Here is a 72089-nt window from a genome sequence, read left to right as displayed (position 1 = left end):
AGTTACAGCTGATTTGGAGATGTTTTGATCAGTGAAATTGTCGGACAAAGGTTGAATCAAGAGGGTTTTAAAAATTAGGGTTTTGACACTTAACCACTTAATTTTCAGAATTAAAGCACAAATATGAATTGATAATTTGTAATAGAAGGGCAGATCTGAAAAAAGCATTAACATTAAGATATTTCGCAAATTCAATTACTAAAAAGAAAATTTAGGGTTTTTATGCAATCACCTCTAAAATTTTGCAAAAGATCAAACATGGAAATGTAATCAATTTTTTCAGATCTAAGCATGAAAAATCAGAAAGGATGTTCACGTCGGGTTCACCAAAATGTAAAGCGGAAAATCGCGATCGAACCCTAGTTGTTCTCCCCTCTTCCAACTCCGAGGAGAGAGAAGGGAGGTTCGCTAGGATTCGATGGTTTTCACTTAGGGGAGAGACTTTACATTCAAAAGAGGGGTTGAAACTCATAAGATCCAATCCCACATAATGCGAGATTGGATGCTAAGTGTGTTTCAAGGGTTAAGATAGCAAGGCTACCCTCTTTTGTAAAGAATGTTGATAGAAAGATTAAGCTAAGCATGCATAGAAAGTGACAAAGATTCGTTTATAAACTGAGATAGGGATATAGGATGAAGCTGCGGACCTGGAATTAGTAGTAAAATGTCGATACGGCGCTGTCGTGCAAATTTGAGCAAAAGTTGTCGGGACAATGGCGCCCGGCGCCACGGTCCTCCGAAAAATCCGCGAAACGAAGGGGGATCTGTTCGTCTCTGCACAAGGATTCCAGATCTTCAATTTCAGCCGTGTACCTGCAACCTACACACAAAAAAGCGAAGACGATTGGGGGGTTAGGGATTAGGGGTTTGCCTTTAGGTCAAACCCCGGTTTTGGAATTAACCAAGAAATGAGCAAGAGCTGTAAATGTAAATGACTGTAAAACAAGTACTAATACCTTGTTCTAAGGATGTTTGTATCCTTATGTGCGAAGGTATAGATGTTGTATGTTGTATGTTGTATGTTGTAGCATGTAGTATGTGATCTCCTCTTCAATGGTTGAATCCTTGTCTTGAATGCAACACTTAGCCTTGAATGGAGACTTGAAATGATCAATTGCTTGAAGGAATGCTTGAATGCTTGAATGCTCGAGTATAATTTCCACGCTTTTTCCCATCATGTTGAATGAAAGAGGAAAATGTAGTTTATATACTTGTCATTTAGGGCTAATAGACTGATTTTCCCGACCTTAGGCCGACCAGGAAAGTTAATTTCCAAATTGCAAACAAAAAGACCCGAGACCCCTTAGGAGACCGGGCCCAAAATAGGACCCAGGGACCAGGGCGCTGGGCGCCATGGTCCTGGGGACCAGGGCGCTGGGCGCCCTAGTCCTGAAGGACCAGGGCACTGGGCGCTCTGGTCCCACCTCCCGGGACAGCAGGGTGCAAGGAGGTTCAGGCCAGGGTGCTTGAAAAATGCAGTTTTCAGTGTCGTGAGCAAGTTTCGGGGTCTCCATTCAGGTTGCGTGTTGCGTCGCCATCGTAAAGACCGAAATGCAGTCGAAATTGCAAGTGTCGCAATTTTAGGACGCTACAGGTAGTACCACAGCTCCTTTGGATGAACGCTTTGCATCGTCATAGGCTTTGATTGTGATCTTCTGACGAGGATCCACTGATTCGACCGCATATCCCAATGCTGTGACCAACTGTAGTGTACAAATGTTCAGGCCTGCTCCATTATCTATCAAGACTCGCTTGATCCTATGCTGGTTAATAAATCCTTCGATGTGGAGTGAGGCATTATGTGGTTGTTGGAAGGAAGAGTTGTCACTTTCAGAAAAAGTGAGACAAGGTGATGACTTTAGACTTCCAACCATGGCTTGAAATTGGTCCGTATTTAGATTTGCGGGGACTGACGCTTCTTGGAGTGCTTGATCCAAGATAGTTTTATGAGATGGCGATAGACGCAAAAGCTCTAAAATGGATATAAGCACAGGGGTTTTGTCTAATTGTTCCACAAGATTGTACTGCTTTAGGATGGAGGTGGTGCCTTGTGGAGTTGCCTTTATGGTAACTTTGCCACGGCGTGTAACAACATTGCAATTTGAGTTGGGATTTTTGAAGGTTATAGTTGCAACTTGTTCATTGGCATCATACAGATGATTTACAGTGTAATTATACGCAGCCTGTGTATAATCAGTGGTATCAGTACCTCGCCTAGAAGTGGAAGGATCCCTTTGATCTTGTGATGGAAGTGGATTTTTGAACATCAAATGATCATTATTGGTTGTTTTTGGGTTATGTTCTTCAATTTCAATTTCTCCTCGATCAATAAGATCCTGAATGAGATCTTTCAATCGGTGACAATTACTTGTCTTGTGCCCTCTTCCTTGATGGAATTCACAGTGTTCAGTATCTCTCCACCATGCCGGTTTGACTTGAGGCTCATAGTTTGATAGCTTAGGTAGAGTGACCAAATTTTGAGAGAGGAGTTGTCGCAACACTGTTTCAATGGGTTCCCCTAAGGGAGTGTATGTGCGTTTCTATTTTTGCTGACGAGGTCTAGGTTCATCGTGAGATGTGATGCGACCTTGATTAGAAGGAACATTTGTGTTGTTTTGAGGTGGAGGATTTTGTCCTGCAAACCGAACCACAGGTTGTGCGTTTTGGATAGTCCTGGGATCTACAACCCCATCGTTGACGATATTCTTGTTTTTATTCCAGAAGCTTGGTTTATCGCTGTTGAAGCGTGGGCGAGGACCATCTTTTGGTTCATTAAAGATTTTGATGAGTCCTTTCTTGATGAGTGCCCGTTCACATTTTAAACCCTTGGTGATCATATCATTAAAAGAGTCTGTGTCTTTGACATCCAGGTGAAATTCCATTTCTTCGTTTAAGTTGGAAATGAATATTTCCGCTAGTTCTCGTTTAGGTAATTGAAGAGAACGTCTGCTAGACATTTGACGCCATCATTGCAGGAATACTGAGAATTGTTCACCTAGTTTTTGTTTGGTGTTGCACAGATCAGCCATGGTGATGTCGCGTTCAATGTTATGAGAGTAATGAGTGAGGAATTTCTGGATGAGTTCCTCAAATGTTCTAATGCCACCTGGTAGTCGGGAAAACCATGATGTGGTTGTTCCTCCCAAGCTTTGGGGAAAAAGGCGCATTAGGTAGGTGTCTTCATATGCCACTTCAAGACAAGCGGAATGAAATTCTCGGACATGATCGCGGGGATCCCCCTTTCCTCTATATTTTTCAAATTTGGGTGTTTTAAATCCTCGAGGAAATGGTGGCATGTAAATATTCCTATCAAAAGGATAGGGACAGATGTCATTGAGTGAGAACTGGTTGGTCTTGACACCACTATGAAGCTGTTGGGCGAGATTCTCGACTTGTTGCCGCAACATCTCCATTTCATTTGGAGGAGGAGGTGGTGGGTTACCTCGAGGAATGTTATACCTGATGGGATCTCTACCTCTTTCCTCTTCATGGCGACTTTGTCTTTCTGATGCTTGTCTTAATTGGGCAAGATCAAAGTTAGAGGGGAGTTTTCCTCCTTCTTGAGCGAGTCTTAAGAAGTGAGCATCCGCATTGCTCCTGAGTATTTCGTCAAAAAGTCTGTTAAAGAGAGGGTTATGCTGAGCCCTTTCTATTGTTGCAGGAGTGGGAGTACTTGGGTTTTCGTCATCTGCATTTCCTCCAAGTGCTTCTTGAAATTCATTGAGATTTTCCTCTTCTTCCTCTTCTCTTTCTATTTCTCGTTGTCTCGACTATGATCGGGTTTGAGCCATTTTGTTTATGAGTCTTTGTTGAAATTGCATGAAAATGATGATGAGTGTTTGATGAAATGAGAGATTGATGATTTGGTGAATTGTGTTGCACGTGGATCTCTAACACTTTTAAGGTAGATGTTACCGAAATTCCTTCTTTGAATTGCTTGTTTGTTTGATAAGTTTTGATGTGATAAGGTGTAGAGAAATCTGAGATGTGTTACAGATTTAACTACCTAGTAATGAGAGGATCCACTCATGAACTAGTTTTAACCTGCGTAGATGTGTCTCTTAGGATGAGCTTATCCTAGATGTAGAAACAATCTAAAAAGTGATGTGATGTTTTTGATTTCAAGCAATATCTAAAAGAGAACTTGGGACAAGAACCTCTTAATGTTTTGAGAGTTGGAACGGATTGATGATGAAGTGATGATGTATGAATAAGATGATGGATGAAAATGTTTTCAACTTCAATAAAAACTTTGTGTTATAAATGGGACAAACTCTATCTCTTCCCTTTCGGGTGTTGGTGTTATTTCTCGAGCTGTGTTGTATGTGATACAGACGTTTGGGAAGAAGTTGGGATTAATCTTTCCTCCTTGGTTTTTGTGATAACTCAGAGCTCTATATTGCATAAAAGCTCTGCGGTTCAATGATTCAGAATCAAATTCATTTGTTTTGCCTTGAAGATAGAGACACATGTGACGCAAAAAAACTCTATGGGAGACAAAGATTTGTCTATTGATATAGAAGAATTTCCTTCGTTTGATCAAAGCCTTTGAGCTTAATTGTCTTCTTTTCAAGTTGATATTCTGATGATGCTTCTTCTTTCGCAAGATGTGAAGAATGGTCATAAAATTTGACTCTTTGTTGTTTGTACCTTGTTTTTGATGTGTTTGGTTGTTTTGAGAAATGTTTGGTTGGATGAATACTTTGTTTTTGGGATTGATCTTCTGATTTGATGTTTCTTTGACAAGAAAACAAAGCAAGCACACAAACACCAAAATGTTGCCTCAAAGGCACAAATGAGTATGGGTCTAGATCAACCCAATCTTTGGACTTGTATATGACCCTTCCTTTAGATGTATTTTAAGGTGTATTTCCAAAGCCTGAAGTCGGCTCAATTTGCACTTGGTCTTTAAAACAAACACATTTCAAACACTTTTTATCCCTAAGGTCAAATGGCCAGTTGTGATAAATTTAGCCCACATCTTGATATTTCTTAGACTTTGGTACTACATACCTTATGAATCCCGCCGTGGCAGGTAAGGATGTGATATACTAAGTCTTGCATGAGCATAACAAATAGATGATCCCTATGATGGGGGAGTCACCACTTTTATCAAGCCACAAGTGACTTTTCAAAAAGCTATGTTTCTACTCAAGGAAATATGTATGGTGAGTATCTTGGGAGCAAAACCATCCATGCTCTTGCACTAAATTATATCGCAAATATCCTCAATCAATAGAACGGGTGGGATACTACTAAAAGGTGTTTAGTCATGTTCGATGTTTTTGGACATAAGTTCATTCTGCAGTGACTCACTTAAGAGCCTTGTAACTGGTGGTGGGGCCCATTTGTCCTTTCGGCCAGTTACACTGTAGGAACAGCTATACCCAAGGCTACAGCTTTCACTCTCACCTGATTTCTATAGCGGCTCGAAGGATTTACCGCTCGAGGTCGTTCCCAAGAGTATCAATCCCTTGGCAGGCCTCTCTTAAAAAGATAAAATTTTGAGTGTTACTAACACTTTTCTCTTGCACCTAGGACCACGAAAGCCAAGAGAGAGGATAGTGTGTGTTAGAGGTAGGACCACTCGACTGACTTTTTGCACAAGTGTGCCAAGTACGAAAGACACTTGTTCTTTTTAATCTGTCATTGCAATGTGATCTAACTATTTGGAGATGTTGCTCCAACAGTCATGGTGTTTTTTTTAACTTCAAAGGCAAAATATTTTGTAAACTAGGAACTTTGAAATCCTAGTCAACTGAATTGAAAACAAGTCTTGCTTGAAGTAAAATTGTTTTTGAGCTTGAAGGAACAATGGCTTGTTCTTTTTAGATTGCCCCCAAAACAAAGTGTTGATTGTAAATTTCTTTTAAGTTGATGCAAGAAAATAAATTTTGTTTTGTTGATTTTAAGCACCAAAACGAAGTTTGTTTCCTAACTTGCAAGAAATAAAGTTGTTTTGTATAAGTTTGTGGTTCTTTTTACCTTGGAACAATGAAATTCTTTTTAAGAGCCCCAAACAAATGTGTGATTCTTTTTTTAAAAGCCCAAATTTGAAATGTGAAGTTAATTTTAAACCAAAATAAAAAGTGAATTCATTTTTTTAAAATCAACTTCAAAAACAAGTTAGTAAAAAATATAAATCTACTTTTTAATCTAATTTAAATCTGCACAAAAGAGAAAAATAGTTAGTAAAATCTGCCTATTTGATGGGCTTCTACAAGCCTAATTTTTTTTTTTTTTGGTTACAAGGTGATTTGTACAACGTTCTGTTACAATAGCGCTAGTCTGCGTTTGAACAGAGGCGCTATTTAACACAAACGCACTAAAAGAAAGGGAAAGACAAAGAAGGCAAAAGCACTGAAACAGGGTGAATAGCGCCAAAATAATGTCAAACGCACCAAAACAGTGTCAAAAGCGCAACCTGTGTGACATTTTCAACATTCAAACATGTTAAAAAAAAAAGTTGATCTTTTTGGTGTTTGGATTCACGTCGGGTTCACCAAATGATGCTCTGCAAAAAGGATTAGAAAATATGTTTGATGACAACACACACAAGAGCACAAGAAACAAACATTAGTGTTAGCAACAAAAGATTATCCTAAACAGGCATATCAAGAGAGATATTAAGCATGAAATAGAAAGCAGATAAACATAGAATAAAATAGCTAATCAAGATGCTCATAGTTGCTCCTCCCTTGTTCCTCTCCTCTCCAAGTCCCAAATGAGTGTAGCTCTCTGCTTTTAGCACTAGCCATGGATGCCATATGGAGATTCAAGATAGTTGAATATGATGAGCAAATGCTATGCAAGTGTAGATAGTGATGCTATGAGAAAGCTCTATGCTAATGCCAGTATAACAACAATACTCTAATTCTTCCTTTTTTGCTTGAGGAGAAGGGTTCTATTTATAGAAAAAATGGGGAAATGAAGGGTTAAGATTGAATGGTTTAATCAAGGGCCAAGTTTGAAAGTTGGGGATCCATGTGCACAATTGGCACCAATAAAATGGTGACAAGTGTCAACATAGGATTGGGTTGAGAGAAGAGGTTGGAGGCATTAAAGGCTTGAGAAGACCTCATGGTTATCTAGAGGCTAAGGGTCAAGTCCAAATTAAGATTACCCACTGGATTAAGAGTTAATCCAAGGATAAACCTTTGTGCAAATGTTTAAGAGATAATCATGGTCAAAGCATTAATGGCCTGATGAGACCTTTGGGTTGGGTAGAGGTTGAGTCAAAACAAATGTTTTAACCATGTGGGAGGGTTTGAGGTAACCATTAATGGTTATTGGAGACTTTGGGGATTAAGTGGTTGAAGGTTGAAAGCCTTCAATGGTTATCAAAGACTTTGAGCCATTTAGTGATTGAAGGTTGAAAGCCTTCAATGGTTATCAAAGACTTTGAGGGTTTGAGAAGTGACTTCCCTTTTGCTTAGGAATGTGACAAAGTTTAGAGAAGGGGTTAGGTTATTTAGAAGTGATTAGAAAATTCTAGAAGGGGTTTAGGCATGCAAGTGGATTTTGTAGGAAAATGCAAGTGGGAGAAATTTTGGTATTTTCAATTAAAATAAAATCATTTATTTCAATTAAATGGTGTAATTTGCATTTGGATAAATATTCAAATAAATATTAATTTATTTAAATGAGAAAAATGAAGATAAAGCATTAAAATGCTTGAAGACTTTGAGGGAAACCATTAAAGGCTTGAAGACTTTAAGGAAAACCTTTAAAGTCTTAAGAAGACTATAGAAGGAAGCCATCAAGTTTGAAGACTTTAAAGCCATCAAGTTTGAATACTTTAAGGGAAACCATTAAAGGTTTCAAGTGGGTGAGGATAAATAGGATTTTAAATAAATAATTTATTTAAAATAGTTGTGCAACTTGCTTTTGTAGAAAAATACAAGTGGGTGGAGGATAAAGGTGATTTAAATAAATTATTTATTTAAAATAATTGTGCAACTTGCTTTTGTAGGAAAATGCAAGTGGGTGGAGGATAAAGGTGATTTAAATAAATTATTTATTTAAAATAATTGTGCAACTTGCATTTGTAGGAAAATACAAGTGGGTAGAGGATAAAGGTGATTTAAATAAATGTTAATTTATTTAAATGTGAGAGGTGGGATTTTGGGGGATTTAAATAAATATTAATTTATTTAAATGTGAGAGAAGATTTAATTAAACAAATATGATTTATTTATTTAATTAATGGTCTGAATTTGGTTAAGTGAATTAAATCAAATAAATTGAATAATTTATTTAATTAATAGGAGAAGAGGGTTAAGATGAATTAATTAAATATTAATTTAATTAATTATTAATTGATGGTTAAATAATTAAATAAATACTAAGTATTCATTTAATTAAGTGGACAGATTTATGTGACTACACATATGGTTCACTTGGTTGAGCAATTCCACCTTCAACGTTAAAGTTTTCCACATTTTCACCTCCTATGTCAAAATTTTCCACATGTTGAGCATTTCCATTATCACTTTCAACATTTTCAAAATTTTCAATATTTTCAATTTCAAAATCTAAATTTTCATTTTCAATAACTTGTGGCACATTTTCAAATTCAATTTCCTCTTCAGTTGAAGTAACATTAGCAATATTTAACATACCTTGTCTTCTCCTCCTATGACATTCTCTATCTCTATCTCTATACACTTCAATTTGGTCATTTGAAAGTTTTCTTTTGAGTTTAGACTTCCGACGACTACTACTCCCCATTTCCCTCCACACATGCGCCTTCGTGATTGACAATGTAAGTTTTCACTTTAAAAATTTCCCAAAAGAACAAATTTGTCTCTAGCTGTCTGCAAACCCGTGATCCTCGACAGAAAATAGAATATGCAGACTGTGGGCCGTTGGAATCTACAGAATGGCCCACAAACCCTTTTTTCTTGGTTTTCTCTCTCTCTCTCTCTCTCTCTCTCTCTCTCTCTCTCTCTCTCTCTCCTTCTCATTCTCTCTCTCTCCTCCTCTCTCTCTCTCTCTCCTCCTCTCTCTCTCCCTCTCTCCCTCTCCACCTCTCCACCTCTCTCTCTCCACCTCTCTCTCTCTCCCTCTCCACCTCTCTCTCTCTCTCTCTCTCTCTCTCTCTCTCTCTCTCTCTCTCTCTCTCTCCCTCTCTCTCTCTCTCTCTCTCTCTCTCTCTCTCTCTCTCTCTCTCTCTCTCTCTCTCTTTCTCCCTGTCTCCCTCTCCTCTCTCTCTCAAAAATATGACTAATAAAATCCGATATCTGATTTAATCGGATATCGGATTTTTGCCATATGGCAGTTTACCAAATAAATGGTGGCAACGGGAAATTTTTTGGGGACCGCAAATTTTTGTATTAAAATCGGATATCAAATAAAATCCGATATCTAATTTTTGTAGACAAACTTTAAAATTTCCAATTTAGGCTCGGGAATGCTTTGGTATTTAGCTTTGAAGTGATAAGCCTGGAAAGTCAACTAAAAAAATGTGTTTTTCAGTATTCCTTGATTTTCCAAACTTTACATTGGTGGCTGACGACTTTTTTTGTAATCAAAATTGATAAAATGAAAAGGGTTTTTTAAAGACATTCCCAGCTTTACAACAATATAAGGCTTGTTTTATTTCGACTTTAATAAATAATTATTATTTATTTTCTAATTGAATTCTGACAATAGTCCTGATTGATATACCGATTGAAACCGAAACATGCATCACATCCTATGCTTCGTCTACTATAGGGAAAAATTAAAAAAAATTAAATTTCATAAAGTTTTGACCAAGTTAATGTGGTCAGACGTAGGAGTTTTTGAATTTCTGAAAAGCTGTAGTAAAAAATTCATAAATAATTATTTAATTTATTAAAAATTAAAAAAATATATGTGTCACATCCGGACATGAGTCTAATACTTATATTATAAATATTATAAAAAAATATTAAGATTTGATTGTGATTAGGGTGGTCAGACATACGTCTACTTCTTATTTTTTTCCTAAAATTTTAGTACCATTGCATTGAAATTTGAAATTTTCATCAAATAGGATTTTTTTTTTCCAAAAAACAACTAGTAGCTTAGAAACTACATTCAATTTTCTATATATTCTCTTCTTACATATTTTAAAAATAATGTTCACAACTTATTCAAAATTTCATGTCAAGTCGCATAACTCTGATTTTCTAAAATTTCATTGCCACTTAAGGGTCTATTTTGGCACACCATGATCCTGCACATACCCACCATGAGAAATCTTCTAGTAACCACCTTCAAGATAATTTTATAGAAGGAATTGCATAAACATATCGGTCAGAATTGATCCACTGAGTCAGCCTTTGGACATTTGGGAATCAAAACCAGAAAAGTGGCATTGAGTTCCTTAAAAGATAAACCTAGCCCCAAAAATTTCTTGCACTCCCTTAACCAGATCCATTTTGAGAATGTTCCAAAAGATTTGAAAGAAGAACAATGGGAACCCATCAAGTCCAAAGGATTTATTGCCATCAAAGGAGAACACCGCTTGCTTAACTTCCTCTTTAGAGGGAATGGAAACTAGGACCTTGTTCTAAACATTATTAATGATGGAAGGAATGGTCTCTAAGAGGGTCCTCTAAGAAAGATCATCCATCCTACTATCCACGGAGAGAAAATATTTGAAATAATTCTTGGCTTCATTCCCAATCTCATTGTCCTTCTTTGTTTCAACTCCACCGATTCTCAATTTAGAGATCTTGTTAGCAACCTTATGTTTCATAGCACTCATATGGAAGAACCTGGTATTTCTGTCCCCAAATTTAAGCCAAAGAGATTTGGACCGCTATTTCCAAAATTATTCTTCCCTTTTGATGATCTCATGATACTTGACAAGAAATTCATTTTCCTCTCTGATAGACACCTCATTATATCCACTGGTTTGGATTTTATCCTGGATTTTCTTTTAGCTCAAGCTGAGTTTTGGACTTAGCAACAAAAAGATCCTTAAAAACTCCCTTGTTCCATTTCTTAATATTATCTTTCACATGCCTTAATGTTTTCGCCATTCTATATATAGCATTACCTTTCACATCAATCGACCACCACTCCTAAATGGCCTTCTCAAGGTTAGGATGGTCCAGCCACATCCTTTCAAATCTAAACGGGAAATTTCTTTTTCTGCTTATATTATTTGCCACAAAAACCACAAGAAAGTGGTCTAAACCAATCCGTGAGATAGCCGACACAGAGCATAGATAATGGCTAGACCATTCATTAGAGATAAGGGCCCTGTCTAGTCTGACTCGAATAAGATCCCCCCCTGCCCTTCAGTTGGTCGAGGTAAAATTGACACCTTGGAGATTGATATCATGCAGACCCTAGTTATTAGTAAAGTTCAGTAGGTTCATTCTACTTTCTAATTGAGATGGGACGTCCCCAAACTTCTCATTATCACAGAGAGGTGTATTGAAGTCCACCATGACCAACCACAATGCATCCTTAAGAGGAGACCTAATAGCCTCCAAATTCTTCCAAAATTTGCATCTACCTAGTCTATTATTATGAGCATAAATGTTAGTTAGTAGCCATGAGGTACCATCCCCTAAATGATGAAACCTAACAAAGGCCATATTACTATCCTGCTTAACAGGCACCTAATAACATGCCTAAGTTTCCAGAAAATAGCAATGCCCCTAGAAGCACCATCAGAGCTACCTCCTAAAACTCCACCATCCTTAAAAATATTAATCTTCTCAACTTTCTCTTTAGTTATTTTGGTTTCTTAGATAAGAACAATATCCGATTTATGCTGTCTAACAAAATTTTTAAGAACGTCATGTTTATGTGGACTATTCAATCCATGAATATTCCATGAAACAATTTTCATTTTCTTTTTAGTAGACATACCTCAAGGATGGTCATCTGAGTACCATCCGCTATATTCTTGCTTTCCTCTTCATCTCTGATCTGGCTTGCTAATCTTCTTCCATGGGAAGAGGGGATGAATCCCGTATCGACGTTAGTCCTATTTCTTGTCTTGACAGGGGTAGCCAGGGGTAGCCAGGGGGGTTTATTTTGGCCCCTTTTTTTTCAACTTTCTTTCATTTCGCTACTTCATTATTGAGGATATCATCCTCTTGGTTGTTCTGGGTGGTCGCCTTCTACTTGAAATCATCATCCTCAGCCCACTTAGCACTTATGTTAAGCAATGAAGTCGTAGGGGACTGCTGGAAGGTAGATTTCAACATATCCACCGGCTGTTTTGATTCTGATGACGAGATTCCTCCAAGGATCAGACACCTCTAGGTGTCCTCATAGTCAGATCTAGGGCAATCTCTGTTAGTGTTTTCCATAGTGCAATTCGAATCCGCTTCCTCCTTGGTCTGCAAGACCACCTGTATTTCTCCATCTTCCAGGTTATCACTTCGTTGTTCATCCTGAATGGTGTTTTGTCCTTCTCTCTCGTCTTTGCCTATCTGATCCTCTTTTCCACCTTTAGATGCATGGTTTTCTGGGTTTTCCAAATTGATGTTACCCTATTGCTCAAAAATGTCAGGGATGATAACACTCTGGGCTTCTTCTACCATTTTCTTTTCTTCAGCAATCATCGGTTGCTTAACAGGATTTTTGGCTCTCCATTGTGTTGTCTTTTATAGCCTGTAGAGGCCATCTTTTAGCAGTATGCCCTGATTTTTTGCAGTGAAAACATGCAAAAGTGACACTTTCATATTTCAAAGGTTGGACCAACTTCCCCAATCTGGAGTTAATTTCAATAGATAAAGGCATATACATTCCTTGTATGACTCCCACACAAATCCTTGCAAAGGTGAGTCTTCTTCTAGCCACTGTGATAGGGTCCATAGATAAGAATTCCCCAAAGGAACTAGCAATGCCTTTGAAAACATCTTCAACCCAAAACTCCAACGGGAGACCCGGTAGTCTGACCCAAACTGGAGCTTGTACAAAAAAAGATTCATTTAGGTCCATCTTAGGTGACCATTTTTGTAGAGCAAGCATGGATTTTCCAATCAACAAAGGGCCATCACAAAGCACCCTCGACATGTCTTCCTCACATGAAAAGGACAAAGACATCGCACCTTTGGACATGACCATGATCTCCACTTGACCTTTGAGCACTCATTTACATTTAGAAAATGCCCCGACAACATCAATATTCGGTCTAGGACCCAAAAATTTGCCAACTAGAGTCAGAGACATAAGGTTGATGTTGTGCTCAATCACTGGATATGGAACTTCAATAGTAAATCTACCCTTTTCTGGTTCTAAGATATTATGCACTATAGGGAGCGAAGACTTTCCACTCGGTTTGACACCGAACAATGAACTCCATGGCCGACCAATGACCCTACGAATGGGTCCCTGCCTTGGGCTGTCTCCACCACATGATTCTACCCTCCTCCCATCAGGATCAAGAGGCTTGTTGCCACCTTTTGGGTCCCCATCCAACGGATCCTTTCCATTTGGCTCAAAGGAGTCAGGGCAGTCCTAAGATTTGTCCTTTCCACCCACTCCCTGGTTCGCCTGTCCATGACAAGGTTTCCCGCCCTGTCGTGAGTTCAAATTCAAAGTCACTCCATTATCCTGCTTCTAAATGTTACCCCATAATCTATTTTACTATTATTAGTCAACACACTTTACAATTGTTTTCTCTTACAATAAAATCAATGTTTACTAATAAAATGATTTGTATCGTAACTCTTAGGATCAAGAGGCCAGAAGGACTAAGCTGGGACCAGAATAATTATTACTTGACTGAAACAAAGAATCATGGAATACAAGGCAAGTATATGTTGCAGTCACCATCATTGAAGAATAAAAAAGTGTTGTCTCAGTCCAATTGATAAACTTACTTCCAATCATCTTCGGCAACTGAATGACTAAATCAATTAGAAAAGTTGATTTGTCCGAATTAATAAGCATGCCAATGGAGGTATATGTTGCAGTTAATGATTAGTCTATGGGGGGATGAGGAATACAAGTTTATTTCTTCCTTATAAAGAAATGAATAATTGTGATATTCAAAACTTGTATGTGAGGTTTACATTGTAGTCCTCATTGTTGCCACTTTGGAAGAAAAATTGAGCTATTTCGATCGAACTGATAAAATTATTTAGCACAGTAGAATGAATAAATGAATCCCTGGCCTTTATGGGTGTTATTATTTCAAAATGTCAATTTACATATCAAAGGCCTTCTGTGCGTGACACCAAGGTCATTGAATCTAGCCTTAACTACAAATTACTAGTGAAATTTAAAAGAATTATAGAAATATTTGAGATTAAGCATTAAAAATTCAATAGTGATCAATTCCTGCTAAGCCATATGGAATATATTTTCTTGTCTGGCTAGTAAAAGGATTGGCTTGTCTCTGCTAGAGTTGATCAATACCCACATATTATAATGAAGTTACAAGATTTATCATCTATTACTTGAAGATAGTTGATGTTGTTCGAGCATGCATCTTTGAGCTTAGCCACTATTTTTGGCTTCCATCATCAAAGACAAAGTCATTGTCATGCATCGCTAAACTCTCAGAACCACCGTAGTTTTTTGCATTCACCGCATGCTCCATATTTTCTATAGTAATTTGTTTTTTAAGGATTCTTGCAAATAAAAGCATGCTATGCATGCAATTAGAGATTTCTTTAGAACCATCACCGTATAGTGCATGCCTATAGAAAATTAGTTATTTCCAACTAAATATAGCATGCTAAACATGCTATGATATTTTAGAGTTTTCTTGTTATAATAAACATATTTTTATTAGGAGAGTTATCTGTTGTTAGTTTTTTCTCTACGGTGACTTTAATAAAGGTTGTGATCTCTATTTAAAAGCCAAACTCTTTGTAATTTCATTATTCTACAATAAAGAATCTCTGGGTTTGCATTAAAAACAAAGTATTTAACAATTTATGAATTTCCCATTCTTATTATGTGATTTGTGAGGGATATGTAAGTTAATTTATGTATTGGTGTTATTGTTTTCTTTCTGTTATTTTATTTGATTAATCAATTGGCTCAGAGGAGATATAGTAGTTTCAGATTCTACAAGTGGTATTAAAGCAGGTAAAATTGTTTTGGGTTAAAGTTTTATTGTTGGAATTTTGCCAAAGTTAATCATGTTGAATTCTAACCATATGCCCATTCCAGAATTTGGTGGGAATGATTATGATTATTGGTGCATTAAGATGCCGACCTTTTTTATTGGAAAAGATTTATGGGAGATTATTGAATCAGGTTATGAGGAGCCAGTTGATTGGAATGCCCTTACATGCAATGAAGAACAACAAGAAAGGAAGCAAGGAAAAAGAATGCTCAAGATTTGTTTCACATTAAGATAGCTCTTGATAAGAGCTTATTTCCAAGAATATCAGGAGCAACAACTACCAAAGATGCCTGGAAGACTCTATAAGAAGCTTACCAAGGTAGTGATCAAATTAAAGTGGTCAAGCTTCAGACCTTGAAGCGAGAATTCAAGAATTTGAAGATGCAATAAGCTAAAAGTATAATTGATTATTGTGTCAAAGTCAAAGATGCGGTCAATAAAATGATCACACTTGTGGAAATTGTAAGCAATGAAGTTTTGATAAAAAAATGTGTTGAGATATTTGACACCCAGATGGAATCATGTAGCAATAATCATAGAAGAAAGTAAGGATTTGACAAAACTACAGTTTGATCAGCTGGTTGGATCTCTGATGTCTCATGAAGAAAGATTGAAAGATTCTTTTGAACGTGTAGAGAAAGCATTTTCCTCTAAATTGCTAATCACAAAAAATGAAGATGCAAACAACAGTAGTGCCAAAATCAATCAAGGCCAAGGTAAAGGCAAAGCCAAAATTCTTCAAGAGGTAGAGGTAGAGGTGGCTCAAGAGGAAGAGGTGGTTCCAGAGGAAGAGGTAGAGGCAGATTTAATAAGAGAAATTTTCAATGTTACCATTGTAACAGGTATGGCCACTTTGAAAGAGACTGCAGATTGAAAGAAGGTAAAAGTGTTAACTATGCTCAAGAAAGTAGTAAGAATCCTCCTAATCACTTATTTTATCTTATGTAAAGGGTGAAAAAACTAGTAAATATGTTTGGTACCTAGATTCTGGATGATCTAACCATATGATAGGGAATGCGAAGTTGTTCTCAACAAAGGATGGAAGTTTCAAATCCAAGATCCATCTTGGTGATGATAAATCATTGGAGGTTGTTGCCAAAGGAGCTATGGAGGTCCAAACAAAAGAAGGTATAAAGGGTATTCATGATATTTATTATACTCCACAATTGAAGCACAATTTGTTAAGTGTCGGGCAACTATGTGATAAAAATTAAAAAGAAGTCTTTGAGAATAAGACATGTACTATCTATGATAAGAATAAGGGTAATAGGGTGATCATTGTTGTTCCTATGAAAAGAAATAGGATGTTCCCCTTGAGGTTTGGTGAACATAACAACAGTTTGGCAAATATGGCTTATGAGGATTCAAGTTGGTTATGGCATCTCAGGTATGGGCTCATCACCCACTTTAGCTTGTTCATTCAGATAAATGTGGTCCTATGCAGACTAAAAGTTTGGGTAAGTCATCATATTTCATCACTTTTATTGATGATTACTCACAAAATTGTTGGGTATATTTTTTGAAGGCCAAAGATTAAGCCTTGGATACATTCAAGAAGTTCAAAGCCCTCGTAGAAAATGAGAAAGGGTGCAAGATCAAATGTTTAAGGACTGATCATGGAGGATAATTTTTCTCAAAGGCTTTCCAAAGTTATTGTAATCTTAATGGCATTAGAGGCAACTCACAACTGCATACACACCTCAACAGAATGGAATAGCTAAAAGGAAGAATTGTATTGTGGTTGAAATGGCAAGGTGCATGTTACAAACCAAGGGATTGAGCAATTCTTATTGGGGAGATGCAGTTGCTACAGTGGTGTACATCCTCAACCGTAGCCTAGCAGTGCACTAGAAAAGATGACTCCTTATGAAGCTTGGTATGGAAAAAGGCCTAATGTTAATCATTTCAAAGCTTTTGGTTGTTTGGCTTATGTGCATGTACCTGATCAGAATAGACAAAGTTTAGATGCAAAGAATGAATCATCTATTTTTATTGGGTATAGTGAGAAGAGCAAGGCTTATAGATTGTATAATCCCATCACTAATAAGCCTATTGTCTCAAGAGATGTAATTTTTTATGAAGGGGGAGTTTAAGGTCATTTAAAAGGCCATGTTGAGAAGCCAAAATCTATTTTGAATGATGATATAATTGTTGATATTGATCATGAGTAGCCAACTAATGTTTTGGTATCCAGTGGTTTAACTCCACCAAACAACCCTTCATCAAGTTCTTCAATACTAAGTTCAAGTCCATCTTCTTCTCCAAGTTCTACAAGGAAGGTAAGGAGATTGAGTGATATCTATTAGAGGAGTGGAAATCAAGTACATGAAGAAAACCCAATAGGTGAGACAATGAATTTTGCTTTATTAGCCAAGGCCAATTTTGAACCACTATGTTTTGAAGATGCATATACTAATGAGGTTTGGGTGCAAGCCATGGAAGAAGAGGTGGATTTCATTCATATGAATGACACTTATGAGTTGACAGAGCTTCCACATGACAAGAAAAATATCGGCACCCAATGGGTCTATAAGACCAAGTTTAATAGTGATGGGAGTGTTGAAAGACACAAGGTAAGATTAGTTTCTAAAGGCTTCACACAAAAGTATGGAATTGATTATGAAGAGACATTTGCACCAGTAGAAAGACAAGAGACCATTAGAATGCCGATTTCATTAGTAGCTCAGAAGAAGTGGAGCATACATCATATGGACGTTAAAAATTGTCTTCTTGAATGGGTACTTAGAAGAGGAAGTATATGTGGAGCAGCGACAAGGTTTTGAAGTGAAAGGAAAATAGAATGGCTTCCAGAGAAGTAAGAGTGATCCTACCCTTTACTACAAACAAGAAGGTACTGATATTCTCATCATAAGTTTGTATGTTGATCTTTTGTATATGGGTAGTAGTTATAAGATGAAAGATGAATTCAAAGTTGCTATGATGAAAGAATTTGAGATGAAAGATCTTGGTCTGATGCAATATTTTGTAGCGATGGAGGTTTATCAAAGTAAAGATGAGATTTTCATTTGTCAAACAAAATATGCACATGATATGTTGAAGAAATTTGATATGACTGATTGTAACCCTACCTCCACTCCAAGTACTCATGGAGTTTTGTTATGTAGAGATGATGGTGTTGATTTAGTTTATGAGATAGCTTACAGAAGTATTGTGGGGAGCTTGATGTTTCTAACCCACATGAAGCCTAATATTGCATATTCAGTTCACTTGTTTCAAGGTATATGACAAATCCATCTGAAATACATATGAAGGCAGCCAAGAGGATTTTGAGGCATGTGAAAGGGGATTTAAATTTTGGTATTCATTACTACTCTTCAGAAAAGTTCAACCTTGTAGGCTTTAGTGATTCAGATTGGGGAGGTAGTATGGATGACCGTAAATCTACATCTAGAAATTGTTTCTCTTTTGGTTCTGGATTAATTACTTGGAGCTCGAAAAAACAAAGCATTGTGGTCCTCTCATCTACAGAAGCGGAGTATGTTGCAATTACCTCAGCAAGTACACAAGCTCTTTGGCTCAGAAAAGTTTTAGAAGAAATTGGAGAAAAACAAATTCAGCCTACAGTAATTTATTGTGACAATGTGAGTGCCATCAAGTTAGCTAAGAATCCGGTTCATCACAGCAGGACAAAGCATTTTGATATGAAATATCACTTCATATGAGATTTGGTGCAGAAGGAGGACTTTGAATTGAAGCACAACAACACCCACGATCAAGTAGCGGATATATTCACTAAGGCGGTTGCAAAAGCTTAGTTTTTAGCACTACGAGATAAGATTGTGAGCCCTCTTAGCATCAAGGTGGAGTATGAAGATAGTTGATGCTGTTCGAGCATGCATTTTTTAGCTTAGCCACTATTTTTGGCTTCCACCATCAAAGACAAAGTCATTTTCATGCATCGCTAAACTCTCAGATCGACTATAGTTTTTAGCATTCATCACATGCTCCATATTTACTATAGTAATATAGTAATTTGTTTTTTTAAGGATTCTTGCAAATAAAAGCATGCTATGCATGCAGTTATAGCTTGTAGGAAAGTTGTAGCTCACACTATTGTAATGTGGAGTAGTTCTTGGCATTGGAAAACAAAATAGACAGTCGTGCATCGTCGTTGTTTCGTTTAAATTGTGTGAAAAGCACGCCAAATTAGTACCAGCAGTCATAGTTGGAAAACAAATGAATTATTTTGGTGGAGTAAAGTTTTTCTGCATTTATGGCGGGTAATAACAAATAAATTTCCAGAATAACATTTGACTGGTAAATGGTTTCTCAACACGTGATTTTTCCTTGTGTCCTCTTTCGTTTATGTTGAAGCATCGTCGCCAAAGAAAAAGTGTGCTGTTTCGGCCAAACTGATAAACCTACCTCCAATCATCTTTGGCCACTAAGTGAATAAAGTAACAAAAAATAAGTTGTTCTGATCAAATTGATAAGCTTACCAAGGGAAGGGCGGTATATGCTGCAGTCCTCCAAATTGTCGATTAGCCTTTGGGACATGGGCATTGCAATTTTATTTCTTGCTTGAAATGAAGAAAATAATCGTGACATTCACCTTTTTTTTTAACAATGATGTAATGTATGCATAATAAATCAAATATTAGATGTAATTGTTTGTTAGATAGAAGTTGCAAGGTGAGTAGGCGCACCATTTTTGTTATATTTCTAAGTTCAGTTTTCGTTGAACTCAATAAATGATTTAATGATTGTCTTTAAAAATTATGTTATAGTGTTAATTATAATAATGTGGAGAAGCGTAGCAGTTGCATATAAGATGCCATTAATATGTATTCACAAAATGATATTTAAACATTGATAAGATAAATATGCAAGTTGTTTTTTGCTTTAAGTCCACATAAAGATATATCCAAAAAGCTTAAAATAAGGAAAATGGGCAACATTGCAACATGCTTAGTTTATGTTTGATGACCAGTAGGAAGGGGGTGGTGAGAATCCTCTTTTGTTCCTAGAACATTGCATCCACAGTCTTCTCTACATGTGTTAGACCATGGAGTGCACTTGAATTCAAATCTATAACACACAAGAAAAATTGGGTTTGAATAGTATTGATAAATGTGACAGTGAGTATTAACCATACTTTCTAGCTTTTGGGAAATAAATGGATATAGCACTAATGGGGTTTTTTCAGAAGATATGTATAAACATCCTCCTCCTTTCCTTAGTAAACCTCTCTAACACAGATTTTCTTAGTGTTAGCATTAATAAGTTGTATATAATATTAGTTAGTAGTTTAATGTGGTTGGATAATCAATTAATTATTTCCAATGGAAGTGGAATGGTCTTATTAAATTGAAATTGTGTTTTATACATTCAATACAATATATGTAATGTTTCTTACAAATTATGATATAACCATGAAGTTCGTATACAAAATTCTTGAATTTGAATTATTTATATAAAATATTTAACCCTCCATAAAATTGCTAATAAAAATGATACAACTAGTTTCATGACCAATTTAGAGGCTTGCTACAAGATAGTATTTTTTGAGTCTGAGTTGGAAGTGTATGTTTTCTTTGGCTAGACTTTCCTTGGCTTGTCAATTGGTGAGCATGCTTTTGTACTTGGTAGCCCATTCCATTTGTAGAAGAGAAGCATTTATTAGATTGGAGGTTAGAGAAGGTTGTATTATCTATCCAAAATTCTAAATGTACATTTGACCAAATTTATTAATTAATTGAAATTCATAATCATGAAAAAAGTGTTGGAAATATAATCCCAGTTGGTATACTCTGTATATCAGCATTATATTTTGAAATAGATTTTGGGAAAGATTTGAAAATAAATCACATTAACTCCTGCACAAGTTTCATACAGAATGTTCTATATATTGTTTGAGTCTGGGATTGTTCTACACTTTTTAATGAGTACAACTCTATAGAGCTGTAAGAAGAATTTCAATATGAAAATAAATGTAATAGTATTTAAGTGTGTGAGCTGAAGCTCATAAGATCTTTTAACGTTCCATGTAAGGAGTTGTAAGATGTTTCAGTCTATATAATGGTAATTGTATGAATGAACAAAAGCTCAGTTAACTCAGATAATATTGCATTGTTTCATTTTGTTCAATATTAAATAGTTGTTTCATTTTATTCTCTTTCAATCTTACACAAGGATGGTTACATTGTAGATTCATTTGTGCACCATAAAAAGAATTGGATGACCAACTAACGTTTGTAACTTAGATGTCAAGTTGTGTAAACCTCTACTAGATAAATAAGGAAAAAGAACCACCAATCCTATCACAATGACTAACTTTTCTCTCATAAAATTAAAAAATTAAATTGCAAACATATATTTAACTATACTTGAATTCGTCTTCATATTTGTGTATAATCTATTTTTCCATTTTAATCAACCTAATTACGATTATTTTCTCTTGAATAAAATAAATATTTACTAATAAAACGGTCGGTGAGAGTAAAGGAGATGTAATACTAAAGTTTTTTGAGAACAAACCCAGATAAAGATAATCTCTATGACAGATTTACACAACAAAACAAAGATAAACCAAAACATACAACACTGTGATTATACAGAAAAGTTTAATCGCACTGTAAAATTTTAACAGAAAACAGAGCACCAAACACCACTTTTTATTATATGATTTTGTAAAAACAGAGCAGCTTCTATTAAAGCAATGTTCAATATAACCGTAGCAAAGAAACAGAAATTCCATTCTATCATTGGAAACTTGCTATGCCAACAGAGTTGAAGTTCTTGAACAAAATACTCAATGAAAAAAATATTAAACTGAAATAAAAATTGGCTTGCTGCAGATGAAACGCAGCACTGACATTGTCAGTGTGCCAACAAATACAATACAATTATGTGTTGAAGTCATCATCGCTGGAAAACAAAGTGATGTCATCTTTGGCCACTTAATGAAAATTGACCTGATTTGGTCAAATTGATAAGCCTAGCAAGGGAAGTATATTTCTTGCTTTAATAATAGTGACATTCAAAACTAGTATGTGCTGGTTATACCCAGCTCAGTAAAATTCAAGTTTATGTTGAAGTCCTCATCGTTGCTGCTTTGGAACGAACTGATAAAGTCTTTCCTGACATTTATCATCTATTTGCGAGGGGCATCCAGGAGCGAATTGGTGAAACATTTACCATCTACTAGGAATAGAGTAGACTAGAGACGAGAGAGATTGGATCCAAGAGGGAAGTATGATACAACAATTGGGGCACTGCATGAACTGCCCTTTTTCTTCTCACTTGAATCCTTCATCTTCTTTCCATTATCATCATGCTTTCCCTCGTCTTCAGGGAACACATCATTTGCAGCGGGTAATTTGAAGCAACTCTGCAAAAATCCGAATACACCCATTTCGGAGAAATTTATTGAAGCTTTGCAAATGGAGATGACTCTGGAATTTAGAGTAAGACGATTCTGGAATTTAAAGGAAAGTTGTAGTGCCTGGCCACTAAAATTGGAGCAATGTGGAGTACTGATTGTTGTCTGAATTTATATGAGAATAGGTATCCCCCCATCGTCGTCGTTTTGTTTAAATTGCGTGGAGCCCGCGCAAAGTTACAAGGCGTCAAGGATTGTTCTGGTCAACAATTAATCTGCCCACGTTTTTGGTGGGTATTGTAATAACAAAGAAATTTCCAGAATAACATATGACTGATTAGCCTACCTCCAATCATGTTTGGGCACACAATGAATAAATAAAAAACATAAGCAGATTCGGTCAAATTGATAAGCCTACGAAGGGAAGGGTCGTATATGTTGCAGTTGTCGAAATCATCGATCAGCCTGTGGGGGCATGAGGATTATAATTTTATTTCTTTCTTGAAAAGAAGCGAGCAATTGTGATATTCAAAGATATTTTCAGTTTTTTTAAATTCTGAGTTTAATTCAGATATCAAAATGTAATTGTTTGCTAGCTTGAAGTGCAAGGCAAGTAGATGCTGCAGCTGTCATTGTAGGAAGAAAAAACAAATTGTTTCATCAAATTTATTAATGTGTTTCAATTCAATTTTGGTTGCTCAATAAATCAGTTAATTATTGATTTTTTAAAATTATACAATTTTTTTAATAGATATTTCAAGAATTTTTTGTCTGGTTGAGTAAATAAGATCACAAAAAGATTCTTATTTTCCAAATTAATTTAAAATATTAATGTAAGCAACTCAGATTTACAAGCCCATATCAATGCAATAGATCAATGAGAGTACAATGTTTATGCTACAATGGTTCAATAGGAATTTGAACTGGGGTGGCTTCAACAATAATGCCACAATTTCACAATCACACTATACCAAATGACAAAAATATATACAATTTTCATATAATATTATTAATATTTATGTAACAAATATAATAAATTATTGAAAAAGAAATATCCAAATATGTCACTTAAATATTATATTATAAATAAGATTTAAATTTAATTTAAAAATATTTTTGAGATTTTAAAATTTAAAAATCAACACAAATAATTTAATTTTTGTTTTTGTTTCGTTTACTCCTATTATTGAGATTATAAGCTAAATTTAAGAACAACATATCATTCATGATAAAAGGAAAGTTTATTGACATTAATATTTTAAGTGTTGTTAAAGTGATCATTTTTCATTCTCATTAATAATTCCTTCATGGATATGTTTTTGAATAAAGGAAATCAGAATTTGAAGAGACCCCCCTAAGAACAAAGAGGTGCAAATAGGAAACGCATAGCCAACCCGTAGCTCACCAACAAAAAAACAAGAAAATGAACCTCTAACACAACAAGTCTAAAACACTAAAACAATGAAATTACACAAAATAACTAAACTATTAAGTACTCACCCTGGTAGAAGAAAGAAAGAAAATGGCTAGGGCCATCATTGAAATCCTAGGCAATTAGGAAACCCTCGATTTTTTTTAAGAGATGGCAAAGAACAATAGGGATATGGTGCGTAAAAATTTGGCTTCCATGTAAACCCTATTTAGGAAAATCTTGAGCAAAGGTATGCAAAGAGGAAGCAGACCATAGAGATTGTGATTGTTACTGCTCTGGAGATAACTAGGACCATTGTCAAGGTTAATTATAAGTTCCCTGCTACTACTCCAACCAAGGGTATGATTAAAAGATGTCTTGTGCGCACTTATTTCCCTAACACGCTAACTCATAGAAGACGGCTTCTGTCTTTCCATGAGAAGGTCAAGGAGCTTAGCTAGGATTGGAAAGCTATTAAAACCCCCACACTCTAGACCATTGGTTTGTATCTTTTGTGGGTCTTATTTTTTGGCACTAGTCGTGTCTTGTTTTCTCTAGCTTTTTGTCCATTTTGTTTCAATTGGTTCTAGTTTTTTGTTGTGTCTTCTAGTTCTAATGTTGGGTATTCTCCCTACTTGTGAGACCCCTTTCTTTTGCCACATGGTTATTACATAAGGGTTTGGGCCATCTCTCACTCTATCTAATCAAAACCTCCAAAGAAGAAAGAGGTTTGAGAGATCACTAATTTAAAATATAAGAAGATGAAGAGAAAATTAATTCAAGTAAAAAATAACAAGAAGAAATATATTTCTTAGTCTTCTTCTCACTCTAACCTCTACAACTCTCAAATATACCTCTAGAGAATTACTTCGTATGATATGAGAGGGTAATCTTGTTGAAAGTTATGATTAATTTGCTATATAGCGAGCTTAGTAAGAAGGCTTAAGGAAAAATCCATATAATCAACAACTTGTTATAGAATTTCTTAAAAAAATTATAAAATAAAAAAAGATTACTAGATAAATAATAATAATAAACTGACATATTAAAATAATATATAATTGATTATTCCTATATTACACTAAATTTTTAATTAAGTTATGAAATAATATAACAATAAAATTACACAAAATAACTAAACTATTAAGTACTCACATTTCTTTGTATGTTTGACTCATTTTTATTTTCTTTCTTTGGTTGTATTTTCTCCATTGCTTATGTCTAGATGCAATTCAAATTTTGGGACAAGTGCAAGTGACACAACACTTATGATTTTATATAATTCCACTATTGATTCAACTTAGGCCTTTCTTATCTAAGAAGCATTTGATCCAAGCTCCTTATATTGAAGGGGATTAGATTGAACCTACTTATATAGAACTATTTTGGTAATATTGTCTTCTTTGATCCACATCTTATAATTTTTCAATAAATAAAATCACCCAAAGGTAAGATTTTGCATGAACACAACCGTCAAAATTCACCTTCTAAATTATATATATATATATATATATATAATTAATTTTATAATCATTTGATATACCCATACTAAAAACAAATACATCTACTAAATACATTAAAAAAAGAAAATTAGACAAAATATAATTAAAAAAGTACATTATGTTTCATATTGATGTCTTTTAATTGTTAAAAAATTAATAAAATTAACAAATAAAAACATATTAAGATAAAATGGATGTCTAAATTTCTATATAGAATCTCTATATATTTGATATGTAGATTCATAGAATCTTTATAAACATAAAATATCATGTTTATAAAGATTCTAGTTATTAGCATTAATCATATTTTTGATTAACGATAAAACAGGTTTTGAGGGGACCTGAAACAAGTTTTGAAGGGGCCTGAAACCCTCGAATTTTACAAGGATTCAGAACCCCAATAATACCTTACCAAAGGATACAATCTAGGAAAATTAGTAGCCCAACCTCAACCAAATCACAAAAAAAAAAATATTATAACGCTAGCTAAAAAGAAAAGTAGGCCAAAGCCTTACACAAGAGATGACTAAACAAGAAAGTCCAAGGGTTTTATCAAGGCTCCTTTAACCTTCAACAAAAACCAGGGGATTTTCCAAGCCCCAATATCTTGAACCTTTGTGAACAAAGCTCCCAACACCAAAACAACCAAATCCACGAGGATAAGCATTAAGTAACAATCTGGAACCAAGGGGTTTTGAAAGGATCCCCAAACCTTCATGTTGAGTTTTGAAGTGGCTCCCAAAACCAATTAAAATAAGCCAACATGCACTAGAACATTGGGGGTTTGAAAGGCTCCCCAAACCTTCAAGTAGGGTTTTGAAGTGGCTCCCAAAACCAACTGGATAAAGCTCTTAAACAAAAACCAACTAAAAGTTAGTACCTTTCCAGCAAAGCTCATCTCCAACTCAATAAGACAAGGCCCCACCTCAAAATGGGCAGAAAAGACACAAACCTTCTGTAGATAACACAAAGCTCCATCCCATGAAACAAAGTTCAGCAACCAAAAGACAAGACTGTACTGCATAGCTAGATAAATTGGTTTTGAAAAGACTCCCAAAACCTTAAGCATAAAAGGAGGAATAGGCGAGTCAGACTCCAAGCAAGAACGCTCAATTGAAATCTACATCTCAATAGGAGAAAAGGGACAAAAACCCATCAGCAAGGAGAGAGGAGCAATCTTACACCCAACCTCGGAAAATGGGGCATCCACAGCCCCCAAAAGGTTCCATCTAACAACACTCAACCAAACACTATTCCCCTCAGTAGAAAAGTGCACCACCTCCATAGGACATGCAAAGAAGAGTCGAAAGATGAAACCCAGGTCCATGGAAGAGCTCCTCTTGAGAAACATCAGAAGAATGAAACACCCACAACCTTCAAGAGGACACTTGAAAGAGCGAGAAAGTAGGGTCAAGAAGACCCTCAAAACAGAGAACTCCTATGCAAAAAATGAGGCAAAGACCTTTAGAACAAGAAAATGGAAGGGGGAGATGGGCACAGGAAGCACCCACCAACAAATTTAGAAGCCAATACCCCAACGAAGCCACCACCATGCCAAAAAAGAGCAAAGCCAATAAACATAAAATTTCTATATAGAATCTCTATATATTTGATAAGTAGATTCTATGTAGATTCATAGAATCTATATATAATCTCTATATATTTGATATCTAGGATCTTTATAAACCTGTTTTGGCATGGACTGTTGTGGTCAACAATTAATCTACCCACGTTTATGGTGGGTATTGTAATAACAAAAATATTTCCAGATTCGGTCGACCGATAAAATGTCTTTCCTATGTATTATTACTATGAGATGCATGCTTACTAACTTGGAAATGCAACTAAAAGAATGTTAACATTACCTACACTTGATATGAGTCATTGAAACTATCTTAATTATGCAACGAAGGGATTATTACATTCATTACTAATAATATGATTTCAGCCATACATCTTATTTAGTTTTTATAGTGTGAATCTAAGGTTCATTGCCACATAATGTTTTAGTACTACACATGATTCCGGCTATGTTTCTATTCTACTTTCCATTCCACTCTTCTAAGGTTATTGTATAATGTTTCTAACCACTAATTTGATTTCCACTACCTAACAATGCTACTAACACATTATCATGGTTCTAAGTTTACTTCCAACATCAATGTACCATAATAGAATCAACTTGAGAATCAATGCCTCATTCCAACAAGAACATAAAAAATACATTATATACATTTCATATCAAAGTCATTTAATGATTACATTGCTTGTCCAAGACTAACATGACCATGATTACACTATGATTACAACTCGTCACATAGTTCTTCAACATTAGCATAGCTCACCAAGTGTAAATACAAATGATCACCTCCAACTATTATAAATGTTTACATCACATTTACTCGGTCATCAATTACTTCAAGAGTTTCATCCTTTCAAGTCTATGATTACTAATATATATATATGCTGCCATAAAGATCCTAAGCCATCAAGATGAAGATCCAATCCACGCATGGGGAGAAGAACACCAGCCAAGAAGGAAAAAACCCAATGGTAAAAAGCACCAACCACCCGACCAATGTGGAACCTACAAGAGACCACCCCCCATGCTAGGAAATGATGCAAGGTCCCAAAACACACTCTACATCTAGGTTGATGCTCAAAACCAAAGGACAAGACTACCACAAGACACTCATTCATGAAGCAAACACAACCAAGTACAATAAGAAACTCCTAGAGGCTATCAACAATAAGGCATAGATGCAATGCAAAACAATAAGGGATCACATGTAGGAGTGGAGTGTCATCACATTCCATCCATAACAAACATAACATAGGCACTAGCCTGATGGACATGTAGAGCCATCTCAACCTATGAGAGACTAAGGGAGATTAGCTTACCATCTTCATGGACTTCTCGTGCTTATCCTAAAACATCCTCCCTATGAATAAGTCAGGAGGCACAAATCGATTTATTATCTTAAAACATCCTCCCTATGAACAAGTCATGATGCACAAATCAATTTATTATCTTATTAATAAACCTATCTACCCATCCCATGTTCATTTTTAGGTTATCACTTGTTTACAATGCAAGGTAAACCCCCTTGTGCCCTGGCGGTCTAGATTTCATGCATCCTTACAAGGAACCTCATGATAGTCCATCTCTCATGACCTCGGTCATCACAAGGAATCCCACTCCCCCAAACATGGACTAGTACAAAAAGGAAAATATGCCCAAGAGGTTCTAAAACAATTATTCAAATCTTGAAATGAAACTCATAGCATGCAGCCCAAACACTCACACGTGAACATAAACATGAACAATGCCACAACAACAAGGAAAAAAAGAAGAGGAACCTCTTGGCATGAAATCATAAATAAAAGGGCCACATAGAAAGATGTCATAATCTGCTGCCAAACATAGAGACAACATCACAACAAGGCCATTCACTTGCTGGAAATAAAACATTAGGGTGAAACCTTCTCTCATAGCAATCTCAACATGAGAGGAACCAATAAAACCACAACATGAAGATTAGAAGTTCATAAATAATCAAAAAACCTCAATTATGAATAACAAAAATTTTGGAAGACAGTAACATATAATAAACTAGTCTTTGTTACGGAGAGCAATATGGAAAAAAATCAAGTCAAATAACCAACATATAGGAAAACTCCCTAAATACATAGTCATAGTATATTGGTCATATCTAAAAAACCCAAAACTAAAATTTCACAAATTTTACACATATTTTAAAAGACTTTAATAAAAAAACAACCAAAAAAATTGTGCAAACCGAGTTTATAACTTGCGAGATATGTTCATCATAATGCTACAAACCTGAACATGAGAGCAGCAAATCACGACAAGAAAATAAAATTTTGGACTTAGCCAAATGACTTGGTAACATAGACATAGAGTCGTCTAGACCAGATCAACACTTAGAAATAGACCCAAATGAAATAGACCAAGTGTGGTGAAGGTTAACATCCAACAAATTTCACCCCTGACAAACCATGAACAAGAAACAACTCTCACAGAGTGTAAATTCCAACAATAACAATTTCAGCACTCTCACAGAATAATACCAAACACTCCCAAAATAAAGACACCAATCAAGGAAGCCCAGAACTATAACCATGGTTGCACAGGAAGGAAAAGGCATTTCCATTGTCATGAATGACACCCACAAGAAAAACATACAGTATCAAACCATACAATATGCACAATAAAATCAAACTCCTTAATCCCATAATACTCCTTTACAAATGATATTCTATGTAAACAAAAGTTCAATACTATCCCATATCCTTCAAGCAAACACACGCACGAAGAAGAAACAGGTAACTTCACAAATCTGAATAAAAATAAAACAAAGGAAAAGAAGTCGACCTCAACCCCATCTGATGGAAGACAAGAGATAGATGAAGAGTTTTCCCCAAGTCCTCTAGCAATCCAGCAAAGCAAAGCCAAGACCAAGCTCCAAAAATCAACCCAAGAAGTTGCAGACCCAAATTTTTTTTGCAAAGAGGAAGAAGAAGAGACCCCAAGAATCTCACAGCAACAACATAAAAAGTAAAGACAATTAATCCAAAACCCTAGCCTCTCTTCTAGCCAATGAGATTATTTCATTTGAAATATATCTCATCCCAGATCTTAGGGTTAGATAATATATTTTTCCCATTGACTTTTTCAATAAAATTTAAAAACAAAGAGGATAATAATATAATATTTAACATATTATTATTATGAATGGGGAGATATTTTATATTAATTTAGCCTATATTTTTATTTCCCCCTTATATAATATTAAAGCAACTATATATATAAATGAAAATGTAAATTAATTAAATAAATCAAAGAGGGGTTATGAATAAATAACCAAGTCCCCTAAAACTATATTAAATAAGATTAATTTAAACACTAAATAAAATAAACTATAAACAACAAATAAATAAATAAATTAACTACAAACATTACCCAAGGCAATATAAAGTAATAAACATTAAACATTAATTAAATTAAATCATACTGTTCATTAATAAACATTAAACATTAATTAAATTAAATCATACTGTTCATTTTGTTTTTAATCGATTTGTTTATTGGGATATCAGGTGTTATAATTGTGAGATCCTCTTTTGCATCTTTGTGCCTCTCGTACTCTGATATGCTGAGTTAAGACCTCCATTAGTTGCATCTGCTGGTCATTATTCAATAGATCAGTTTCTTAAGGAAATGGTTGGAATAACAATGTTTACTTGATTGAAAGAAAAGTAACATGGAATTCAAGACAAATATATGTTGCAGTCGTCATCGCTAAAGAAAAAATGTGTTGTCTTCCTTAACCTGATAAACCCGCTTGCAATAATATTTGTCCACTTCATGAATAAATGTATGCAAAATGAGTTGATTTGGTCAAATTGATAATCCTACAAATGGGAAGGGCAGTATATGCTGCAGTCATCAAAATCAATGATTAGCATGTAGGGCCATAAAGCACTACAATTTTATTTCTTCTTGAAAAGAAGAGAATAATTGAGACATTCAAAACTACTATTACCCAGCCCAGTTAAAGTCAAGTTTATGATGTAGTTGTCATCGTTGCATTGCTGAAAGAAAAAAAGAGCTACTTTGATCAAACTTATAAAATCATCCCAGACAAGTTTTGACCATTCAATGGGTAAATCAATCACTGGCCTTTGTATTTTCAAAAAGTTAATTTATATATCAAAGGCTTTTTGTACATGACAACAAGGTCATTGAACAATTTAGTGGGGATCTGCTCTTGCTAAGCCATATGAAAATTTGCTTGACTTTCATACAATTTGAATGTTAAAAGAATCGACCAAATCTCTTCTAGTGTCGATCATTACCCACATATTACCGTGAAATTACTGGGCATGCAGCTGTAATTGCTCACACTGTGTTCAATGAACTGGTGAACCATAAAAAATCCTCCAACCAAATGAAGTAATGAAAGCAAAGAAATAGAAAGAGGCTAGAGGCGGGATAGATTGGATCCAACAGGGAAGTACGATACAACAATTGGGGCACTGCCATTTTTCTTGTGAGTAGAATCCTTCATCTTCTTTGCATTATCATCTTGCTTTTGTTGTTCTTCAGGGAACACATCATTTGTAGCGGGTAGTTTGAAGCAACTCTGCACAAATTCGAATACACCCATTTTGGAGAAATTTATAGAAACTTTGCAGATAGGGATGAAATGTATGTTGGCTCAATGACTCTGGAATTTACAGGAAAGTTGTTGTTCACAATATTGTAATGGGAAGTAGTGATTGTTCTTCTGAATTTATATGAATGTTCTCACAGTAGTTCAGAATATTGTAATGCGTATGCCCCCATCATGGTCGTTTCGTTTAGGTTGCGTATAGTGCACGCCAAGTTACTACTAGCAGTCATACTTTGAATTGTTATGGTCAACAATTAAGCTGCTCCAAGTTTAGGCCAGGTCAGTGGGAAATACCAAAGAAAATATCTAGAACGACATTTGACTAATAAATAGTTTCTCAACACGTGATTGTGAATTAAAAAGAATTGGGCAACGTGACAGTGAGAATTAGCCACACTTTAGCTTTTGGAAGACATATGGGTATAGCACTAATGGGGTTTCTCTAGAAGATATGTATAAACATCTTCCTTATTTCTTTAGAAACCTTTCTAATATGGATATAATGATACATATGTTCGGACCTAACACATGTGAATAAAGAGGTTTCAAAAGAAAGCTAAGGTATGCATAGTCATGAAGTTTCAAATAGAGGCAACAAGAGCATTCACGCTAAAATCAACATGAATCGAGGTTAATGGAAAATTCCAAACTTGCAACTCAAGATACAAAAACTAAAAACTATACATATATTCATTGATAGTCAATATTAATATTAAACATTAATTGTCCATTAAATATATATATAGAGTCTCTATAAATCTAAAATATCTCGATGAAATTTTTGAAGTGTTCGACATGAAAAATCAAGCATATTAACCTAAAGGCCAAGGGCACACCTCAAAAGAACAAAATCAAAGAACTAGTTTGATAATCACACTCGAAACTGGATGGTCCCCAAGAATTGACCCCTATTATGTATGCCATAATAAGATTGATTAGTACCAAATATTATGAGATACAGTTTACAATGTGATAGAGTGAGTAAGAGTTATAGTTGTTCAAGGTATATTATCTTCCCCATTTAAAGATAAAGGGGTTTGTTGGCTTTTTCCATTCTCATGATCCATTTTTTTCTTAGTGCGTAAGCTTTGATAAGTTGTATTTATGTTTTGATTAGTAATATTGGGAAAGGCCCGAACCATTACATATCTACTAAAAATATGAAAGAGTGAGAAAAGTCATGGGACTCACGAGGTGTGAGAACCCAATACCTCAGAGCTAGCTACCAATTTAAGAAACCAATGGCTCCCAAATAGACACAAAAAATACCAAATACAAATGAGACTATAAACAAGCAAAACAAAATACATAAACCCACCCCCACCAAAGACATGAACCAGTAGCCTACCTGGTGGTGGGCTTCTCAAACTTCATATCCTGACTCAAAGCCTTTAGCTTATAGGAGAAGGACAGTTGTTTGTTGGATCCCCTGCCAAACAAGATTGTAGGCAACTCCAAAGTCGCCACCACCCTAGAAACCGATGCCTCCAACCCTATAGCAGGGGAAGAGTCCAAATGTCTATTTTTCTAAACCTTCTTCTTAATATCCTTTAGGATAGCCTGTAGGGATTTCAAATTCCTTTTAAACATTACTCTGCATAGTCACATCCTCAATTATGTGACAAATATTAGCTAGTAGTTTAATGTGGTTGGATGGTCAATTAATTATTTCAAGTGGAAATGAAATGGTCTTATAATATATGTATTATTATTTATAAATTATAATATAACTATGAAGTTCTTATACAATTCTTGAAGTTGAGTTGTTTCTATAATGTATTTAACCCTCTAAAAAATTGTTAATAAAATTGATATAACTAGTTTGATGACCAACAAAAGAGCAGGTGGCTGATATATTCACCAAGCCACTACAGAAGGACACCTTTGACTATCTCAGAGGTAAGCTGAGGGTTATGCTTCTCCATTCAATAAAGTAAGCAAACAGGGTTCTACATCAATTTGGTATGATTTCAAATTTTTTTCAAATGAAAACAACTAGATTGATGAGTATGGACTACTCCAGTTAGGGGGAGCAGTATTGTAAGTGTTCAGAATGGACTCTTTGGAATTGTTATCAAAGGGGGAGATATGTTTAGAGTGTTTGTTAGAGTGTTTGAGCATTGTCAGATATCAGTGATAGGGGGAGATATTCATCTCTTAGGGCAGAATGACTGGACTATTACCGAGATGAAGATGCATGCATCTAGTTAGCCAAAGTTTGAAGTGTTTGCCATCAATGCCAAAGGGGAAGATTGTTGGATTTTTGGCATTGACAAAACCGGTCAATCTTGAAAACTGGTATATGTGCTAAGGTTTGTCATTGATGTCCAACACTTACCGGTGAAGAAACTAACTGGTGAAGTGGTATAGGTAGAGTGGTGTTAGTTTTTAGTAAGAAATAGTGAATGGAAAAAACATTGGTATTGAATGATCAAAGGTTACTTCAGCTCAAGGAAAGATTAATTAAGTCAACTGATCTATCGTTCAGGAAGATCGGTCACTTTGGTGATGGTGAAGTCACAAAAGGTGACTCATGCAAGAAAACTTATTTTGCTCTATCCAACCAGTAACTCACTGGTAAACAGGGGAAGAGACTTGGTGCTAGCACAACAAACCGACAATCAAAGGATGAATCAGTAATATAAGAAGTGCATTTGCATATCGGTACACCGGTATGAAAGAAGGAAGACAGGTGATCACCATAAATCTCGGAGCGGTGATCAGTTATTCAGTTGTGGTGGAAAAGAATGAGTTGGTAAGCTTGTGTATATGCCAAAATATTTATTGGTAAGGTTAACTTTCAGTTATCATGAAGTCAAACATGATTATGTGCGGATTTTCTGGTTCGCATTTATTTGGCTAAACATGACTCAAAAGTTTCTATCTTTGGGAGATGCAGTGGCAGAATTGGTTCAACACTTGGTAGAATTGTTGTAAGGCACGCAAAGAAAGAGTAATAGATTTTGAAATTCAAATCTTCTAAAATCCTTGATTGATTTGATTGAGGATATGCCCGAAGGTGTTGACAAAAAATGTATAAAGAGTTTTTGAGCTCTTTCAGAAAGTTCTGATCATGAAATTTGAAACAAGGAAATCTAGTTGAAGGCGATCCAAGGTGAAGAGCAGAGTGAGAGTAAGTGCTAAGAGGTGTTAGCAGAGTTGAGTGTGTGTGTGAGGTAGACTAGCTGAGAGAAGAGCCGAAGGATAGAGAACCGATTGAGAGTAGAGCCGAAGGGTAGAGAAACGACAGAGTGCAGAGCCGAAGGTTAAAAGACCGACAGAGTGCAGTGCCAAGAGATAGGTGACCAGCTGAGTGAATAGCCAAAGGTGTAAGAAGAAAATCGGTGTTGTGCAAAGAAGACACAACCAATGTGTATTGAGTGGGATGTATATTGAGATCTGATCAAGCTATCAGTAGCTAATTCTGCAGATCATCTATTTGTTGCTTTCTAACAATTGCAACATAAATCTCTTAACTGGGTGGACTTTAACAGGTCCCTATTGTAAAATCCCTTAACTGGGTAACATCTTAATTGATGTTCTAAGTCCTCTAACTAGGCTACCTTTAACAAGGTAAAGGCACTAACCAACCTTGATCAAAATCCCTTAACCAGGTGGCACTTAACAATGTCTTTGTAATCTCCTAACAGGGATGCTTCTTAACCGGGAGTACTCCAGAAGAGTGCAAATTTTGTGAGTTCCTACTCACACGGTTTTATCCCTATTGGGTTTCTATGAGATAACTCCTTAGTGTCACTGTCAACTTTTCATGCTTGGATATTTTACTTTAGTGATTAAGTATATTGTTGGATCTTAAATAAATGAAGATTTAAGATAAAAGTTAAATTGTGAAAATTTGATTAAGTGTTGATTCACCCCTCCCCTCTCAGCACTGGTTGGGACTAACAACCTACAATTAAGTATTTGAGAATCTTTGGTAGTAAATGCTATATCAAAAGAGATGATTCCATTGGAAAATTTTATCCTAGATGTGATGAAAGAATATTTCTTGGTTATTCAAATGAAAGAAAAGCATATAGATCTTATAACAAAATATTGTAGATAATTGTGGAAAGTGCTAATGTCAAGGTGGACGGGAAGTACAGAGGTCAAATCAAAACTTATGAGAGAGAACCAGAAGTGGAAATGGTCATAATTGAACTGGTAACACTTGTACCAGAACATAATGTTGAACCAGTTACTCTTGCAGTATCATAAAATTCAACAGTAACTGAAGATCAGAGAAGAGAAACAAAAAGTCAGAAGACTCCTAGGTATGTAAAGTTGAATTATTCAAAAAATCAAATCATTAGAGACAAAAGCAGAGTGATGACAAGGAGAAGGTTGGCAGCTGAAGAGGTGTGTTTAATTTCTCAAATTGAACTGACATCAATAGATGAAACATGTAAGGATGTATGTTGGATGAAAGATATGGAAGAGGAGTTGGATCAGATAGAAAAGAAAAACACATGGACTTTAGTTCCCCGACCTAAAATGAGAATATTATTAGAACTAAATGGGGTTTTAGGAATAAATTGAATGAAGAAGAACAAGTTGTGAGGAATAAGTCTAGATTGGTATGTAAGGATATTCTCATAAGGAAGGAATTGATTATGATGAAACTTTTTCTCTGGTAGCTAGGATTGAAGGTGTGAGATTATTTCTTGCTTATGTTACCCGTAAGAAATACAAGGTTTATCAAATGGATGTTAAGTGTGCATTTCTAAATGCAGATCTTGAAGAGGAAGTCTAAATTGAGAAACTTGGTGGATTTTCTCTTTCTGATGACAATAACATGGTTTGCAGATTAAGGAAATCTTTATATGGATTGAAGCAAGCACCTAGAGCTTGGTATGCTAGATTGGACAAATATCTTTTGAATCTTGGTTTTACTAAAGGTAATGTTGACAATAACTTATATTATAAGATCACTAATGATGACATATTGATTATTGAGGTCTTTGTGAATGATATCATTTTTGGTGGTGAGGAAAACTTATGTATGGAATTCTCTGATAATATGAAGAATGAATTTGAGATGTCTATGATTGGAGAAATGATATTTTTCTTAGGTTTATAGATTAATCTGACTGATAAAGGTATTTTCATCTGTCAAAATAAGTATGCTAGAGAGTTGTTGAAGAAATTTGGTAGGGAAAATTCTAAACTAGTTGGTACCCCTATGGTTACAAGTGAGAAATTGACAAATAAAGATGTATCAACTCCCGTAAATCCTACAAGGTATAAATATATGATTGGAGGTTTGTTATATTTGACTCAGACTATACCAGATATAATGAATGTAGTTTGTATTGTATCAAGATATCAAAGTGATCTTAGAGAGAATCACGAGAGTGCAATGAAAAGGATTTTCAGATATTTACAAGGAATAACTAAATATGGTTTGTGGTATCCTAAAGACGATGACTTTACATTATGTGCATATACAAATGCAGATTGGACTGGAGATATAGATGACCGGAAAAACACATCTGGTGGAGCTTTCTATCTTAGAAAGAAGCTTGTTTCATGGATCAACAAGAAACAATCATGTACTTCTTTATCTACTGTTGAAGCTGAGTATGTTGTTGCTGCTACTAGTTGTACACAAGTTCTATGGATGAAGCAAATATTGAAGGATATAAAGGTAGATTATAATGAATCAGTAGTTATTCACTTTGGTAAATCTACTTCTATTGACATATCAAAGAAACTTGTATTTCATTCGAAGACAAAGCACATATCAATCAAGTATAACTTTTTGAAGAAAAAGGTGGAAGCAAATGAAGTCATAGTGGTTTATGTGAACACTAAAGAGCATATTGTAGATATCTTCACTAAACCTTTGTCTAAGGAATCATTTGAGTACTTTAGAGATAGATTGGGGGTCTTTGCCCCTCCGGTTGAGACTTGAGTGATGTTGATTGGCATTAGTCCAATATGCATTATCAGAACTATCTATCATTCCAGATTGATGAGTTGGTGCTACCACTTAGGGGGAGTAGTCAGCTATGTGGTTCAGAGGTTTTATGATTTTTCTTTGATGTTTATGTCAATTTTTTGGCATTGATGTCAAAGGGGGAGAGGTATACATGTGAAAATTAGAGCTTAATAGAGATATCAGTCACAGGGGGAGTTTGGTCTATGGTTTGGTTATTTGGTTCAGAACTTCATTGATATATCATTTGTTGGATATCTTCCATTGGGGGAGACGTGTTTGGCACTTCTTGGCACTTGGATGTTTTTCACATCTGGTGTTGCCATTAATGCCAAAAGAGGAGATTGTTGGAAATTTGAAAGAATTGATTGTGTTGCACTAATGTTTGTCATTGATGTCAACACTAGCTTATTTGGTTATCTACCGGGTTCTGGTAGAGTGGTTGGACTTTGATGATGATCAGGAGATTTGTCTCTGGTATATTCTGATTGGTGGAATTGGTTTAGTTCAGTCAATCATGTTATTCAAATGCATGTCACATTCAGTTGGTTTAGGATTTGGTGATCTGGAAGCTATCATATGTTCTAGTAAGCCTTTTGGTTACCGGTAAAGGTTCTATCGACATAGCTATGTTTAAGGTCTTTTGATGGATTCGATAAGTGGTGTTGGTACGACTTCTAGAAGGTTTTCAAGATACTGATGGTTGTCGTGTTCGTGTTCTAGTTGATCGGTGGTATTTCATTTGGCTTATGGCGACCAATTTTAGGTCCGGTCTTACTCTACTAGGTTATGGGTTGGTTTATGTAACGTGTTGGTGGATGCTCCCGATGCGTTACTGGTTGGATTTATGGTTTGGTTAATGTTGTTTTGGCCTTAGGCCGACTTGGATAATCATTGGTTTGCGGGTTTATATAATGGATTTATTGTATTATCTTTTAAGTGACCGACCTAATTGTTTAGGTCCCGGGTTGGTATAAATATGATGTAAGATCTCATTTTAGACCATCAGTCGTGGTTATAGGATTATCTGTGTGTGAATAAAGTTATAATCATATGAAGAGGTTTTGGTCGATCATAGGTGATCGAATTGGGTTTGTGTAAGAGGTTTAAGACCTCCAACATTGAGCTTAACCAGAATTATAATCAGGCATAGGAGATGTTATTCTTGCAGTTCATTCTTCTTTCTGGATAGTAGTCTGGATATCTTTTGTAGTCAGTGAGACTCCTTTTATAATGATTAGTAGGATGTTGGTCTTCCTGCATGTGTAGGCCCCTTATTGTAATCACATACTTACTGCAGAAGTATCATTTAACTGTGGGTAGCCTTCCCACCGTGGTTTTTCTTTTTACCGAGTTTTCCATGTACAAATCTTGGTGTTATGTGTTGTGGATGAATGGTAATTGGTTTATGATTTATGTTTCTGCTTAAATGATATATCTTCTATTCTGGTATTTCATTTATGCATTCCGATAAAAGGTTTTGTGTGTTTAAAGTTTCATAATATGTTAACAACATATTTACCCCTCTCAATTGTTCACCAATTATCCTAACATTAATTACATTTGATTTTTGGTTAAACATTGCCATCGAAATCTAAAAAAGAAGGTTGACATCTTTAGGGTTGAAAACCCTAAAACAAAACCAAACACAAAAGAGGAAAATATTTTCATTGTGCATCAAAGCTTCTTGAAGAAGCTACAGGACGAGCAGGGTGAAAACCTTAGCTCGACATTCTGCTCGCGGCTGCCATCAGGGATGTTTGCAAGTGAGGGTTTGGGAAAAGAAAACTTTTGGGCGCATTCCTTCACTATTCGCACTGTCAAAAACAAATCTATACATAGGTATGAAATGCTTGACAAATCTTTGCTCTGTGTTCAACGCGGTGGAAAGACACCACATTCCTGTGCTTGTTCAAAATATTTGCAGCTTCTAGGACTTCATTTAAATTTGTTCACTTGTTTTCCAAAAGACAAACAATAATATAGCCATGGTTTATTTCTTTTTGTAGACTATTTATGAATACTTCCTCTTCAGTTTTATTAAAGAGTTGGCCCTAACCTAGCCGTAAGTGGATATATGACCCTTTATACTTATTAACTCTCTATGGCTCTCTGTGAATAATGATATTAACTATTATTCTTCAAACTTTCTCTGAGATGCTCTTCATTTCTTTGCATATGTTATTGTGGTGTCTTGTATCAAATGGCATAATTTTATTGAGTATTGATGCTCTCGTCTGGTGTCTCATGGATGTGTTTGACAATGCCCTTCATACTACCTTCTTTAGTTGACAGATCTGCAACTCTCGATCTAGTATCAGTGCATTATTTGATATAACTGTTCTTTAGGCTTTGAATGTTGCCATGAGGGGTTGAATGTAAGCTTTCAATTTCTCTTGGTATATCCACATCAAAATTGTCCCATACTTGGTGTGAGTTTTTCAACATTTTGACAACCATAATAAATGCTCATACTGCATGGAGCTTACAATGAGATACTTTGAGTCGCGAGACTCTGTATTCTTTAAATTCTAATTAGTTGAGGATGCTATTTGTTGTATTTTCAATATTCATAGGTCTGCGATCATGATGTTCACAATCCACTTGCAAAATGACTTAAGGCACAGGGTATTGTGTATGAATTCTTTGTATCATTCACTTCAAACACATTTTAATAGAGGCCTTTATATGTAAAACTTTACTCAAGCTGCTCTGAGGATTGGCAATGAATCTTTGATGACTTTGATGCCTTGTAGTAATCATTAATCCTTCCTTTGTTACAGGATGATGCTCTTTGATTTACAGGGGGTGTTGTCATTTATTTTGTGATTGTTTTTTGTAAAAGGTCATGATGACTGCACTCTACTGTTATCACCAATAACATTCCTGTTTCTTTGCGTTGCATTTTATGACATCCTAGACAAAGTTTTATGTTGCTACAGGAGTATGATCTGATCCTCTTTGTTTTATCTCTTTTTGAGTGCACTGTATAATGACAATGATGCTTATTTTATTTGCCTTGCCTCTTAACGTTGTCATTAACTCCTTATGGGTTTTCTTTGATACTTGATATCAGTGCCATATCATGTATTGGCTGCTGCTATGGTGAATAACCTTGTGACTGTAGATAGACTTTAAGGCCCACAATAGACTTAGGAGATCACCATTATATGATATTCTCAAGCTTCATGATATTTAAGCTTCAGACATAAACAATTGTTGGTGTACAATCCGCTGATTCCAACTTCATAATAGTGTTCTATTTCTCTAAAGAACTGCACTACATATATAAGCCTTCATACTACATGTTGCTCACTGTATTTGATCCGATATGTGCTTTCCCTATTTTCTATGATCAAAATCTGATATTGGCATATGATGTCAGTGTCTTAAAGTAGTACTATTTCCCTTGATGGATGGCTTCATGAAAACCCCAATCACTCCTATGACTGATATTTTATGAAGATCAAAAAACTGTTATAAAGCTAATCCTTAATTTATAGCTCTTTGAAGAGATCACTGCACTCTCTTTTTCATGGATGTGACTGCACTAATATGACTCTAAATTCTGTCATATGTTAGTCTCTTCTTACTTAATTGTATTTTTAGTGCTACTCCACTTTTTAATGTGATGCAGGAGCATCCCTAGTTCACAACAATCTTGCATCAACCAAAAACATTTTCCTTTCTATTTTGTTTGCAATTTCAATTTTCCTTTCTGTGTGTCCCATTTTTGGCTCACCGGATCCTGTGGAGTTGGATTATACTTGAAGACTTGATCATCTTTCTTTCTTTCTGACTGCCCCTCATTTGGATCACTTACCCACAAGGTATCACTCTCGGTTTCCATGACAATTTCTTGTTACCGGTTGTTCCTTTGTTACTAGTTGTCTGAGACCTATTTTGGTGATCTACAAGAATCCATTCCAAAGATTGTGGAACCTTGGGTGTTGATTTCAATGTTCCATGGCATGTGGCCAATCTTTTCCCGTGATCTACATTTCATCCTTTAGATTTTTCTAGAGGAATCTCTTGGTGGAGGTCGACCTTGTTCATTTTGCACGTCAGGTTTTCATCCCTTTTGGGCCGACTGGATCCTTTGGATCGATATATATATATATATATAATCATTCTTTAGAATGTAATCAATTAGAATCAATCAGTGTATCAGACATATAGACTGTGCCTAGAAGATAGATCTTTCGATTCAAGGCCTCAGTTGTGACCTATTCTACTAGGCCTGTGTGATGGTATGTTGTAACTCGGTTGTTACCAGTTGGATGTAATCAAATTTCGTGCAATAAAACTATCTGTTTTGTATTGCCTCCATCATATCTGTGTGTTTTCATTGTGTTTACTCTTGCTAACCAATCCGAACTGATCTCCTTGAGGTCCCTCCTCACCGGTGACTATTTCAAGTGGCATCAGAGCGAAGTTTCGTTGCAGAGGTCGCGTGTCCTGAAATTTTATTGTAGGGTGGCGGATTGCGTATTGGACCTACAATAATGCGAAGAGGACCTAGGAATGGTGGAGGGTGTGAGAATGTAGACCCCGCTGTGATGAAGATGTTGCAAGGAATAGCAACCCAATTAGAATCCGTGGAGACAGCCTAGAGAAGAGGTCGACATATTGAAGATGTAAGTGAAGATGAAGGAGAAGAAGCCCCAACAGAACAAGTAAATCTATTGGTGGTTGATCCAAATGAAGAGAGGTTTTTAAGGGTTTTGAGTAAGGAGAACAATAAACCACATTCTACCCCACTGGAATATGATAGGAAGCTATATTCAGATGAATTTATGAATTTGATCTCGAAGATGGAAAAATATTTTGATTTTAAAAATACTTCAGAAGAGAGGAAGGTGAAATATGCCCGTACTTGGTTGAAAGGTCATGCATCTCTTTGGTGGGAACATTCGCAAGTTGATAGGCAAAGAAGAGGTAAAGAAAAGATTAAGACATGGGATCAGATGATTTCTAATTTGAAATCAAAGTTTGTTCTAGCGAATTATCAAGTGGATTTGTTCCAGAAGTTGCAAAATCTGAGACAAAAAGAATCTAGTGTGAAGGAGTACACCGAATCATTTTACAAATTGAACATCAGATCCGGACATGTTGATGATGAAGTTAAATAAATTGCAAGATATTTAAATGGATTGTGGATGTCTATACAAGATGAACTCAGTATGATCAAATTGGAGAGTGTTCAAGAGGCTTACTAGTATGCACTAAAGGCTGAAGATAAATTGAATAAAAGACATGAGCAGAGGCAGAGAGGTAGAGGTGGAAGGTTTACTGGAGGAATATTTCAAGGAGGAAGAGGATATACCAGAGGAAGAGCAACCAATATGGATCAAAACAAGGACAAGGAAGTGAGCAAAAAAAGGTAATTCATATCGGAAGGATCATAGAAATTTCTACCGGAGGAGAGAACTGAATGGTTACCAGAATGAGAACTTAGGAAGACAAGATAAGAGGTCATTTAGAGGAGCTTGCTTTAAGTGTGGAGTTGAAGAACACCATGCATTTGAGTGTAAGAAGACAAAGGTTACTAGAAGAGCAACAATGGTGGAAGAAAACCCTACTAGGTCAGACAATAAACCGGAAGATGGAGAACTATTGATGATGAGGAGAGCTTTGTGTCATACTGGTGGAGATGAAGAACCCTTGCAGAGGAAGAATTTGTTGAAGGCCAGATGTAAGGTGTCCGGTAAGTGTTGTAAAGTTGTTATTGATAGTGGTAGTTTAGATAATCTTGTTTCAAAAGAGATGGTAAATAAGTTGAAATTGGAAAGGTTGAAACACACTAAGCCTTATCAGATAGTATGGATTCAGGATGAACATAAGTTGTTAGTAAGTGAATAGTGTTTGGTAAAATTGAAAATTGAGAATTGTCATGATGAAGTTTTGGGTGATATCATGCCTATGAATATTTGTCATCTTTTTTTGGGAAGACCTTGGCAGTTTGTTATACAAGCAATACATGATGGGGGGAAGAATACATACACTATTATGGCCAATGGGATGAAGAAAACCTTGTTACCTTTGGAGGAACCTTTGAAGAATGAAGTCTATACCAATACTAGAATCTGTTTAGTAGATGGAAGGAAATATATGGATGGACTGAGACATGAGAATGTGTGTTTTTCCTTAATTCCTAAGAAGACTGAGAGACCAGAACCAGAAGAAGAGCACCCAAAAGAGATAAGAGATTTGCTGACAGAATATGAGGACATCATTTCAAGTAATGCACCTCATGGATTGCCACCTATTAGAAGTTTTAGTCATTGCATGGACTTGATTCCCAGAACTAGTTTGCCTAGCAAAGCTGCACACCAGTTGACACCGACAGAGAATGAAGAACTGAATAGACAAGTGTAGGAGTTGTTGAAGAAAGGTTTGATTAGGGACAGTCTGAGTCCTTGTGCAGTACCAACAATATTAGCACCTGAGAAGAATAAAAAATGGAGGATGTGTACCAATTCAAGAGTAATAAACAATATCATAGTGAAATACCAGTTTCCTTTGCCTAGGATGGATGACATAATAGACTGTTTGAGTGGAGCAAAATACTTTCCAAAGATAGATCTGAATAGTGGATATCATTAGATTAGGATTAGAGAAGGTGATGAGTGGAAGACAACATTTAAGACAAATGAAAGACTATATGAATGGTTGGTGATGCCTTTTGGATTGACTAATGCATCGAGTACTTTCATGAGGCTGATGAATGAGGTATTGAAGAAATTCTTGGGTAAGTTTGTTATTATGTATTTGGATGACATTCTGATTTTTAGTAAAGCAAAAGAGGAGCATTTGTTGTAGTTAAGACAAGTTTTGCAGAGCTTGAGAGAAGAAAAGTTGTTAATCAATATCAAGAAGTGTACTTTCATGAAGGATGGGTTAGTCTATTTAGGATTTATGATATCTGAGGATGGTTTGAAGATGGACAGTGAGAAAGTGAAATCCATTGTTGAGTGGCCTACATCGGAAAGCATTGGAGAGGTAAGATCATTTCATGGGTTGGCTAGTTTTTATTAGAAGTTTATCAAAAATTTTAGTTCACTTGTAACCCTATGGTTGAGACCATGAGAGGAAATCGGAAGGAATTCAAGTGGACCACCAGAGCAAAAAAAAGTTTTGAATTGTTGAAGCAGAAAGTGATCGAGTAACCTTTGTTATCTTTACCGGATTTCAATAAGGTATTTCAAGTGGATTGTGATGCAAGTAGAACAAAAATAGGAGCAGTCTTGAGTCAAGAAGGGAGAGCAGTAGCCTATTTCAGTGAGAAATTAAATGATGCCCATAAGAGATATTCAGTGTATGATCAGGAAGTTTATGCCATAATTCAAGCCTTGAAGAAATGGAGACACCACTTTTTACCTAAGGAGTTTGTGTTGTATATAGATCATCAAGCTTTGTAGTATTTGAACGACCAAAGTAAGTTGAATCCGAGACATATGAGATGGGTATAATTCTTGCAGAGTTACACCATTGTGTTGAAGCATAGAAGTGGGAAATATAACAAATTTTTTGATGCATTGAGTAGAAGGAATTCGTTGACAGAGATGAGAGTGACGGTATTAGGTTTTGAAGATTTGAAGACCTTGTATGATGAAGACTCGGATTTTGTAGAGCCTTGGAAAGCATGTAGAGAACCAATTATGGTTTATAGGAGAAAATGGTCGAATTATTTCATTCAGGATGGGATGTTATTCAGGGGAGTTCAATTGTGGATACCTAAGAGTTCCATGAGAGAGAACCTAATAAAAGAAAAACATAGTGGAGGTTTAGCTGGACATTTTGGCATTGACAAAATAGTTGTATTAGTGAGTGAGTAGTAGTTTTGGCCTTAGATTCATAAGGATGTTAAGAGATATGTGCAGAGTTGTAGAATTTGTCAAGTTGAAAAAGGTAGTAGTTAAAATGTCGGATTATATAAACCTTTGACAATACCGGTAATACTTTGGGAGGATATAAGCATTGATTTTGTACTTGGATTGCCTAAGACACAGAGAGGGAATGATTTTATATTTGTGGTAGTGGATAGATTTTCGAAGATGACTCATTTCATACCTTGTAAAAAGACATCAAATGCATTACATGTAGCAGACCTATTTTTCAAGGAAGTGGTGAGTTTGCCTGGATTACCTAAGAGTATAGTTTCAGACAAAGACACTAAGTTTGTTGGCTATTTTTTTAGAACATTTTGGAAGAAGATGAAGACAAATTTGAAATTCAGTTCTACTTTTCATCCACAAATTGATGGACAGACGAAAGTTGTTAACCAGATTTTGGGAAACTTGTTGAGATGTTTAGTGGGAGATAAAATTGGAAGTTGGGATTTGATCCTTGCACAAGAAGAGTTTGCTTACAACAATTCAATGAATAGAAGTACCGGAAAAAAACGTTTTGAGATTGTTACCGGAGTACATTGTAGAGTAATATCATAATTGAGAGACATTAGCAGTGAAGATTGGAAGAGTTCAGAAGCAAAAGATTTTGTAGATCACATGGCACCATTGCATATTCAAGTTAAATGATATTTGGAAGACATGATCAACAAATATAAGGAAAAGGCAGATGAGAAGAGGAGAGATAAGTAATTTGAAGTTAGCGATGAAGTAATGATATATTTGAGAAAAGAGAGATTCCTGGTTGGAACTTATAATAAGTTACAGATGAAGAAGTTTGGACCCTGTGAGATTTTGAGGATGTTCAGTTCTGGAAATGCATATGAAGTGGAGCTACCAGATAGTCTAAGTATTTCACTATATTCAACATTACAAATCTTCATGAGTACCATGAACTATACTTTAGTGAGAACAGTGTTGCAGACCTTGAGAAACAATTGCCTCGGAAGGAACCAGATCCGATTGAAAAGATTTTGGACAGTAGGATTGGGTATAGAACACGAAACAGTCAGTACATTTAGAATATCTTGTGAAGTGGAAGAGTAGACCGGTTGAAGATTCATCTTGGATTTCTCAAGTATAGGTAGACTGCCTTGGTTTCCCTCTGACCCCAACAAAGTGAGAGGCTCACTTTTTCATTAAGCCTAGATGTCTGATGCAGGAGCATCTCTGGTTCACAACAAGCTTGCATCAACCAAAAACATTTTCCTTTTTGTGTGTCTCAGTTTTGGCTCACCAGATCTTGTGGAGTTGGATTATAGTTGAAGACTTGATCATCTTTCTTTCTTTCATACCATACCTCATTTGGATCACTTACCGATAAGATATCGCTACCGGTTTCCATGACATTTTCTTGTTATCGGTTGTTCATTTGTTACTGGTTGCCTGAGACCTATTCTGGTGATCTACCGGAACCCATTCCGAAGCTTGTGGAGCCTTGGGTATTGATTTCAATGTTCCTTGGCGTATGGATGACCTTTTCCTGTGATCTACGTTTCATCCTTTGGATTTTTTTGGAGGAATCTCTTGGCGAAGGCCGACCTTGTTCATTTTATACGTTAGGTCTTGTTCTTTGGGTTTTGATCCCTTTTGGGCTGAGTGGATCCTTTAGATCAATATATATATTTATAATCATGTTTTAGAATGTAATAAATTTGAGTCAATCAGAGTATTAGATAGATAGACTGTGCCTAGAAGATATATCTTTCAATTTAAGGTTTCGGTTGTGACCTATTCTACCAGACCTATGTGCTAGTATGTTGTAACCTGGTTGTTACTGGTTTGATGTAATCAAATTTCATGCAATAAAACTATATGTTCTGCATTGCTTCCATCATATCTGTTTGTTTCCATTGTTTTTATATTTGCTAACCAGTTCGGATTGATCTCCTTGAGGTCCCTCCTCACTGATGACTACTTCATTTTGAGATTTTGGTGCTTGTAGCATAAAAACTGTTATGCATCTTTGTTATTTTTATTCAAACATCCTTTCTGATGTAGTATACTTTGACTGTCAGGCTCATATTCTTTCCCAAAATGGAACAATGTCAATGCCTCTTAGCAATGTTCTACCTTGTTTTCACCCCCACTTGGAAACCATTGATTCACCCTCCTCTCAAACTAGTATATACAATTGGTATCAGGTTTGTATATACATCTGGTAGCTGAGAAATTGGTGTTAGTCGGCGTCTGAGCCCTCTATCTCAAGTGCTATTGTTGGAGAGGATGCAGAGTATAATGGTCACAAAGGGAAAAGCAACCGATAGATAAAAGGGGGAGAGAAGCTCTATCACTGCCCTTTGCCATTGTTGTCAAAGGGGGAGAGAGAATCTGTAGTATGCCAGATACTACATGTGTGACATCAATGCCAAAGGGGGAGATTTTTGGTCTTGTGTTGTCATTGATGTCAACCGATAATGGTGCCATTAATGTCAACTAGTATAGGTGGTTACCGGTATACCTAGTTACTAGTAAGAAGAGGATGTCAACCATCATTGTGGTCATTGGAGTCACTGGTACACAAGTTAGTATTGGCTTGTGTTGAGGATATAAGGATTGGATACTGGTATGGAATGACAATTGGTAAGTGATATGTTGGTAGAGTGTTGTTGCTAAGTGACAAGCATATGACAAGTGAGCAAGCAGGGAGAGCTAATGAAGATGTGCAAACAATCGGTAAGTAGTTGGATGTCAATCAACAGAACTCCCATGAGATGAAGAGGTTATCATAGGATGCTGATATGACTGACAGAGTTTGGAATGCTGCAAGTTAGTAAGGTAGACAAAGGGGATGTGTACTGGGTTATGTGTCAGATTGAAGATATATCTACTTAATGATAATAATGTCATATCAGTACAATGCTGAAAGCAAATGACAAGGATCCACTCCCATGAGTAAGTTGAGATTATCTCCCAATATGCACGGAATGCATCATAACCTTCCAGGATAAGACAAAAGAGTAGAAGGAAGGTGATTGAAGGCTCACTCCAGATGAACAAATTGAAACATGAGCATGCCTCAGGTGCATGAAATCAAAGACTTACACTGGTTAAGAAAAGTAGAGGGCATGATGAGTTACTAGTACATAAAAGGAAGGATAAGGTTGTCACTTTGACAAACCAGTTGAGAGGAGAACCGGTCTAATAAAGATGAAGGTAAGGTTGAGCAACTACAAACAAAGAGTGTATACGCAATGCAGATGGAGATAGTTGAAGTTTGATGGCATGGTGTCATCAAGATGGTTACCGATATGTAGACAGGAGTGGTGTCTACCGATAAGAGAGAAAAGAGGAAAAGTGATGTGCTCATATCTGATGAAGATAATAATGTTGTGGTTTGGCAAGTGAGGTGATCGGGTTAAGGTTTTCTATTGACATAACAATAAAGTGCAAGCTTGAAGGATGACCGATTGATATATAACCGACAGGGTTAGTGAACCGGTAGGTGAACACCGGTAGTGCATGATGATCGGTGATCTTGTCTGAACCGACACAAAAGGCTTATATGAGGTGGATAATGATAAAGGTGCCATGTGGAGTCAAGGTGGAAAACATGTGTGACGTGGTAGATGGAGTGTGCATCGACGAGCTAGTTAGAGAGTCGGTTGACATTAAATGCTTACCCCATAAATCAAGGGTTGACGACAGAAGGTTTGCAGTTCAAGATAGGTCAAACAAAGGAGATCGATGGCATGCATTGATTGATGCATAGTGTCTGGTGCAGATCAAAGTAGGTGAAGCAAACCGCTAGACCATTTATGGTGATTGATCAAATGTCAAGCTAATGGACAACCTGTATTTGCTAAGTATAGAAAACGTGCTTTAGAAGAAAAGAGATACGGTAGTGATGTCTGATTGCTTGTAGGTTGTCAATCTATGCACAGAATGAGATCTGATTGGATCTGATACTCTTCGTGATTGGTGGAAGAAACCCTAGCGCGCCAAAGTTCAAACTCAGGTTTCGGTAGGAAAGCTCAGTTATAAATATGCATGTCAAAGAGAGAGATTGATGATGTTGCCAGATGATTAGGTATCGAATATTAAAGAGAAGAGTGTGAAAGTGCAGCAAAGAGCCAACTAGTCAGAGACTTCATCGAAGATAATAGAGACTGAGTGTTGGAGGTGCAATAGGTGAGACAAATTAGCAGAGGTCTAACCGGTAAGGTCAGAGTGACTGGTAAACTGCAAAGTGTGTTATAGTCAAGTGAACCGGTGGTGCTAGAACCTATGGGAAACCAACAGAAGGTGTTGTAGTGCAGTGGGAGTGTTTGTGAAGATCCAGAAAGGAAAGATAAGAGCAGGGTTTAAACGGTAAGCTAAGAACTAGTAGAGATCAGAGTGTCACAGGGGAAGCATGGTGGGCCCATAACTAGTGAAGAGTACCGGTATTAGCAAGCTGTAGTGGACCTAAATAAGAATAGAACTGACAAAGATAGAGTAGAGCAAGTGCCAGAGAAGGTGAGCAGAGAACCGACAGAGAATCGAATAGAGGTGAACCGGTGAAGAGATATTTGTGATAGTTACAAAGATCTTTTGTAATAAGGTTATTACTATTGTGTTGATATATGTTAAATTTTAGTCAGTGAGTTAGAGCTCGGTGCAGGGGTTGGTGCTGCTTGGGTTGGTGCCCTAAACATTATAATCGTGTTTATTGTGAGGCTAGATTGGAGTACTAGACTCTAGTCCAACATTTCTCATTGAGATTTTTGCTTGATTTTCCTCATACATTCGGTGTTATGTGATGTTTCTTTTGTGTGTGGTTGCATTTGAGTCATCTCCCTATCTCACTAGTATATCCACCTCGTGTTAGATTTGCTAACTAGTACACACAATCAAGGTGAAATAAGGCTTAAGTTTGGAAACCATTGATTCAACCCCCCTCTCACTGGCATCTTGTGTTATTAAATCTTAGATTATTTATTAAGTTCAAATTTTTAATTATTTTTGATTCAACCCCCTTGTAAGTGCTCCATTTGTGTTCCTTCAATTGGTATCAAATTCCTAGGTTCCCTATTTGAAAATATTTCTCTAGCTTGGGTAGATTTTGGTGTGTGAACACAATAGCTAGATATGTGCCATTCCCTGCACCTATGTTTGATGGTAGCAACTATGTCATTTGGAGCTCAAGAATGGAAGTCCATTTGCCCGCTTTAGGTTAGGATGTCTGGATGTCAATTAAAAATGGATACAATGTCCCTGCTATTCTTCCTATTCACCTTGATGATAAAAAAAGAGTATGAGTGCAATACTACAGCCAAGAAGTTTATTCTCAGTGAGTTTCAAATGGTTTCTTTGAAGGTCAAGAACTATAAATTTACAAAGGATATATGGGACATGTTGAGAAAAATTTATGATGAAGTACCTAGTAGTGTTAGATCACATTCTGAAAGGAAGAAGAAGAAAGGACCAGGTAAGTGTATGGATGATAAAGGTAGATCATGTACTAGCTGCAACAAAAATAAAAAATAAACTCAACTATTCATGACATAAGAGATCCAAAATGAGGAGAAGACATCAACGTGTGATAGTGGATCCCAGTCTAGCAATTACAACTTATTTTGTAGTGATGAAGAATATGAAGATATTTTGAAGTAGATCTTGAAGGAGAATTAATTTGTGCTCTTGAAACAATTAAGAGACTAAAGAAAAAGTACACTAAATACAAGAACTTGGCCACAAAGGAACAAAATCAGTTGAGCAAAAACCTTGAATAATCTAATCAAAATATTATTGATTTGACAACTCAGTAAGAAGAAGCTAAGAGGATAAGTGATGAAATAAAATTGGAATTGTATGCAAAATTAAATGTGTGTAAAATGCAGGAACAAGATGTGGAAAACCTTAGGAAAGAGCTTGAGAGTTGTAAAGAGGATTTCAAGCTAAGGGTGAAGTGTGAGAGGAGAACCAATGTACTAAATGATATGTTGAGCAAGTAAAACCAGTCAAAGGATTTTGTAGGCTTTAGATATGAGGTTGGACAATGTTCTACTAGTGGGGAGACATAAACTTTGTATCTTCGATCTTGAATGGTCATGAGCAAACCTTCATAGTTAAGAACCCTCCAAGGGAGAAAATAGATTTAAATACTATTGTTGACAGTTTGAAGATACAAGTTGTTGCTACAAGGAAGGATAATGCTCATAGAAAGGGAATATACAAAATGAATAAAAATGGCTTCATCAGAGAAAAGGACACAAGGAGGTATGGAAGACCAAAATATGTTGCTTCTTACAAGACTAAGAATAAGAAGTAATTAGAATATGTGACTGCTACAAATGAATAGCTCAAGAGAAATAAAAGAGGAAGATGATATAGTTCAAATGTGTCCACAAGATCCCCACCTAACAAGAAAAAACATCATGTAAGGTACAATCCTTCCTTCTCTGGTATTGTTATTTATGTAAAGGTTATGAGCATAAAGATAGTGATTGTAGAAAAGAGTCTACAAGGAGTCAAGTTATAGTCTTTAGAAATAGAATTGTATTTTCTCAAAGATGTAATGCATATGAGCATAAAATCTCAAATTGTAGACTTATGCATGGATTTGCTCCAAGTTATGAGAGTAAGAATGTTTTTGTCGTTTTCCAAGAGATAGGAATGCTGTATGTTACAATTGTAACAAAATTGGTCATAAAGGCTATGAATGTAGAAATAAAATATTTCAATCAAGTGACAATCCCTCCACTTTATCTTTCAATAAAAATATAAGATATAACAACTATGGCCAACATGAAAGAGTGGGCAAAACTTATGTAAGACAGGGCCATACATGGTACAAAAATAGACGTATCCCAGAATGGTCAATAAATTCTTTTGCTCATCTGGTTGGTCACAAACATAGAGATTGGAGAAGGAAAATAAACTAGTTTAGTATAAAACCTTCTACTCCTTTATTTAATGAGAGAACAGGGTGCTACAACTACAACAATTTTGGCCACACTGCAAAATATTGTGAAACAAAGATTGCCAAACAAAAGAAGAAGATAGATGTTACCCCAAAAGTTACAATTGAGAAGAATAAGGAGATCTAACAAGTTTGGAGAAGAAAACGTAATCCAGGTGATGAGAAAAGAAAGGATGGATCTAGATGAGAAAGCAGTGTGCATTCAATGAACACGTGGTATCCCCTAAAGCTTAAGGAGATGAAAAACCTTAGGGAGAGATGAGCATGATCATATGTTTCACCCCCAAATTTTTGAGAAGAACAACTATAAAGGAAGTTCAAAGGAATAAAACTAGTGACATGGTCCAAACTGATAAGAATGGTGATTATTTATGTATCTTTTAGTTGATGACTCAATTAGTTAAAAATATTTGTGATGCAATGACAAAAGGGGCACAAGGCACAAACACAAGTTCAAACGTTAATAGATTAGGTCCAACCAAAACTAAATATAAATGAACTCAAAAACCTTAAGATGCATACCAAAAGAGATATAAAGAAAACAATAAAGAACATACATAAACGAAAGAGAGAAAGAAGACTCCCCAATATGCTCCCAAAGAAGCTCATAGATGTTCCTCCCTTGCTCCTCTCCTCTCCAAGTCCCACATGAGTGTAGCTCTCAGCTTTCAGCACTATCCATGGATGTCATATGAAGATTCAAGATGGTTGTAAATGAAAACAAATTATTATGCAAGTGTAAATGATTTTCTATGAGAAAGATCATAATTAATGTCTATGTGAATCTTAATATAACAACAATGCAAAATGCTTCCTCCTTTTCTTGAGAAATGAGGTCCTTTTATAGGGAAAAATGTTGATTGAATGGCCAAGATTGAGTGAACTTGTGAAGGGCTAGGATTGATTGGTTTGTGATCCATGTGATGGCTTTGAACCCAATCCCATGATGGAAAGTGTCAACATGAGATGGCTTGAGAGAAGAGGGAAGAACCATTAAATGCTTGAGATGACATGAGGATTACGCTAAGAGGGTTTGGTTAGGCTTGATTTAGTGGATAAAGCTTTTATCCAAGGGTAATACTTTTATCCAATGGATAAACTCTTGTGTAAGAGTTAATGTAGATAACCATGGTCACAACAATGAATGTTTGAAGAGACCCATGAGTTAAATGAGGGTTGAGTTAGAGGAAAAGTCTCTAACCATGTGGGTAAGTTGAGTTAACCATTAATGGTTATGTAAGAGCCATAAAGGCTTTAAAAGACTTTGGGGGTTAACTTGTTGAAGAATAAAAGCCTTTAATACATTTCAAAGACTTTGGGGCATTTTTGAGAAGTGACCTTTGTTTGGGAATGTGCAAATGATTAGAGAGAGGGATTGGGATAATTAGAGGGGGGTTTAGAAGAATTTAGAAGGAAGTTAGTGGGAAAGTGGGTTTGATGGGTGAGAGAAAATAGGGATTTGTTTAGAAATAAAATCTATATATTGTTGCAACTTGTATTTGTAGGAAAATGCAAGTGGGTGGGATTTTAAATAAATATTGATTTATTGAAAAGGGGAATTTGATTTGTGTTTTTATATAAATGTTGATTTATTTAAATGAGAGGAATGAGGTAAACTAAATAAATTAGATTTATTTAATAATTGGTTTATAGATAGGGATTTTTACTTTAAATAAATTCATGTAATTTATTTAATTAAAATAGCAGAATGGGGTTGAATGAAATAATTAAATGTGAATTTAATTAATAGAGGAATATTAGTGTATCAAATAAATATTAAATATTTATTTAATTTAGTGGATAGATTTATATGTCTACAATTTGTATATTTGTTGTAGTTGCTTGAGAGGAAAACTCGCATGCCTTGGAAGTGATTAAGGTTTGACATTGTTTGCATAAAATTATAGTTTAAAACTTATAGTTTATTATAATTTATGTAATTACATTTAGTAGCATCTGCATATATGATGTTGAGTACAACTACAAGTGTTGAAAATAAATTGCACTCAGTCCACATTGTGAAAATGGTTGATGTTGAGAGGTTGAAAAATAGTATTTGTAAACAAAAGTGCTATAGCAGAGCTCATTCTTAATGGGTCTGATCTATGTCACTATTAAGAGTTTCGGTCTAAAAAGGCTGAGCATGTAAGTTGGGTCACACAGAGCTTGGTGACAATACTCTATTTCAACATAGAAGGATGAAATCCTTTGGATCAATAAAATGTGATTGCACAAGAAGTTTGATTGTAGCAACAAGACAATTAGGATATAAGGAAGAATTTAAAAAAAAAGTGAAATATACAAAATATGAATCGTAGACTGCACATAGAGAGTATGGTTGTGTGAACATGAAATAATAAAATGCTACGTGAAAGACATGCATAAAACTAAAGCATAGAATTCATAAATTTATGAAATGTAGACTAATGCAGATGGTCAGTGTAAACACAAAGAAAGACTACACATATAGTGATTAAGTGAAGAGACCGTGGGGATAGAAATGAGACAAATCAGATCCAAAAACAAAAAGAAGAATAGAGAAGAGGAATTGAGAGTGCCTGCAAAACATGAACGTGTAATACAAAGGACGGATAGAAGACAACAAAGGATGGAAGAACAAGAGTGTTGATTGGCTCATGGAAATGGAAGAAGAATTGCAGAAAATGTGGAATTAAAAATTAATTCTGTTCAAAATTTTGCAGTAGATAAAATGAAGGATACTAAGTATGACAACAAAGGCACACGACAATGCTCATAAAGTAAGTGAAAAATGAAATATGTAATGGATCAAAGTATGAGAATATAGAGAACTTGGTTCAGGAGAAGCCATAGTTTCAAACTATATATCCTTGAACTGGTTTGTGTGCTCCAAGGCAGGTGAATCATAAAGATTGTGATCTTCAAGAGGAGCCAATAGAGTTTGTAGAATGATAACTGGTGTTGCAAATATATATTGAAAAGGGGAAAAGATACAAGTGGTCTTTGTGTAATAAACATATTAGTCTTCAACACTCCAAAGAGAAGAATAGAAAGTTTCCATCTACAATTAATTGGTGTGGTTCTCGGGGGGGACTATTTCTCATAAAGGGGACAACAAAATGATATCAGATGTTGCAGATGTGTAGGCACAAAAGGAGAAGTGTAGTTGGTGTACACAACACCTTATCTACCACATATTCTATGCAGTCGTAACAGGATGTGACATGTGTTTTCAGCTAAGTGAAAAACATCAAAGGGGGAGAAGATATGTGGTTGGCAATTGGTTATCCCGCCCTTTGCCATTTTTGTCAAAGCGAGAGAAGTTGAGCGTGGTTGACATAAATGCCAAAGGGGGAGATTGTTGGCATTAGATTTTCATTGATATCAATAGTTCAGATTATGTACTAGAAATATTGTGATGAGTGCCCCAGAGGAAGACAAGTAGACTACTACCCACACACCCACTGGTCAGAGATGCAGAGATATGTAGAGACATTAGGTTGGATAAATATGTTGGATGATGAGTGTCCTAGATGAAGATCAGATTGGTTGGTGTGGTGGTGTATTATGCTGGTAGGTTGAGGAAAGAACAATGAGAACAATACTAGCAAGATGGATCAGTATGGAGTGTGCATTTAGTCAAAAACCACATAAAAGATAAAGAAGACAATTGGGATAAGCTATGTGGACTTGCAGGTTGATAGAGGACAAAGGCCATAGAGATATGAAGACACTGGGGGAACTGACTTGACACAAAAAAAATGAAACATTCATTGCATAACACATCATGTTCATAGCCACAACTATCACTATTACGCACGTGAGACAATAACTGCTACCAAAGTTACTATGAAATCACAAAAAGCCTTGTATGGCTATGTAGGAAGAAAGGGAGAACACACCATGTTTATTACCATATTAAAGATAAAGATAAGAAAGTTATCATTGTTTCTCGGGTCAATAGACTAAGTTGACCAAAGTTATTGTAAAACTACGACAAGAGAGGCAGAGAACACCACAGTGAGGATGGATAAGGAAAGGGTTATCGCTATTTCACCTGTCAAAAGACTATGTTGACCAAGGATTCTGTGAAACCTCAAAAAGTGAAGTAGATAACACCTTGTGTTTATCACCATAGGGAAGACAAAGAAGAATGTGCTTCGATGTTTCATAGGTCAACTGACTATGTTGACCAAGGTGGTTGCGAATTCATAATAAGGGAAGCAGAAAACATACTATGTTTGCCACCCCATCATCGCTAGTTCACCATTTTCCCACAACTACACCATGGATGCTTCCTACACGTGGAAAAATTATGAGCATAGGGAAATAATAATGGGTCCCACCATCCACTATGCTGCTGAGTGAGTTATGAGGGGTAGGTGGACCAATATTTGATGTCTCTCTATGTATCTGAAAGGAATTACTTATCAAAGAATATTTCCTTCTGAGTTTGAAAAGAAAGCACGAAAGGGAATAAATGTTGAATAGAGGGCAGTTAAGGGTTTATTTTCCAGAATGAAGTTTGCGTACAGTTCAAGATAGATCAAAGAGATCGACAACATTTAATATGGAATGTAGTCATATGGAAGAGGAGACAAGGCATATTGTTTAGGGGCTCGAGAAGTTTTTTTTTAAATTCTCTTTTGTAGGGAAAACCCTAGGTGTACATAGATGACCACTAAGTGGAGTTAGTTGACTTTGAAGTTTGTGGATGTAGAGAGAGTGATTTGTAGCCTTGCAAAGAAGTAGAGAAGTGAGGAAAAAGATATAAATTTATCCCCCCGCCCCCTTAAATATGAAATACCTATTTCTATTGTTGAAAGTTATTATTTTTTCTAAATTTAGAACATACATTCATCTCAATTCATTGTTATCCATCCCATTAGAAAGGGAACACAAATCCAAGTGTTTATCTCTCCCACTAACATTATAGTTGATTCTATTTATGTTCTCCAATGATGATTTTGGTGAATATTTGAGATCTTTGTTTGCATTCATAGGATAGGATCTCGGATCTACATTCATCAAGGTTAATAGTCCAGTAATGAGTGCTTGAAATAAGATAAATTTAGTTTTGTAATTATGTTTGAACCTATGACACATTTGTCAAGATCTTCGATAGATAATACCAAAAGATCTAATGAAGAAAATAAATCCCATCTAATCAAATTTCCACATACAATTGTGAATATTTCATTCTCTTTAATATACAATTACATGACATATTTAGGCTTGACTAATGAGATCAAACATATTTAATTTAATTTTTCTTTTTTTTGCTTGATAAGAGGTTGAAGCCAATATATTAATATATGATAAAAAACATAACAAGATATCTAGTATAACTTCTTTTTATTTTAATTAAGACTAATTTAAAAATATTATGTGCATATATTGCCAACGAAATGTTATCTCCTATAATAATTCAGTGGTTGAAATTTTTTATGTGATAAATGATTTGGAATTACCAACTTAAGTAAAGTTACATGCTATTTTATTTTATTATTTTCTATGTTTTGACATGTGGAAATCCTAGGAATTAATAAAGAAAAATACTTTGGAGTTTGTACAAAATGAATAAGGAACTAGTTATTTCATCATCACAAGTTCTACAAACACATCACAAGTTCTACAAACACATGTTATCACCTTCAGATTATGATGTAACAACCTGTTGTGACCTTTTTCACACATCACCCCATTGCAAATGGGGACCCTCTCTTTTCCCACTTTCTAGGGTTTTGTTAGTGTCCTATGACCTTTTGCTTCAGTTTCACCAAGCCTTGTCCAGTTCAGAGCATTTCAGGCCCTGACAATTAAAGTTAGTTTTTGCAAGTTATGTGATTCCGAAATGTGAATACCACCAAAGTGCTTAGAGAGGCCAAAGGATGAAGATCGCAATTGATTTGGACGAATTTGGACAAGTTTACTTTTTTGCTTTTCCCTATTTTTTAGGAAGTTACGTTTTAGGCATTTTTAGCCCAATCCCCGGTATGACTATTTTTAGAAAGTTTTCCCTATTTTTTAGGGATGTCTTCTTTTTTGCTTTTTTTGGATGCGAACCTAGGGTTTGCACTAATACCATTGACCAACTTCCACCATAACTCGAAAATTCCAAGTTTTGACCTAAAAAGCTAAATCCCTAGATTTTAGAGTTTTTTTGCTTTTTCAGGGTGCAAACCTAGGGTTTACACTTGCACCACTAACCAACTTCGATCGGGACTCAAAAAATCCAAGTTTTGACCTAAAAAGCTAAATCTCTAGATTTTAGGCTTTTTGCTTTTTCGAAATGGGAACCTAAGATTTGCACTGATACCACTGACCAGCTTCAACCGGAACTCAAAAATTCCAAGTTTTGACCTAAAAAGCCAAATCCCTAGATTTTAGGGGATGTGATGCCTCAGATGATCCACCTAGGCATGGATTTCAAATTTCAAGTTAATCTGATTAAATTTGATTAAGCTGTTAAATTTTGAATTTTTTCTAAGAAATTTGGCTAAGTCTGGAATGTCATCTTGATCCTGAAATTTGACTAATTCTGGAAAATTGGAGAATCCTCCAAAAACTAGATTTTGCATTATAAGTTCTAGAGACCTGAAACCACTCTCAAACATCCTGCCAATATATATGAAATATAACTTAAAGTATATACCACTTATACTTAAATGTTATATTTCATATATAGTCTGCCCTTTTGAGAGCCTCCAAAAGTCCGCCTTGAAGAGCAAAGGTCTACAAGTCCGCCCATGTTGGAGATGTCTAAAAGTCCGCCCAAGGCTAGAGAGGTCATGTGAGAGCACTCACCAAAGTCCGCCCAAGGCTAGAGAGGTCATGTGGGAGCACTCACCAAAGTCCGCCAAGGCTAGAGAGGTCATGGGGGAGCTAACAACAAAGTCCGCCCAAGGTGGAGAGCCCTCCAAAGTCCGCCCAAGGGGAGGTTGCTTGAAGTCCCCTTAGGGGATGGGTTTGAAGTCTGCCAAGGTGGGAGCCTAGCCTAAAGTCCGCCAAGGTGGAGAGCCCTCCAAAGTCCGCCAAGGTTGGGAGGCTAAGGGGGAGGAGTGATAGAAGTCTGCCCAAGTTGGGGACACCACCAAAGTCCGCCCAAGATGGGAGCCACCACCAAAGTCTGCCCAAGATGGAGGTCATGTAGGAGCCCTCTCCCAAGTCCGCCAAAGTAAGAGAGCAAGGTAGGAGGTGCCAAGTTTAAAGTCTGCAAAGGGTAAAGAGAGCTATGAGGAGAGACCTTCAAAGTCCTCCCCATGCCTTAGCCAAAATTTCACCTTGATGAAGAGCCATGAGGAGAGACCTTCAAAGTCCGCCCCATGCCTTAGCCAAAATTTCACCATGTAGGAGCAAAGGCTAAAACCCGCCCCATGCCTTAGCCAAAAATTTTGCCTTGAAGAGAGCCATGAGGAAAGGTCTCCAAAGTCCGCCATACCTTGAAGAAGATGGAGATAAATTTCAAAAGTCCACCTATGCATTGAAAAGTCAAACAAAATCAACAAGATGCCAGTGATGTCACAAAATCCACTGAGATTTCAAAATTAAATCCAAAATGAAGAAAATATCTAAGGATTATTAAAAATCCTCAAAATAAATCCAAAATAGAAAGTTTTCAAAAGGAGAATATTGGAAGATTGATAAGGATTTCGAATTTAAATCCAAACTGGAAAGTTTTTTTAAAGAGAATATTGAAAGATTAATAAATATTCCGAACTTATAGCCAAATTGGAAACTTTTGGAAGATATTTTCTTCGAATTTGGAAACATGACAACACTTTCCAAAAGAATGAAGTTAAAATTGGAAACATGATTTGGAAGATTTTAAGGGTTTCTGATTGAGGATTTAACTTTATTTACAAATACTTTGTTGTAAACTTCATTTCTACACCAAGAAGTTCGAAAATATTAAGGAGAGCATAGTAAAATACTTTCAGTTTGGAGTTCATCTGGAGAAAGTTTTGGATATTGTTGGAAGTTGGATAAACTTTTTTGACAAAAGTTTCACAGATTTTTGGAGAAAGACAACCAGTATAAGGACGAATTATTGAATCTCTCCTAAATTTTTGAGTATTTTTGAAGGTGAAATTAAATTCATGATGCAGATTTATGTATTTTCTGAGTTTTTCCAGAGTTTGAGAAATGATTTTTAGTAAATTTATTCGAATTTCTAGAGAATGAAAATCATTTTTTTGGCTAAGTATAAGAAATTTTTGAAGTTATAACACTTGGTGTTGATTTACGATCACAACCACCCTTGAAGACTGAAGGGTTTTGAGGATGAAATTTCAATTTTTTATGGCTAAGTATGAAAATGAAATGAAATCTCCAAACACTTAGCCGTTCGCAACCTCGATTTTCTTTAATCCAAGATAGATTTCTAACTTGATTTCCTTTGGTTTTACAGGTCGTAGGAGGAAATAGAAGTGGGATCATCATAGAGATCGCAGCTAGAGTTTCAAGTCAAACGAAAGATTGAGGACAAGTTCACAAGAAAGGTTCATCCAAGCATGAAGATAGCAAAAATTTGGCTAAGTATGGGAAATGTTGAAGGCATGTCAGGGTATCGAGAAGAAGGACATGATCATAGCGAATGCCTGAATAGCTTGATCCCATCATTTCATATTTGCAAGGGGTCACCCAGAGCTTTTTAACCCTCCTCCCACACAACATAAATTGGCAACTGAAGGCAGGATTCATCACAGAAAACACAAATGGAGTTTTGAGCCAAATTCAGAATTGAAGACGGGACCACGGGCAAGGTTCGTCCGAGTATAGAGAGGGCCAAAATTTGGCTAAGTATGAGAAAAAAATTCACGAGGGGATTTCTTCTCCAAATTCGAGGCACTTGAAAGAATCTCAAGGCATCAAGAAATAAAAGTTCTCAGACTTGGTGAAAATATGGAAAAGTTAGATAAACTTCCAACTTGAAGGATTTCATGTCCTGAAGGAATTAAAAAAGACAAGCTCCCAAGCAGAATCAAATGGTGACAAGAAGGAATCAAATTTCCATACTTAGACAATTTGAAGACACAAATTGGAAAATTCAAGGAAGACATTCAACACGTTGAGGTGGCGCCTCGTCATTTTCCAACCAATCAGATCGCTCCAAGTCAGCATGTCCAAGTTCGATGAACCTGACTTATCCAAAAGCTTCTAGAAGGGCGCATGTCAGAATGCAAGAACCTTCTATTTTCATTGATGGTTCATATTTAGCAAGAAGGACAAGTGTCCCAAATGTAATTGGTTGAGGGTAGTTAGTTTTGGGCAACCCTAACTAGGGTTTATAGCTTTCAATCTGGGCCCTTGATCACTGTTTGATCTCGGCCATTCATTTATTTTTGAGAAACTACATAAGGTTGCCTCCTCTCATTTGGAGAGTGTGAGGTTTTTGATGTATTGTTGCTTAAGGTCATTTCCAGATAATATATTGCATGTGCGCTACTTTGTAGTCTCTATTATTTGAATGATTTGCAGGGTTTCAATTGCCTCAACACTTAGTTAGAATTAATTTAGATTTGCTTTCATTATTGTTAATTTGAATGAAGGATTTGATAAGTGTCAATTGATGGTGTATCTCCGCTCACACTTTTGGTAAATGGATGATTTTCATTCTACCGTGGAAAGTTAGTCTGAGCCCATCCCCTGTGCGTCCCAACATCTCGATCATAAGCACAACCCATTGAAGATTGCACTGGCCTTGTGTAGTTGTCCCTAGTGTGGCGAAGCAAGGTTTGGTTCCTCGAGAACACCGAGTTGATACCATCTCCAGAGTTCGTAGGATTATATTAGCCTTCCTAAACCCTATCTCTTTTCCCCTTTCTTTCGAAAGTCTAAATCCCAGAAAATCCAAAAAAAAAAAGAAGAGCCTAAAATTGCTAAATCCATCTAAGTCCAGCAGTTCAAGATACTTGTCAAACGTAGATATTAAGCCCTTTTTCCTTGATGTCAAAGGGAGAGAGAGTGTGTAGATTGTGTATGTGGGAGAGATACTAGTGAAAGGGGGAGAGATTGTAGATACAAATAGGGTGTTTCCATAAATGATAAAGGGGAAGATTGTTTGCAACATGCGTTGTCATTGATGTCAACCTAATGTCTGATAGTATGTTTTGTCACTTAAGAGATAATTGGGGAATGTGCCAAGGTTATTGATGTGTTTGATGATGTGTATGTGTTGAATATGTTTGAGAGAAGTTCTTCCATTGAATGCAGACTTAGAAGATAGTCTAGAGAATCATCTATTGATATTATATGTCGGTGACTTGTTGAATTGTTGAGAGTTTGTTGACAATATATGTTGTCATTTATGTCAATGCTAATATATGACAATATGTTTTGTCAAGTAGTAGTATGGGTATTCCAGATGGCAGTATGTTGGAAGATATTTTGGTAAGTTGGTCCTTATTAAAGAAGTCAATCCAGAGGCTTATCAGTAGGCAAAATATCAATCCAAATTTCATGGCATGTGTAACTTCTCATAAAATATCTTATGTTCATAATGGGGATTCTTTTGGTTAAATTTTACATGTTTGTTAGTCATCACTATTCTATCATAGTTTAGTTTCATGACTAAGAGGTTGAAGAAAATGACTAAAATGTTGAATCTATAGGTTTTTCCATAACTATGGGTCAATATTTTGGTTTGAATTCCACCATGATGCATAACCTTGTTATGAAAATATGGAGTTTGGTTTGGTGATGGATGTTGTGCATGGTATCAAGTTTTTAGCTGATTTTATTGCCTACAAAAATAATTATGTATGTTAAAAAAATTTTTTTGCTCCACATTATGTTTTGGATAATAAATTATGTCAGGATCAGTGTTTGATATGTAGTTTTGATTTATGATGGAAACCTAATATGATCTGATGATTGTGGTTGATCTTGACCTACTTTATTTAGTTTGGAGCATGTTTAGGAGGTGTGTTATCATCCTGTTGAGGCTAACAATGATTTGGATTGATCTGTAACCAATCTTGGCAATTTTGTATTATATCTAGGTCTGACCTATGTCTTGTCACATGTTTCTCTTATTGGGTTCTACTATGCCAACCAAGGAGATTTTTTTTATGCTAGGAAGAATATATATAAGGGACAAATTGTTTGAGAAAATTGCAGTAGTTTTTTATGATAGCAATGTGCAAACTTTTGTTGTGAAAGTAAGGATTGTAAATTATATGAAGCGTATGAAGTTGGTGTGATAGATTCATATTTGATATTCAAAGAGGACTGCACTATCTACATTTAAGATGCCTCTTCTATATAATTTCACCTAATTTTGTTCATTGTTATTTTGTATCTTTCCTTGAATAAGTGATCCTCAATTTGCAAGTCCTTGTAAATTGCCCTAGGGAAATGTGCCATAATCTGCAAGTCTAGGTGGTGGTGATTTTCCTTGGTATCATGCTTAAAATAGACATTTTAATACTTGTTTCATATTTAATGAGCTGATCTTGACCATGGTTTTTCCCTCATTGGGTTTTTCACATAAAAATATTGGTTTCTTTGTATAGTGAATTCTCTAATCTTTTCTTTATTTTTGTAGATTTGAAGTTAATATTTTATGAGCTAATGAATGAATGATTATGTGTGAATAGATGGATTATTTTTAGTACATAATAATTCACCACCCCTTCTTAGAATCTAGTGTGTGTTCAACATTACACTAGTCTAGAGTAGATGGCATGTATTGGTTTACTTCATTATTGACTTGATTGTATATTGCAGTCATCTTGGTCAAAGTCTAAATGTCCAAGAAGTTAGTACTATGGAGTTTGAGTTTAGTTTTATGTTTGTTTGCCTAAGGAAATTTATCTAAGTATAGAACAATATATTTTCCTATGATGGTGTATTAGTATTTTGCTTTGAATTATTTTGCCTTGTATGTTTTGTATGTGCAGTTTTAGATGCTATGAGGTACATTATAGCACCATCATACCAATTTTTATGATGCAACCATTTTTACAGAAAAATTTAAAGTGTTGGAACTTCGGATCACAATCTGTCAATATAAGGTGTTTTAGTTGGCTCATTAAAATGCTTTGTCTTTTGCCACAGTGATTGCTTTGGTTATGCAGTTTTAGGGAGATGTTGATGATAGTATTTCAGATCAGTGACACGAATTTTAGGGTTGTTGGTGCTTCAATGTATGTTATTCTTTATGATGGCTTTATGTAGTCGGTCTGGTCTGGTATAGAACAATATATTTTCCTATGATGGTGTATTAGTATTTTGCTTTGAATTATTTTGCCTTGTATGTTTTGTATGTGCAGTTTTAGATGCTATGAGGTACATTATAGCACCATCATACCAATTTTTATGATGCAACCATTTTTACAGAAAAATTTAAAGTGTTGGAACTTCGGATCACAATCTGTCAATATAAGGTGTTTTAGTTGGCTCATTAAAATGCTTTGTCTTTTGCCACAGTGATTGCTTTGGTTATGCAGTTTTAGGGAGATGTTGATGATAGTATTTCAGATCAGTGACATGAATTTTAGGGTTGTTGGTGCTTCAATGTATGTTATTCTTTATGATGGCTTGATGTAGTCGGTCTGGTCTACACAATATTTACTGGTTCAGTGATGATGTTCTTCTGCACCAGCACTCAATGTTTGATTTATTTCTAGGATATGTTGTAGAAAGGTTGTAGATGATCTATAATGCCTTGACATTGGTATGCATGATATTTTGAGTCTCTCACTAATGGTGAAAAGGTTAATAGTTAGCAAGCTTCACAGTAGTGTTGATATTTGGCCGACCAGGTGTGTTCCTTCAATTAGGGTTGGTTTAGACCTATTTCATTAGTGTTGAAGGATGTGTTATGATATGGTTAATCCACAACCTAATTTTGTCACTGGCGTATATATTTGTAGTGGACCTATTAAGAGTCACATATTTCATTTGCTAGGTCCTAATTGAGATGACCTAAGTGATGTTTTTGAATAATGTAGAAGAAATATAAGGAAGAACAAATGATTTTTAGAGATTTGAGTTTTTTTGTGAAATATTATAATGTATGAAATATATCAATGATATCTCAAATGATTATGAAGTGTTCTAAATCTATATGACAAAATATATTGGCCTAAAAAGAGGATTGCATTACTGACATTTGTTAGATGCTTTTTCTCCAACTATTCACATTATGTATGATTTTGTAGTCTCAATGTATCTTGCTTTAGGTAAGCGATCTTAAGACTGCAAGTGTTGTATCTTTCCCTAAGGCAGTGTGCCTTAGCATACAAGTCCATTTAGGGAGTAGTGAGATTCCTTGGAAATGATTTTGAAACAAACTTGTAAAAAATTGTTTCATATATTGTGAGTTGATATTCATTGTGGTTTTTTCCTCCTTGGTTTTTCCACATAAAAGTTTTGGTGTTCTTGTGTTGTGCATGTTATGTTTTATTCTATATCTTTGTTTTAAAGGCTCTAAAGTTAATAAATGTTTAAAATTTGATTTATGTTGATTCAACTCCACCTTTCAGCCTCTAGTTGTGTTCAACAAGTTATGCCTAAAATTTTAGGTAGCCATGGGATTATCAAATCAATTGACAAATGGAAAAGTGAATTTGGTATAGTTTTCCCACTTGGTCCTCATTAATTTATGCTAGTGAAAATCTAGATACCATTATTTCAAATATCACATTGGATGAGTTGTTTGCACTAAAGTTAGACCTAGATAGTTTTAATAGAGGAAAAGGTAATTTTGGATGCAAATATTCTCTTACTAATAGGGTATAAAATTACCATCATTTAATTGGCCTACACAAAAAATTTATGCATCATGGATATATAAATTTAAAACTCAGATGCATATTTAAATTCTATTAGGCCATTAGGCTTAACGGTTAGTATTCCACTTAGTAGTTGATAGTGCAAATGATAACTAGTAGTGTGTCCTTTTTGTTACAATTTTTGGCTTGTATGGCATAGTCGGCATTGGTTCCAACGTCCTCTAATGGCTTCAATATCATAAAAAAATTATTTTGAAAGATGATTGTATCTTGTAATGGGATTAGTTTGCACTAAGTATTTATTTGTTTCAACATAAGTGAAATGAAAGTAGTACATTTAATATAAGTCACATGAGTCATTTGATTTGAGTCTTGAGCTTGTGTGCTCACCTTTTCTACTGAACGGGACTTATGTCTCATTTGTATTGAAAATATTTGTAGTTGAGTAGGTAATATCTTAGAGAAATAAATTTTGTTTAGGTAATAGAAGAGGTCATGTCTATAAATACAATTTTATGTTAAAAAAAAGTTTCAATTCAAGTGCAAGGTATGAATAAGTTGATTATGTGTACGATTGTCTTCATGATATATACACCAATCTCTTATGAATGAAATAATCAAGGATCTTTAAGTTCATATGTAAAAAAAATTGTAATTCATGTTTTATTTATTTTTTCTATTAAAGAAATAGATTAAATATTTTAAATGAAATATATAGAGGATTGTGTAATACATAAGGGAGTGATAAAAAGAATTACAATAAATTCCATTAATAGGATGTGTTATTGTAAGGAATTATTGCAACCTATTCATTGAATTTTCTAATTTATTGTGAAGGGGAATTTATTGAATCTTGTCAAACTTTGTTACCTTGATAAGGCACTGATCTAGGCATTTGGTTTTGTTTATCTTCTGGAATACATAAAATGATAAATCTCTTGAAACCTTTCCTAATTCAAACTTAATCATCTCATTTTTATAGTTCTTGAAATTGATAATACAAAAGAAATAGAGGAAATTTTTTTTAGCAACTTCTCACATCATTGTTATATTTTGAGAACACATCTGCCTTTTCAATATCCCAATGCAATAAAAAAATATTGTTGGTCTTGATTAAAGGGCAACCCTCTATTTTTTAGAGAGATCGGGGTGTAGAGGAGAACAATTGCAGAGTTGTCTCTTGTTTTTTGAGAACTGATTTTATTTATTTAATTATAATATATGGCTGACCATTAGATGATCAAGAGAAATAAGTTGTAAAAACACCAACAAAATTTGAAACCCCTAAACTAAAAACCCTAAACCTCTGAAGTATAAATATTAAATTATAAAATTTGAACACATAACTATGAATGCTAAACCTTTAAATATAAAGCCTAATACATATATAAAATAAAGTATTTAAGTTATACAACATAGATTCAATAAAGAATATATACCATAGACCATAAAACCCAAAATCTCAAATTGTAATTTATAATTTCTTAAATATCTAGGTTCAACTATAGAGGTATTAAATTGTAAATTGTAACTGATTTTAAAACCTTGAACTCTAAATGGATTTACTAGAAAATTTCCTTCATGATGAAGGCATGGATTAGTATCTTTGAAGTTTAACATCAAGCCTTATGTGAGACTTCATGCTAAGGGTTTCATATTTGAAGTAGAATTTATCAATTCAAGTATTTCCGCTATTATTTTGGCCTCTGTCTTTTTGAGGAGAAGCTCTCTTTTTATACCAATCATAACTATTGTGGAGTTGGGAAAGAGAACATGGGATTTGACTTAGGAAAGCCTCTATATAGCACTAGAGTGAAAAACATACTATGATAGACATTCCCTAATTTTTAATAGGCAAAAACCCTTGGAATAGGGAACCAAGCACACATGTCTAACTATTTTCCACATAATTTTAGAGAGATAAGCCTACAAGACCTCCTAATTGCAAATATGCACCTTTCTATTTACAATGTATACACCCTTAGATGGAGGCACCCAACAAACTAGATTGACAATTTCAAGGTCAACTTGTAATTCTAAGTTTCTTTCTATATACTCTTTGTAGATCTAGTCTACTATGTTGGTTTTCTATAATGTAATTTCTCATTATTGTTGAAATTTATCTTTTTAAAAACTTTGATTAGATATTTATCTCAATTCATTCAAATCCATCCCATAAAAAAAGGAACATAGATTCAAGGGTTGAACTCTCCTATTATAACTGTAGGTGAACTTATTTATGTTCCCCAATGATTATTTATTTGAATATTTGAGATCTTAGTTTGCATCTATAGGTTATAATCTTAAATTTGTATTTATCAAAGTCAATAATCTAGGGATAAACACCTGAAATGAGATAATTGTGGTTTTGTAATTATGTTTGAACCTATGACAGATGTGTTAAGATCTTCCATGGATAATATCCAAAGATCTAATGAAGAAAATATATCTTATCCAATAAAATTGGCACATGTACTTGTAAATATTATATTGGCTCTTTAATATACAATTCCCTGATAAATTTGGACTTGACTAATGGGATCAAACATATTTGATTTCCTTTTATTTTAATTAGGACTAATTTAGACGATAAATTTAAGTGCATTTAGTGCAAGGGAATGTTATGTCATATTATAATTTAGTGGCTCAAAATTTTTTTGATGTGATAAATGGTTTGGTCTGAACAACTTAAGAAAAGTTGCATGTTCTTTTATTTTATCATTTTTCCATATTTTGACATGTGGACATCCTAGGAGTTAATAAAGCAAAATAATACAGAGTTTGTACAAAATAAATAAGGAAATAGTTATTTGGTCATCAAAATTTCTACAAAATCAAGTAGTCACCTTTACACTATGAGGAAACAACCTTAAATCTAGAAAACCTAGATCACGAATCCATTGACAAATATAACAAATTACATAAATTAAATCTTGTTGAAATATAACACAATCAAATAATTTATTAGAAGTGAATGGATATTACCAAACTAACATAAAAAAAAAAAGAAAGATAAAGTGTATCATAATGTTTATTAATTTGGTCCAGGTAGTGACGTGTATATCAGTCAAACTCAACAATGCATGGACATATGGATGGAAGAATTTGACATTGAAACAAAAGCAAAATGGTGTGAGCTTAAATTATACTAGAATACATAGACAAAAGGGTGTATTCAATCATTTTTCATATCCCTTGTAGGGAACCCACCATTAATAGAGCTAGACTTATGAGCACAAAGTTTGAAATCGAGATAAAACATACATGAGTAAAGAGGTTTCAAAGAAAATAAGAGAAATCATGTAAAATCCACATCAACCAAGTTCAATGTTTTCAAGTTCATGTAAAAACAAGTAGTCACCTTTAGACTATGAGCAAATAGCCTAAAATCTAGAAAACCTAGATCACGAATCCATTGGCAAATATAACAAATTGCATAAATTAAATCTTGTTGAACTATAACACAATCAAATAATTTAGTAGAAGTGAATGGATATTAACGAACTAAGAAAAACAAAAGAAAGATAAAGTGTATCATAATGTTTATTCATTTGGTCCAAGTGGTGATATTTGTATATCATTCAAACTCAACAATGCAGGGACATTTGGATGGAAGCATTTGACATTAAAACAAAAGAAAAAGGGTGTGAACTTAAATTATAATAGAATACATAAACAAAAGGGTGTATTCAAGCATTTTTCATAGCCCTTATAGGGAACCCACCCTTAATAGAGCTAGACTTATGAGCACAAAGTTTGAAATCGGGATAAAACATACATGAATAAAGAGGTTTCAAATAAAATAAGAGAACCCATGTAAAATCGACATGAACCAAGTTCAATGTTTTCAAGTTCATGTAAAAAAACAGTAGTCACCTTTAGACTATGAGGAAATAGCCTAAAATCTAGAAAACCTAGATCACCAATCTTTTGGTAAATATAACAAATTGTATAAATTAAATCTTGTTGAACTATAACGCAATCAAATAATTTAGTAGAAGTGAATGGATATTACCAAACTAAGATAAAAAAATGAAAGATAAATTGTATCATAATGTTTATTCATTTGGTCCAAGTGGTGATATGTGTATATCATTCAAACTCAACAATGTATGAACATCTAGATGGAAGCATTTGACATTGAAACAAAAGAAAAAGGGTGTGAGCTTAAATTATATTAGAATACATAAACAAAAGGGTGTATTCAAGCATTTTTCATAGCCCTTATAGGAAACCCACCATTAATAGATCTAGACTGATGAGCACAAAGTTTGAAATCGGGATAAAACATACATAAATGAAGAGGTTTCAAATAAAATAAGAGAACTCATGTAAAATCCACATGAACCAGGTTCAATGTTTTCAAGCTCATGTAAAAACAAATAGTCACCTTTAGACTATGAGGAAATAGCCCAAAATCTAGAAAACCTAGATGACGAATCCATTGGCAAATATAACAAATTGCGTAAATTAAATCTTGTTGAACTATATTGCAATCAAATAATTTAGTAGAAGTGAATGGAAATTACCAAACTAAGATAAAAAAAATGAAAGATAAAGTGTATCATAATGTTTATTCATTTGGTCCAAGTGGTGACATGTGTATATCATTCAAACTCAGCAATGCATGGACATCTGGATGGAAGCATTTGACATTGAAACAAAAGAAAAAGTGTGTGAGCTTAAATTATACTAGAATAAATAAACAAAAGGGTGTATTCAAGAATTTTTCATAGCCCTTATAGGGAGCCCACCATTAATAGAGCTAGACTTATGAGCACAAAGTTTGAAATCGGGATAAAACATACATGAATAAAGAGGTTTCAAAGAAAATAAGAGAACTCATGTAAAGTCCACATGAACCAAGTTCAATGTTTTCAAGTTCATGTAAAAACAAGTAGTCACAAATTGCCTAAATTAAATCTTGTTGAACTATAACACAATCCAATGACATAGAATAAGTGAATGGATATTACTAAACTAAGATTAAATAATGAAAGATAAAGTGTATCATAATGTTTATTCATTTGGTCCAAGTGGTGAAATGTGTATATCATTCAAACTAAACAATGCATGAACATATAGATGGAAGCATTTGGCATTGAAGCAAGATCAAAAGGGCGTGAGCCTTTATACTAGATTTAATAAATGAAAACACAATCGAAAGGCTACATACATAAACAAAAGGGTGTATTCAAGCAATTTTGATAGCCCTTATAGGGAACCCACCATTAATAGAACAATAATCATGAGCACAAAGTTTGAAATCTAGATGAAACATACATGAATAAAGAAGTTTCAAAGAAAATAAAAAAACTCACATAAAATCCACATGAACCAAGTTCAATGGAAAATTTCAAACTTGCGAGCCTATGCATAAACAAGCAAAATCATGCCATACACCAATTCAAACTCAGTGTATAACATAATATTAATTTGTTCATTAGACTCGATGAAAAAGGTCTCCAATTTAGAAAAAAAAGATTCCTATCATGTAAACCATAACAAAATTAATTATCACTAAAAATTATAAGATTTACAAATTTGTTCTTGATCTTTTGTTTTCCTTTTTTAAAATCGTCAATTTTCTAATCCTTGTGATCTTATTTTGTTTGTTTTATATGCTATATATTAATATTACGTATGTTAATAATCTTAATATGGCTGGGTAGTTAATTAATTGGATAGGTTTGTTTCCTATTGAAATGGTTGGGATAATAATTTTTAATTTACTGAAAGCAAAGTAGCATGGAATTCAAGACAAATATATGTTGCAGTTGTCATCGCTGAAGCTAAAAAATGTGTCGTCTTCTTTAAACTAATAAACCTGGTTTCTATCATCTTTGGCCAGTCAATGAAAAAAATGAGCTGATTTGGTCATGAAATTGATAAGCCTAGCAAGGGAAGTATATGCTGGAGTTGTCAAAATCAACGATTAGCCTGTGGGGCCATAAAAGGACTACAATTGAATTTCTTGCTTAAAAACAAGAGAATAATTGAAACATTCAAATACTAATATTATGCAGCCCAGTAAAACTCAAGTTTATGTTGTAGCTCTCATCGTGACATTGTTGTAAGAAAAACTGAGCTACTT

At 35.1% G+C, this 72089-nt stretch overlaps 1 long non-coding RNA gene across 1 annotated transcript; it reads left to right on the top strand.

Moving 5' to 3' along the window:
* Positions 1-39125: 39125 nt before the first annotated feature.
* LOC131856113 (uncharacterized) lies at positions 39126-64503 on the top strand. The gene is made up of 2 exons (XR_009358240.1): positions 39126-39305; positions 64317-64503. It is a non-coding gene; the product is annotated as an uncharacterized LOC131856113 (long non-coding RNA).
* The last annotated feature ends 7586 nt before the right edge of the window (positions 64504-72089 follow it).

This window comes from Cryptomeria japonica, chromosome 6, assembly GCF_030272615.1.
Source record: "Cryptomeria japonica chromosome 6, Sugi_1.0, whole genome shotgun sequence".
Lineage (NCBI taxonomy): Eukaryota > Viridiplantae > Streptophyta > Pinopsida > Cupressales > Cupressaceae > Cryptomeria > Cryptomeria japonica.
This window is presented reverse-complemented; position numbering and strand designations above follow the sequence as displayed.